Below are 72,089 nucleotides of genomic sequence, written 5' to 3' on the forward strand. Positions count from 1 at the left end.
CTGACCTAGACTGAGTACTCCATACCTTACCTGCCACCTACTCACCTGGCACCCTACCCAACTGGCACAAGTAACCCCTTAACCAACTGCCACACTAATCTCAACTTACCTTTCCACAGCAGCTATTAACGTTATGCTACACGACATTAAAATCACAGAACATAGCACACTGCTGTAAAAAGGGGCAGAGTCTGACCATCCTTGACTATGCTGCAGCTACATGTCACATTTCTGAAGCAGTGTGGACTGCAGCTACATGTCACATTTCTGAAGGAGCTGGGATCAGAAATCCGAGCACGAAATGCAGATTTCAGTACTAATGTAAACATAAATGAGCAACTCGTAAATCTGACTCCAGTTGCCACTCCTGGGATTATTTGGGTTTGTAAACCATGGAGAATGTTGCCTTCCCAAAAAGCATCTGATCTTTTCTAAACAGAAATTTATCAGTGTCATTTTGTTCCTCTTACAATGAAAAAGATAAGTGACTTTTACACTTTTGAGTAGTAATGATTAGTAGTTAATGATCTTTATCAGAATATGTCAACACAGGTGAATCAATCCAAAAACTGATCTTTCTTACATTCGGGTTATAAATCTTACTCCAAATTTAGATGCATTTAGCATTAAGTTTGAGTAATATTAGCATCTGAATGATACTCCAGAACCTTGATGATGGGATACAAGTGTGTTCAATGTAGGCAAGCTGAGTCATTCACTGTTGAAGGGGCTCTTGTGATGCAGTAGTCAGGAGCCAGAAGGCTCAAGTCCTGCATGCTCTGGAGATAGTAAAAGCATCACTGAACATTTGGACTAGAAGATATCTAACTCACTATTGATATCTTCACCAATTCCATGACCTTTACTTATCAGGTGCAGGGATTAAAGCTGTATGCGTTCAAATGCTCAACTTTTATTTTCACCTCAGTCTGGCGTTTCTGACCTTCATTCATTCATATCCCACAGGCACATATGATGAGAGCCCATTGTACTTTGTACTAGACACCTTTATTTGGATAAGTAGTGATGCTTATTATTCTGTTGCTGCTTTAGCTGGAAAGGATTAGAAGGCTCTTAACATTTCTTGGCATTTCAAGTTTCAGGCATTGAAGAAGACTAGGAAAGCAATGTCAATATCATAACAAGTGGTGGAATTAAGGGACAATCTATGCTCCATTTTTACATTCATATTACCATTCACAAAACTGATCTATGTTGTCAGTAATCAGTCATTCAATATGGATAACTGGTAAGTGATGGCCTTCAACAACTTTGAGTTTTAAATACCAATGAATTCAGAGCATTTATGCCTTTTCATGACGCTGTATTTTAATTCTGCTTTAGCAGGTCAACTTTTCTCTTTCAATGTTTAATCTCTGATTAAGCCCCCCCAGGATATTTAGTATTAAAGTTAATTTTCAGTTTGGAGAAGTCTAGGAACTTGCATTAACTGTGCACCTCTCCCATGTCTCTATTTCATTTATCATGACCCATAAAATTAGCAATAAAAAGCATTGTTACCAAACCTGGTGACATTGCTTTAATTCTGTTAAAGGTTACTTCTTTACACCCTCCAGGAGTCTGTCTCTTGCTCTGAGGTATTACGTGACTAATCTGGAGGTTGATTCATAATGTTGTTGTTCATATTTTGTATTGAAAAACAGTCTACATATCTGATTATGTTTAATTTAAATTGTTTGCATAGAACAGCATAGTTTTGAACAAAAGCTCCAGGGGAATTTTCACATATAATGGATATTGGGCCGCTGGTGAGCATGCCTTCTCCAATCTTGGACTTCCAAAAATCATTCCTTAAAGTCCTACATGGAAGAATGTTAGTTAACCTCAAAACTATCTACAGTAATGGCAAAACTTGCAACAGGCTAAATGATAGAAAACGAGCATTGAAACATCTAAGGATGGCATTGAAAAAGACTGAACAATCTTACTTCCTCAATGCTCTTCATGTCCAACCATTGCATAGCAACAACCAACAAAACTAGCCGAGTATTGAATTACACAACAAAAAGCATAGAATATAATTTTGATAATTCTACATATTAATTTAAACATAAATTCAAAGTCACCATACTCCCACTCTATCATTAGAGAGACAACTGTTAGTGAGTTTAACCTAATGGTCACGACATCTCAGACAAGCAGTAAGAGTGAGATAACATCAGCCAGTACAGCAATTGAACCTAAGCTGTTTGCATTACTCTACACTACAAACCTGCCATCCAGCCAACAGAGTTAGAGAGCTAAGCTCTGTTATGTAATACAGGATATTTTAAATAAGCAGTTGTTTGACTGCAAAATGCTTTAATTGTTCATGACAAAGGTCTTAAGAGGCCTTTAATAAGTACAAATTCACTTTTGCCTCAACTTTTCACCAATCTTCCCTGTTTATTAAAATATGGGAATATTTGGAGCACAAGGATCAGGTTTCCATGGTGAATTTCCAACTCTGCAGACTTTCAAACCAGAATCCTTATTGACACATAGGTAAATGTGGATATCTAGACCCTACTATCCAAGGTGGCCTGTCCTTCCAAAAGCTTTTTGAAAATCTCATGGTGTAATTTCAGATTTGAAATAACTCATAGATAAAAACTAAATTCATCAGAAAATGTAAAGGCTTTTCTATTCCAGAATCAGCATCCTTTGCTGAGTCTTAAATAATGCCAAATGACATTTCCGTTGAGAAAATTAACTTCTACGAAAGAGAAGTTTCACTTCTTAGTTTTTAATGATTGTTGTAGAATTCAATTCTTTTGTTTTACTTTCCTATTTGGCTTTCCAGAGTTGATATGACATTGTACCTATTATTCCTTTTGATATTTTCTGGATTAAATATTGGGTTATTCTCCACTCTGATTGGTGAAGAAGATGGAAAAATTATTTACTCTAGAAATATAGAAAATAGAAATAGGAGTAGTCTTTCAGACCTTTGACTCTGCCCCATTATTCAATATGATTATGCTGACCAACCCACTTAGCACTCTATTCCTGCTTTTGTCCCATACCTATTGAGCCATAACACTATTAAAAAAAGGAACAGGAGTAGACCATTCAGTCGCTCAAGCCTGGTCCCCCATTTAGTAGGATGATGGATTGTCCAACACTTCTCACATCCACTTTCTTGGCCTTTCCCGTAACCCTTGATTCCTTTTCTGATCAAGAATCTATCCATCTCAGCCTTAAATGTGCACCAGAACTATGCTTGCACAATTGTCAGTGGCAGTGAGGTCCAACAACTCACAACCCTCTTAAACAAGAAATTCCTTCTCATTTCAGTCTTAAATTGGTGCTCCTTAATTCTGAGGTTATGCCCTTTGGTCTTAGACTCTCCCATGAGGGAAAAAATCCTCTCAGCATTTACCTGAGAGGCCCTGTATGTTTCAATGAGATCACCTCTCTCATTCTTCTAAATTCCAGTGAATCTCAACCTGTTAAGCCTTTGCTCATAAGACAATCCCTTTGTACCAGTGATCATTCTAGTGAATGGCTTTGAACTGGCTTCATTCAAATGATATCTTTCTGTAAATAATGGGATCAAAACTGTTCACAGTACTTCAGAAGTGGTCTCACTAGCACCTTGTACATTTGCAGTAAGACTTCCCTATTTCTTATAATCCAACCCCCTTGAAACAAGAGTCAACATTCCATTAGCCTTCCTGGTTAACAGCTGCACCTGTGTGCTAGCTTTCTGTGGTTCAGGCACAAGTACATGCAAGTACTGTTGTGTTGCAACTTTCTGTAGTCTTTCTCCATTTAAATAATATTCTGTTTTCTTGCTCTCTCTTCCAAAATGAGCAATGTTACACTTTCCCACATTATACTCCATTTGCCAACTTTTTACTCACTCGCCAATATCTCTCTGCAAACTGTTTGTATCCCTTTCACAACCTACCTTTCCACCTATTTTTGTTTTGTCTCCAAATTTAGCTACCGTGCATTCACTTTCTTCCTCCAAGTCATCAATGCATATTGTAAACAGTTGTGGTCCTAGCACTGATCCCTGTGGAACCCCACTGGTCGCAGGCTATCAACGTGAAAAGAGCCCCTTATTCCCACCTGCTGTTTGCCATATCAAAATACTACCTTATGGCATAATCTTTTATGAGGTACTTTGTCGAACACCTTATGGAAGGCTAAACACAAGATATCTATGGGCTTTCATTTATCCACCTTGGTTCAGACTTCCTTGAAAAACTCTAATAAATTAGTCTGATTCAATTTCCCTTTCATGAAGCCGTGCTGACTCCGCTTGATTAGATTGTGACTTTCCAAATGTTCTGCTATTACATCCTTAATAAGGAAGTAATAAGGCCCTTGGGGTGGCCCGGTGGCTCAGTGGTTAGCACTGCTGTCTCACAGCACCAGGGACCTAGGTTCAATTTTCACCTTGGGTGACTATCTGTTTGGAGTTTAAGCATTCTCTCTGTGCCTGCACTGGTTTTCTCCCACAATCCAAAGATGTGCAGTTTAGGTGAATTAGTCATGCTAAATTGCCCATAATGCTAGTTGCATTAGTCAGAGGGAAATGCGTCTGGGTGGGTTACTCTTCGGACGATTGGTGTGGACTTGTTGGGTCAAATGGCCTGTTTCCACACTGTAGATAATCTAATCTAATAAGTGATTTCAATACTTTTCCAACAATAGGTGATAAGCTAATTGACCTATAGTCACCTGCTTTTTGCCTCCCTTCCTTTCTGAATAGGGGTGCCACATTAGCAGTTTTATAAATCTCTGCTGGTTCTTCAGAACTGAATGATTTTTGGAAAATTACAACCAATGCATTCATTATCTCCATAGCTGCCTCTTTCAGGATCCTAGAATATAAGCCATCAGGGCCAAGAGGCTTATCTGCCTTTAGTCCCATTCCTGATGACGAGTTTATGCCCGAAACATTGATTCTCCTGCTCCTTGGATTCTGCCTGACTGGCTGTGCTTTTCCAGCGCCACGCTTTTCAACTCTGATCTCCAGCATCTGCAGTCGTCACTTTGTCCTTTGGTGCTGTTGGTTTTCCAATACTACCTTTGTGATGATGATGGTACTTAATGCCTCTCCAGTATTCTTTAGTATTAATGGAATATTCAAAGTATTTTCTACCATAAAGACTGATTCAAAATATCTGAGCAACCGCTTTGCCATTTCTTGTTCCCCAAAACCATTTCCCAGATTCATTTTCTAATGGGCCTATGTACATTTTGGCCTCTCTCTTCCTTTTTATCTAATTAAAGAAGCTTTTATTGTCAGGTTTTAAATTCCTTGCTAGTTTGCCTTCATAGTTTGTCTCAGTCTTTATTACCTTTTTTATCCTCTTTTGCTGGATTCTGAATTTATCTCAGTCTTTGGAGCTATTGCTGACTTTGGTCTCCTTAGATGTGTTTTCTTTCCCTTTGGTCACAGAATTAAGATCTAACTTCTTCCTGAAAATATTTGGCCTGTTGTTTTCTGTGCCAGCGAATTTTACAGGCTCACCATTCTCTGGGTGAAGGAATTTCTTCTCACCTCAGTCTAAGTGGCTTATCCTGTATCATTAGACTGTGACCCTGGTTCTGGACTCAGTCATTGGGAATATCCTTTCTGCATTTACCCTGTCTCAATCTGTTAGAATTTTATAGGCTCCTGTGAGATCACTTTTTCAAACTTTGAAACTTTAATGAACATAGTCCTAACTGATCCAATCTCCATACATCTGTTCTACCATCCCTGGAATCAGTCTGGTAAACCTATTTAAAATTAGATGGGAAAATGCTGTTCATTAACCAGTCAGGACAAAACCAAGCCAAACCCTAGTAGAAACACTGACTGATGTTGAACTTTCAAAAGGTGAAATCAAGGGCTTAAGTTGAAAAAAAAGTCAACTACTTCTATCAGACATTCAAAGTTATTTGATAAAGACTTATTTACTCTTTTGTGCTAACATTACTTTAAACAGCTGTAAATGTGTTTTCCTTTTAATCATTTCAGACACAAAGAGCATTTTAATCAGATTACTGCACTAAAGTTATTTGAAGGTAGGTTAATCATGAAAATTTATGCTTTCAGTACCACTATAGTAACAGGTATGTTTATTTATTTTAAATAAACATTGTCTATTGACCCAGTGAAAAAGTTCAACAAATCCATCACTGCATTGTAAAATTAACAATGGAAATTTACCATTACTTCTTATTTTTAAATGGGTCATAATACAATCATCATTCTGATAATGTAAGATTGCACTTTGTTGCTGAAATAATTCACAGCTATGGCAAAACAACTGAATATAAGGTTTTGGGAAATAACACAGCCATTACCATGACTATTTCACTGACTGTAATCTAAAATTTGAGCTGATTCAATAGTACATAAATCTAAAGAAAGCCTTCTTTTGTTGCATGCTAATTGGAAAGCAAACCTTAAGGAGCAGTCTTGGGAATATAAATTTGCATGTTCACTCCAGAAATTAGTAGAAATTAAACTAAATTATTAAAGTAATGCAGACATTCAAGGCAAGCCCAGTCAGGGTTCTGGTGGGTGAGATTTTCCTTCACAAAATTGGACATAATATGTAAGAAACAAAGTAATATGTGAAAAGTAAAGTTCTACAGCCTCATTTATCTCCCGTCCCACCCGTATTACTGTTCACTGTTTATTTGTTGTAGACAAGCTCACAAAGGGCTGGACTGGGATTTTCTTTTATTCATTAATTTATGGGAGGTATAACTGTCAAAATTAGAATTTTTTTCCCCCATCTCTCATTGTGCTTCAAATAGTGGTGGAGAGTCTCCATTACAAACTAGGGCAGTCCATGTTGTGCAGGTAGACCCACACTCCTGTTAAGAGTACAGTCCAAGATTCTGACTCTGGACAATAAAGAAACAGTGATATAATTTCAAGTTAGGATGGAATGTGACTTGAAAGAGAATTTAAAGATGATGATATCCTTTGTGTCTGCTGTCCTTGTCTTTCTACATGATAGTGGTCACAAGCTTGGGGGTGTTTTCGGAGAACATCCAGTGGGTTGCTGCAAAACATCTCATAGATTTTGTAGATTATAGACATGCTGCATCTTTGATAGAGGAACCGAACAGGTAAAAATGAAAATAAGAGATTCAGTTTGAAAATAAAAACACATCCTGGCCGTGGTGGTTATTCTTAAAGGTAACAAAAAAATCAAGTCTAGAATATACTGAAGTTTGTTAATATGATATTTTGGCTTCTGTAGTCATGAAGTAACAATGGATAGATGTCTCTCGGGTCTTGGTAAACACAGTATACTCACGTAATACAATATTGAGAAGTACTTTCAGTCACTCTTCTAGAAGAACAATTAGGTTTCAGCTTGATCTCAAGGAGAAAGTTTTCAAAAACAGGAGACACAAATTGAACAGTTTGTTAAGTAGCAAGCTTTCCTCAATGGAAAATCAAAACATAAATTCCAAATCTATAAATATTATTCAAACAAAACAGCCATAAAACCCAGGTGTGAAATAGTTAGGTGCTTTCCCTGGAGTGATTTCAAGCAACCAAGATCAATTATCTTGAATCATGAGGTTCCATTGCTTGTAAAAATAGTTTCAGTATCTTTTCAGTGACAATTAGAAAAGAAATCCAGACATCACCGTATCCATCAAATTCAAGTCCAAAAATATTATTAAATATTAAATATTCTTCTTGCACAATACATATTTTAAATATGAAATCATGTCAGGTCATCCTTTCAGCTATTAACTTGACATTTTAATTTATTTTTAAAAATAATCGGTCTCTACAGCGATCACAACCAGCTGGAACAAAAAGCAGTCTTTGACATATTGGTAAATCTCCTTTACTTCTTTGGCACTAACATATTCTTACCCCAGTATTTCTTCGCTCAACTCAAAGTCAGTCATTAATATGACCTTTTTTAAATCTACCACTTCCTCGATTACCTTTGCTTTAGTTGGCAATCTATAATATATTCCAAAGGGAATAATATTTACTCTTTTGTTCTTGCATAGCAACACACATGGGATTTTTGATTTTCATTGATATTTTGACTCCCAATCTTTTTTTAACTGCATTCATCTGATGTTTCACAGGCAGAAATCCTATCAAAAGACAAAATCAAAGGGATAAAATAGATAATTCAAATTTAAATGCATTTAGTTAGGGTTAATCGAATTAAAGAATATGGGGCAAAAGTGAGTAAATGAAGTTGTGGTACAAATAAACCATGAACAAAATGAATTTCTGTCATATCATGCTCTCCATTCTGACATATGCCTTCAACTTACCAGTTTCACTTTGTGCAGTTACATAATAATAGCTCAAAGCACCCCCTGACAACATGACTCATCTTACTGTGTCTTCATTCTGAAATTTTTTTCTATTTTATATATTCAACACTCCCCTTCTTTGCTCTCCTTATTTGCCTTACCTCATAATTTCCCATTTTGCTGCAATTAGATCCCTTCTCATCCTTCTAAACTCCATTGAGTATAGACCCAGAGTCCTCAAATGTTCCTCATATGTTAAGCTTTTCATTCCTGGGACCATTTTTGTGAATCTACTCTGAAAATGCTCCAGGGCCAGTATATCCATATCAAGACATTTGGCCCAAAACTGTGCACAATATTCCAAATGTGGTCTGACCAGAGCCTTATAGAGTCTCAGAAGTACATCACTGCTTTTATATTCAGGTCCTCTCAAAATAAATGCCAACATTGCATTTGCCTTCTTAACTACTGATTCAACCCGCAAGTTTACTTTGAGAGAATCCCCGACTAGGACTCCCAAGACCTTTGAATTTTCTCCCCATTTAGAAAATAGTCCATCTCATGCTTCTGTTCTTCCTACCAAAGTGGATGACCTCACACTTTCTCATGCTTCTGTTCTTCCTACCAAAGTGGATGACCTCACACCTTCTCACTTCTTTGCCCACTTTCCTAACCTGTCCAAATCCTCCTGCCACCTTCCCACCACCTCAATGTCATGTGTCCTTCTATTTATCTGTGTATCATCTGCAAACTTAGCCAGAATGCCCTCAGTTCCTTAATCTACATTGTTAATGTATAAAGTGAAATGCTGTGGTCCTATCACTGAGCCTTGCAGACCACCACTTGTCACAGGCTGCCATCCTGAGAAGGATCGTTTTATCCCCACTCTCTGCTTCCTGCCAGACGGCCAAGTCTCTATCTGTGCCAGTACCTTGCCTCTAACACAGGCCCTTATCTTACTGAGTAGCCTTCTGTGGCAGCACCTTGTCAAACACCTTCTTGAAGTCCAGGTAGATAACAGCCATTGGCTCTCCTTGGTCTAACCTGCTCATTACGTCCTCAAAAAATTCTAGCAGATTTGTCAGGCATGACCTCCCCTTGATTAAAAGAGGACTGGAATCGGCAAGACATAATTTTCTGTGATGAAATTAATTTGTACTTATCATATAATATGATATTTCAATACAATTCTCAACACATTCAATTGGTAAGGCAGACAGTGAAGTGTTGTTTTAAGGCAGCAAGATTTGTATTACCATATTTAATGTTGCAATATTTGTGCATGAGTAACATATGGCATCATTGTTAATTTTACAGCAAATTTCGGTTCAATGTTTTACATATATTAGTTCATTTCAAAGTGTAGTATTGCATTACAGACAACTTTGAGAAGAATGTTTCAACTTCTGTTTCTTTTTATACAGATAAAAAAGGAAGTTTGCTTTCAGAAGATTAAACTACAAAAAACCCTGCAATTTCTTTGCAAATTCTGAATTCTAACAGTTATTATAGTGAATTCTTATGTGAATCAAAGATATTGTTTCTGTGCTTGCAGATATATAAAATTGAACATTGAAAATCAAAGAAGTAATTGACAAAAGGGTAATTGTTTCCAAATTTTGGAGAACAATATTGGAAATATCTCCATGATTATGAAAACTGTGTAGTAACAACAGGAACAAAACAGTTTCTCTTAGATTTTTGTACATACTGTACTGAATGCAAGTGGCAATGTTACTGTAACTGTGAGTAAGCAAAAATGAAGTGCACACAGAATTGCAAAGTGGCTAATCTGTCCCTGTCACCCATTGATCATCTATTGCCTCATCCCTCCCTTTCTATGCAACCACTTACATCCAAGAGATAATGGGAGTCAAGGAAGAGTAGACCCAGGGTTACAGAGGGAACAATCCTTGTACAATGTTGAAAGAGGACAAGAGGGGAAGATTGTTAGTGGAAATGGCAGAGAATGATCCTTCGAAGGTGGAGGCTAGTAAGGACAAGACAAAATCTATAATCTGCATCCAAAGGAATAATCGTGATGATCATGACCTCTCACTCGAGACTTACATTGTCTAATTATGTAGGCAGCAGTACAGATATATTTAAATGATGTCCATGCCTCAAAATGGACCTGGCTTTTTTATTGTCACAACGGATAAGCCACTGGTACGCCCTGCCAGTTAACAACCTAAGCATTAAAATCTATCCAATTTAATTTGCTTATGCTTATAGTTATGATTCTGCCAATTAATTCTCAAGCTTTTTTTTTCTGGATTGATGAAGAATTCATTCATAGGGAGTTCTTTGCATTAGCTTGTGCAATACTTATAGGCAAAAGTGAGGACTGCAGATGCTGGAAACCAGAATCTAGATTAGAGTAGTGCTGAAAAAGCACAGCAGGTCAGGCAGCATCCAAGGAGCAGGAAAATCGACGTTTCAGGAAAAACCCCTTCATCAGGTTTTCATTCCTGATGAAGGGCTTTTGCCCAAAACATCGATTTTCCTGTTCCTCGGATGCTGCCTGACCTGCTGTGCTTTTCCAGCACCACTCTAATCCAGACTGTGCAATACTCATGATTGGCATTATAATTGTCAAATTAATTTTGTTCAAATCTTTCAATGCTTTTCATTCATGGTGTTGGTCACTGTCATTATCTATTACCATAGTGGTGTGTGTTGGATGAGGTTGTGTATTGCAAAAGGATCTCTAAAGGCTGTTGAGTCTAGGCTGTTGGTAAGATTATCTTTTAAGTTAGTCCTGCAATTTAAACCACTATGTTGCTCTTATAAACTTCGAACAAAACAAAGTTTATAGAAGTTACAACTTGTTTTTATATAAGGGATTCAGTTTATTAAACAGTCTGGTAATATTGTGATCTCCACTGAGGACAGACTTTAAGCCATAATTATAATCATAGATCATCACTTAGAGGCCTATGTAGATTTGGTTTTTGTTTAGTCAGTCAGTGCAACGACCACCCACAGTGAACAAACAAGTGAAACTGTCCAATCGGAGAATAAATTAGAGAAAGTAATTATGACAGAAAGCTTTTTTAATTCAAGTTTCCATTTCACCCATTGCTTTTCACAAAAGAACTGCATCACATCAAAGATTTAAGTATATTTCCACTGTTTTCCACATGATGTTCTCTTCTAAATGGACATAGGTCATGGGGAATTATTTGCTTTCTTTCCTATTAATATATTAGAACCAAAATTCAAAAACTCCAAAAACTAATGCTTGGTCTAAAATGTGGATTTAGCCCCTCCACTTGTTCCTGATTCTGGCAGCCTGCTAACTTTGTTCTGTCTTCAAAATTGCAGTGTGAAGCCAGAAATACCAGCGCTGTTGAATAGTTGCAGGCTGCAGTTGAGGCCTCAGGAGCATTTGTTGTTAACACCAATTAATACTAGTGAGCACCTCTTAAAGGAAAGGTATATTTTTCTCAGAGCTAGAACTGATTTTAAACTGGAAAATAAAACAAAAGAATGAGAGAGAGGGCTCCAAGATTTTCCAATATCTAAACTCACAGAAGGCAGTGGGACCAGCTGTGATGGTCAATGCTGGTAGTCAAGACTTGGGAAAATGGGTGCAGTTGCACAAAACATCTCTGATCCCACAGCAGCATCAAGATCAGTGAATGCATCTTCAAATCCCATATCCCACAAAGGACACCATCAAACTCTCACTTTTCAATGTGCTATAATTTAGTTAGTCACCTACCAAGTATTGCTAACAATTAAGGTTTACACATCACATTCCCAGCTGCATGTCACCATCAAAGAATTTTGCACTTTGTTTTTTTAGATTCCCTACAGTATCGAAACAGGCCATTTGGCCCAACAAATCCACACCGACCCTCTGAAGAGTAACCCAGCCAGACCCATTCCCCGACCCTATATTTATTCCTGACTAATGCACTGACTAATTTATCAGCAGGAGGAGGGTTTATCCTGTTGTGTAGTAAAAATTGTTTTATTAATGATGGACAAGTATATTTAGGGCACTTTGCAATACTTTGTTTTCATGAAGATAGAGTAGAATCAATTGCTACCGTTGAGAGGGTCTCCTTCCCCAGCTGTGGGTACAGGACTTTGTTCTGCCTCTATACCTTCTCTTGCAGCACTAACTCTTCCATAATCCAAAAGCCAACATAACATCCTAGCTACTGTGTGTCAAGCTGCCTCTCCAGACTGAGAGGAAATAGATGTGTGGAGTTCACACATCCTGTGACGTGAAATTGCTTCTGATCAGTAGCACTGCAGCCATTTTGAGGTTTTAGAGGCTCCAGGGAAATTCAGATGATGGCAATTCACAATCAGGTTGAAAATTCTATGTTAAATCTGGATTTTCAAAATGATGTAGGAGAAAGCGAGGACTGCAGATCAGAGTTGAGAGTGTGTTGATGGGAAAGCACAGCTGGTCAGGCAGCATTCGAGAAGCACAAATCCTGATGAAGGGCTTATGTCTGAAATGATTCTCCTGCTCCTCGGATGCTGCCTGACCTGCTGTGTTTTCCCAGCAACACACTCTCGAAACTTTTCAAAATGATGTGGCTTATTAGAAATAAAGGTAAAGTCAATATAGGGCAGCTCTCCCATTACAGAGAGATGGTGGTTTAACCTGCAGGCCACCACACTACAGGCAAGAAGAAGCACCCTTTATGGCAATTTCAGCAGGTGTACGAATTGAACCCATACTATTGGCAATGCACTATATCATAAACCAGCCATCAACCAACAGAGCTAGCCAAACCCCACATCAGAACAGCATCTACCTGGTAGGCATTTCCACTCTATCTCCCCCCAAAAAACCATTATCAATAACAGAGCAGCAAGGTTAGGAGAACATGTAGGACTTTCATAAAAGAAAAAGCAATGATTTACCTCCTTAATACTATGTATGAATCACCCGCTAATGTGTTCAACTCTGGGCTGATCATTTGGTAGGTTTGACAATGGTGTGCAATAACTTGCTTGTTGTTTTTCTGACATGCTGGCAAAGCGCCTAATCGCACTACTAGTCTTTTTAATGATTGGAATGGCTTGCATCCTACTACCTTGTTACAAAGGTTTTACTATCATATTTACCTCTTCATATGTTTGTACATTGTATCAGATGATGGTTGGTATTTCATTCTAGGCTTTCTTTTATTGTATCCTGAACTTGTGCAGTTACCTATATTATAAGCCAAATTGTGTCTGTGAACACAAGAACACATTGACAGTTATTATTAGTTTATTTTCATCATTGCAGTATACCTGGTGTATTATTGCCAAATAAGTTGGTTCATGAAGTTCTTGGTTCACTCATAACTCACTGATTTACGTATTGCTTAACTGAAACTACTAACATAGACAGAGAAAAAGAGAAGTATGCAAATCTTGGACTTTCCACATGCGTTCATGCCTTTAGAGTGTACAGAAAAACAACTTCTGTTTTATTGCACAATTAGATCAAATTAGAATTAAGCTGAAGACACTAATACTGGTTAGGGTATATGTTGATAAATTATTTATTCCCATTGATATGATGACTTATTTATATTATCCATAATCACTTATAAATATCAACATCAGAAATTCAACTCATTATATGAGAGCAAATTTAAGAATTAACTTTCAGACTTACATGTAAACTTTGAACTTTCTTTTTAAAAAACTCTAAAACACTTATAAGAGTCTATACATGAGAATCACATGAAGGTAGTTTTCAGTACACTAATCAATATTGCACATTCATTGCTTATATAGTAACAGTGTAAATTAAAGACTTCGTAGTTCAGTGCTTAAGGTCCAAACATCCTTCTGGATTCCATCAGTTCTACGTCAGTCTCTTCAAATTCAGGAACCCATAGGTTTTTCATCAATCTGACCTTTGTCAACCATAAGTCTCTGCAGTAAGAGATCATCTCTGCTGACCTTCCACGTAAAGTGACATGATATCTGAAGGAACAGAAAGGGTGTGATCATAAAAGGTGGAATATACCTTTCTGGTGTGTCTAAATAACAAACGAAACAGAAACATCAAATATAACAAATTCACGAAATGATACCGACATTTTATTGCTGGTTCAAAAATGGAATTTCCCCAAAATTCCATCACAATAATATGTATTTTTGCTATACATCAATATCATGCCACTGAAAGTCCAGAAAATTGGAGCATAAGTGATTTATGCTTCCTGTTTGCCAAACCCTTCATTTAGGGTTTATGTTGGGTTAGACGCTGCTGGAATATGATCAGTTACAATTTTTCCTCATACTTTATCCGGAACATAAATTGCACTACAAATAGCCAGAAGTGCATGTTAATAACACAGCAGCAAGGGCATGACAGCTTGTCAGACTTTCATAAATGACAAAGCAACAATCTATCTCCTTAAGCCCCAGTACAAAGTAAGGGCTGATAAAGAAATAGACTGAATCCCAGAGAAAGAAATAGGATGAATTAGATAAACTAATTGCAAAAGGAAAAATAAACAGAAGGTAAGAAAGAATGGATTAGCAGAGAAGGAAAATGAGAAAAAGAAAAAGAATAGCAAAACAAACATTAACATTTAAAATGTTATAAATTCAAAGAATAATTCTCCTCCTGCAGGAAAGAGACTTGTCATTATTTGCTGCCTTTCTGAGTCTCTAAGATTGAATAACATTATGGAACCATTGAATACGTCATTAAAAGAAGCCATGCGTCACTAAATAGCAATGCTAACCTTTTGTGGCTATTTCAATTTATTTTATCTGTGGAAATGCAATGTTTTTTTGTCATTAAGTGGAACCTTGATAACATTCTTTTGAAACAATTCCAGTGTCAAATTTGTATGAATTGCAACTAATAAGATAGCCAATTAACTTGCTATGTCGAATGTCACTTTCTCCAATGAGAGTCCACCAGTGGCTTCGGTTTAATATTATCAATGAGTAATGTGTTGTATTAGAAAGAAACTTGGCAAATAATGGACTATTGCCAGGCATTGTTTTCAAATTATTATACCTTAAGAAAGACTTACAGCTGACTGACACCATGTTTTGAATCCACAATAAGAGTGATACTTCATTTTTTTTTTCTAAAGCTGCTATTCTCCCAGGATTTTCTGGAGAAGCTATGGTATATGTTGTACAAAAAAGTTTATGTTTATCTACAGGCAACACTTATAAATTGTATTCATTAAATGGCCCTTTTTGTGATAAATGAAAGGTTTGTTCAGTGCATTATTTCAAAAACAAACCATAACTATTGACTATTTGAGCCATTCTTGCACATAGGATTCCCTTTTCATTTCTAATGCATAACTAGGCCTGCCATGGTCAACGGGAAGACAAGCAGCTAACAGAGATGTTCACAGCACAGAAGGAGAGCATTCATCCCATCCCGACTACCATCTACCAAGTAAATAGCTATTCAGTCTCATCCTTGTGTTTAGTTCTTAGTTCTTAGCCATGTAGATTATGGCACTTCAAGTGCATATCTATATACTCTAAAATGCAATAAGGACTGTTGTCACTATCAAGTTCAAGGCTGCTACTTCCTCTGGGAGAAAAGATTACTACGCAACCTCTCCTTAATCTTCTATCAATTACATTAAATCTGTACTCTTAGTTACTCATCTCTCTGCATGTGAGATGGATCTTTCCCATCACTTTATCTAAGGTTCTCATGAAATCATACACCTCAATTAAACTTTCCCTCAGCTTTTTTTGCTCATCAAAAACAGCCTGTGCATTCTTTCCTCAGTTTTCTGCTCAGAGTAAAATTCTCATTAATCTCCTCTCTACCCTCTCTACTACAATCATCTTCTTTCTATAATTTATGACCAGAACTGTATGCAGTACTCTAAATGTACCCTCTTAAGTTTATACACATCTAGCATATACTCCCTGCTCTTACATTCTATGCCTCAGCTATTGAAGAAGAATCGTCTCGGACTCTCCTCCACCAACCCATTCACCTGCTCTGCTTCAAGAATCAATTGACATTTACTCCAAGAATCCATTGTTCTTCTAAACTTCTTAGTATTCTTTCCATTTATTGTGCATTCCTTTAGTTAGATGCTCTTTCAAAATGCATTAATTACCTCAAACTTAGAGTCATAGAGTCTTACAGCATGAAACAGACTCTTTGGTCCAACTTGTCCACACTGACCAGACATCCCAATCAGATTTTGAACCAGTTGCTGGCATTTGGCCCATATACTTCTGAACCCTTGTTTCTGTATCAGATGCCTTTTAAATGCTGTAATTGTACCAGCCTCCATCACTTCCTCTAGCAGCTCATTCCAAGCATGCATCACCCTCTGCATGCAAAATATTGCCCCTCAGGTCCCTTTTAAATCTTCCCCCTCACACCTTAAACCTATGTCCTCTAGTATTGGACTCACCCCCTCTAGGACAAAGACTTTAGCTACTCATCATATCCATGCCCCTCATGATTTTATACATCTCTATAAGGTCACCCCTCATTCTCTGATGTCTTAGAGAAAAAAGTCTCAGCCTATTCAGCCTCTCCCTATAACTCAAACCCTCTAGTCCTGGCAACATCCTTGTAAATCTTTTCTGCACCCTCAAGTTTAACAGCATCCTTCCAATAGGAGGGTGACCAGAATTGTGTGCAGTATTCTAAAAGTGGTGGCATCAATGTCATGTTCAGCAGCAACATGACATCCTAACTCCTATATTCAATGTTCTGACCAAGCATGCCAAATGTCTTCTTCACCACCCTAACTACCTGCACCTCCACTTTCATGGAACTATGCACCTACACCTCTAGTTTCTTTGCTGAGCAATACTCCCCAGGGACCTACTATTAACTGCATAAGTCTTGCCCTGGTTTGCCTTACCAAAATGCAAACACCTCACATCTATCTAAATCAAACTCCATCTGCCACTTCTCAGCCCAGTGGCCATCTAATTAAGGTCCCATTGCACTCTGAGGAGTTATTCCTCACTGTCCACTACACAACCTATTTTGGTTTTACCTGCAAACTTACTAATCATAACTCTTATATTCACTTACACAAATGACAAAAAGCAGGGTACCCAGCTCGGATCCTTATGGCACACCACTGGGCACAGGCCTCCAGTCCAAAAAGCAACCCGCATCACCAACCTCTGCCTCCTTCCTTCAAGCCAACTTTGCATCCAACTGGCTAACTCTCCCTGAATCCCATGTAAACTACCCTTACTAACGAGTCTGCCATGCAGAATCTTGTTGAACTCCTCCAGTGCAAATTCCATTTTCCCAATTTAACATTAATGCAATTTAAATAATTGAGATATAGTAAAAAAACGATGTATTACTGAACAAACTGGAACAAAATTTCTAGTCACAAAAAAAGATGAATTACTGAATTAACTGGAGTAAAATTTCTACTCACAAAAGCAGCTTTTGCTTTCTATCTCCAGCAAGCCAATTTTAGATCCCACACCCAAAAACTGAAGTAAATCTGCCATTTAAATACTAATATTTCCAGATCAGATTAAAGGTTGGGAATTCTGCAGTAAGTAGCTCATCTCATAATTTCTCAAAACCTGTCAGTCTGTGATCTACAAGTCAGGAGTCAGGAGTCAGGAGTAGGATAGAATATCTTCCACTTGGCTGGATGGTTAGGTCCAACAATACGCAAGAATCTTGACAGCATCCAGGACAAAGCAACTCACTTGACTGGCATCCCATCCACCACCTTAAACATTCATTCCCAACAACACACAGTGGCAACAGCATGAACTATCTGCAAGATGCAACTCACCCAGGGTCTTTTACCAGTACTTTCCAAACCCACAATCTTTAGAAAGACAAGACCTTACAACACCACCTGCAAGTTGCCCTCCAAGTCACATGACATTCTGACACCATTTTCACTCAGGACTGAAAGCAGAGACCACAATACCAGACCTTGCCAACTTGGTCTAAGTTTGCCACCTGAGATGGAGCAGTCTCAGCTCTCTGTATTAATGCCCAACTCTGTAGGAAGCAAGTCAAATTCTCCAATCTGCCTGTGCAAGTGCCACCATCTTCTCTTTAATATCTTCAATTCACTCAATCTCTGTTCCCGTTCCCACTTGCCACAACCCCAAACACCACAATGCCTGTATACTGTCTGCATTTCCAGCTCACTCACACGAGACATTTCCCCATCTGCATCAACATTAATAGCTGTGCTACCCACTTTCATCTCCTGTAACACCAGCCTCTCTTTCATTCTAGGAGGGAAATAGCATACAATTGAGCAGAAAGAGTCAATATGTTTGCTCCATATTCAGCACCTCACCCCTTATCTGGAAGTACCCATGACTCCAATTGCCCTGGAGTGATAACAGAGGTCTCCCTGACTGAAGACTATCCCTCTTGTCTGAGGCCTGTTGACAATTGTGACAAGCAGGAAGAAAAATGCAAGGATGCTGTGAGCATCCAGGTCGGCTCAGAATGAGTGAGCATTGTGACAGCGAATGGAGAGCCCAGGAAAGTAGCCTGGTATAGTCCATGACCTGAATGCATGTCCATGAGCATACAATGTCCTTGCTGCAGCATTACAATGATAACTGCTGGTGCAGCCCGAGAAGGTCTTCTAAGTGAATTGCAGATGTGCCATGAGTTTTCTTATGGAAAGCATATAAGATGGCTCAAGATTGCTCTTAATGTTGAAATTGGCCTCACCATATTTGTCACCCAGTTCTACCATACATCTCACCAAAGTTCATATTGCTCAGATCTTATAATATTCTGCCCTCTGCTTTTTTGTTTTTAACTACTGGGAGTGTTGTATACTTTCAGTGGGTTTTTCTCACATTTGAATGATATGTCTCATCATTCATTCAGAATGCTTGATGTATTGCGATCAGAAATTAGCTGATTACTGCTCATTGGAACTGACTGGCAAGTATACCGTCAAATAAATGTTGGAAAAGCTATTATATATTTTTCAAATCATTCTGATTAAACCTGTTCACTTCTAACTGATAATTTATTGACTTTAAGATGGATTTACTGATTTTAAAATTAAGCATGAAGGCTAACTTTAGCTTAAGGGGTTTATGTTAGAAATGCTTTCTACAAATTTCTCTAAAAGATTGTGGGCAGAAGATGACTAAATGAATTTTAGAAAAGTTGGACCAACTTCAAAGACCTTCAAAATGGTGGGTAGGGCTCACAATTCCAATGGCCCCTGTCCATGTTCCATACTCAAAGACAAGTTCCTTTTATTTAATACATACAGTGGTGAGACAGATAACAAGTTTCCTTTTCCATAATATTATAGCACAGCAATGCACGACAAAAAGCAACATTTAATATTCAAAATTAACTATGCATCTCCTCATCTAAAAATGCTGAACCGTTTACCCATAAATATCAGAGAACACTTTTACCCTTGGCATTAGTTAGAAAGTAAACTTTGGTCCATTTGGGTCTTCATATTTAAATCATTTATGAATTAAATGAGTGTAAACTGCAAGTGTTTTTAGAAAACTGTTGGAAAGACTTGTACTTTTTAAAATTGTAATGTGAAATGATATCAATACGGTCCCACTGCATCGTTATATCATTCAAACAGAAATAATCCAAGGGATTTTCTCAGGGATTAATTTCTGGTGAGGTTACTTCAGAAGGAATAGCTTGGTTTGTCATCCAACATTGTGTTTTATTATTAGCACAACGTCCACAAAATAAAAACAGTACAAGTTCAACCATAAAGAGCCAGAAGGATGGGGCAAGAATGAGTGTGGTTGGGCTTTGAGTATCCGAAAGTTGAATCAAACTGAACCCAAAACATTCCCCTCTGCCTGTGCCTTCTCAGATGCTGCCAGACCTACTGAGTTTCTCCAGCACTTTCTGATTTTATTTGATATTTGAAAACCACGGTGCTGCAGATCAACACGGAATTCTGATAGCTCCAGCATAGTTTCAGTTTCGGAGGAACATTGGGAGAAACAAACAGGATATACATTTAATGCCAATTAACAATCCCTTGAGCTCTTTGCACAGTTTGTTACAATTCTGATGTGAAGCAGATTGGAATTTTCAAACATTTTTTTCAGGTGGACTTGATCAATCTGGTGAAAGTGAATGTGCAGCTGTTGGTTTCATCTCAGGATCCATTTAATTTTATCTGCAGTGGTCTTTAAAACAAAAGTGTGGAATCAACTGTGAACCATACTTGCCTGGATGAGTACAGCTCCAACATTACTCAAGAAACTTGACACTATCCAGGACAAAGCAGCCCACTTGATTGGCACCACATTCAGAAATATCCACTAGGTTCATGCTCAATTTTCAGTAGCAGCAGTATGTACTGTCTATATGATGTATTGCAGAACTTCACCAAAACTCCTTCGGGAGCACCTTCCAAATCAATGCCCACTTCTGTCTTGAAGAACAAGGGCAGCAGATACATGGGAACACCATAACCTGCAAGTTCCCCTCCAAGCCACTCACCATCCTGACCATATACAGAGGAACCTTGATTATCCGAAGGATACGGGTGGGGAGTATTTTGCTTGGTTAATTGAATTTTGGATAATCGAGTGCCAGATAACATAGTTTAGCTGTGCACTGTGGCATTGAGATCTTTCCAGATAATCCGATATTTGGATAATCCAATATGCCAGATAATCAAGGCTCCTCTGTATCATCATTCATTTATTGTTTTTGGGTCAAAATCCTTGAGTTTGCTACTTAAATTCATTGTGACCCTACACACTGTACATGAATTGCAGGAGTTCAAGAAGGCAGCTCACCACCACTTTCTAAAGGACAACTATGGATGGGCAATAAGTGTTGGTGCAACCAGAGACAATACAGAAAGAATACAAAAATTGGCAGCATATCCAATATTAGCCCTACCTTGACAGACTGTTCCCACCTTCCAGAGTGGTCAACAGCTCCAATTGCTTCCAAGTTCACCTTCTGACCAATTAGTCCTTTCAACTTTAAAAATCACTGTGATAGTGACACAACTTAGGCAGAGTGACAGGACAGGAATTAATTCAGTTTTCTGGATTCTGACTCCCACATTGAAAATCTGGCCTTGTCTCACATTCACTGTGTAATTTATAGCTATTATACAAATGCTTTGCAATGTATTTAACTTAATTAAATCACATTAATGCATTTTTGGTTATTTCAGTAAGTAAACAAACTAGGACCAAATCATAACCAAATACTTTACTCTGATGCTTAAAAATAAAATCACTTTCAATTAGAGAAACCTGAAATATTTAATGTGAATTATAAGTAAACAAATTTTCTTGGGGCTAAATTCTTAAAATGAAACTGTCTCCAACTCATTTTAGCCAAAAGATACAGACATGCAATCTCACAATTATGAGGAGAAAGGATTCTCTTTGCCTATCCCAAGCCGTGAGTATTGAGGTCAGTTCTAATGCCCCTTACTTGAGTTCAGACTGCTGTTCACTTAAAGGAGACTGGGTACTGAGCTTTGTGATATAATCTTAAACCATTTCTAGAAAATATGCAGAATAAACTGAAATAAAAAACGTAATAGCTATATTTTTGCATTCAGGTTAGTCTTTTAAAGTTTTACCAGTAACTGAGGTCATACATCTTATCAGATAAGTGAGTAAGTCACTATATTCCTTCTGAACAACTATTCTTTTGCATTTGAAATACAAAGGACAAAACACCAGGGGATAATTATGACTTCAGATAGTTTAAAACAAGTGATATCAATACATGCATCCTCCCTGATTTTATTTTCCATTTAATTTTCCCCAAGTCAAAATAACCCCAAGAGATCTTGATAATCTGATTAGCAATAGAAACATATTAAAAGGAAACAGCATTGAAACATATACGACATGAGGTTACTAGCCTGAATAGTATAGAGGAGAAAGTAAGGACTGCAGATGCTGGAGATCAGAGTCAAAATGTATGGCACTGGAAAAGCACAGCAGGTCAGGTAGCATCCGAGGAGCAGGAGAGTCCACGGTTTGGGCATAAGCCCTTCATCATTCTTGATAAAGGGCTTATGCCCGAAAACGTCAAATCTCCTGCTTGGATACTGCCTGACCTGCTGTGCTTTTCCAGCGCCATACATTTTGACTCTGATCTCCAGCATCTGAATAGTACAGAGATCTACTTATAATGTATGAAATAATTCCACACCAACAATAGGCATTATTTTCTCATGGAAAACACTCAGCTACAATTTTGGTTGTTGTCAGATTTATGAACATCCAAGTTACCTGGACATTTTTGTACCAGGAAGCTGTCACACCTCTCAGGGTGAGATTAGCTGATCTGGTGAGTATTCAGTGATAGATTGGTGACTTCAAGTGAGGTTAGCAAGGAGACACAGATGGTGGGCGCACAGGAGCTTCAGCCTTTGCAATTGTCTGACAGTTCTGAGATGCTTTCATTTGTCTGGATGAGAATGATGCCTGCAGTGGAAATGAGCTGATGGCACCATGGTACAGGAAGCCACTAGAGAAGGGGGAATGAGAAGGAATGTAGTTGTCAAAGGGGATGGTATAGTGAGGGGGATTGACACTGCTCTCTGCAGCAAAAAGAGTGCATGTCCAAACGGCTATGTTGCCTGACCTATGCAGGGTTCAGGATAACTGCAGAGGAGTTTGGAGTGGGAAGGAGAGGATTCAGTTGTCATGAACTCTGCAGATACCAACACCATGGACAAGATAAAAAAGTGCATTCTGTATTGTCAGTATGTGGAGATAGATGCTAAATTAAGATGCAGAACCTCAAAGATTATAATCTCTGCATTATTACTTTGGCCACAGGTAAATTGGCATAGAACAAATCAGATTAGGAAGATAAATGCATAGTTCAAAAACTGATGTTTGAGATGTGGGGATTCTAGTTTTTGGGGCACTGGCATTAGTATTGGACAAAGTGGTATATGTAATGATGGAATGGTCTGTACTTGAACTATGCTAGGGTAAGTGGCTTTTCCAACCACAAAACGAGGGAAGTGGAGAAGATTTTAAATTGAGTAATAATGGCAAGGAATCAAATTTGGTAATTTTGGCAAATCAAATAGCAGTGTCCAGGAATAGGTTGCTAGAAATAGAAAAAAAAAGTTAATATCGGAACTCGAAATAGGCTGTGATAGAAAGGGATGGAAGTGTGAATTGAAGAGTCAACCAACAGAGAAGACTGGGATTTATTAAGAGAATCAAAGGATGAATTAAACATTATGTATGTGAATGAACATAGCTTTTGAAGCCAAACAGATGATCTGCAAGTGCAAATAGAAACAGATATGATTTAGATTAGATTACAGTGTGGGAACAGGCCCTTCGGCCCAACAAGTCCACACTGATCCGCCAAAGCGCAACCCACCCATACCCTTAACCGAACACTACGGGCAATGTAGCATGGTCAATTCATCTGACCTGCACATCTTTGGACTGTGGGAGGAAACCCACGCAGACACGGGGAGAACATGCAAACTCCACACAGTCAGTCGCCTGAGGCGGGAATTGAACTCGGGTCTCTGGCGCTGTGAGGCAGCAGTGCTAACCACTGTGCCACCGTGCCACCCACAAATGACCTGATGGTGGCAGGACCTGAATCTTGAAGACTATATGACATTTATGAATGATAGGTAGGTAAGAAAAGATAGTAAGGAAGCTCTGTATGTTAATAATGGTACTTGCTCAGTAGAAAGGGAATGACCTAAATTAAGAAAGCATGTCTATCTTTCCATGCATTGTGATGGCTAGCATATTGGGGCATTGCTTTAAATTGAGGGGTGATAGATCTAGGACAGATGTCAGAGGTAGTTTCTTTACTCAGAGAGTAGTGGGAGCGTGGAACGCACTGCTTGAAACCGGAATAGACTCGCCAACTGTAAGGGCATTTAAATGGTCATTGGATAGGCATATGGACGAGACTGGAATTGTGTAGGTTAGATGGGCTTCAGATTGGTTTCACAGGTTGGCGCAACATTGAGGGCCGAAGGGCCTGTACTGCGCTGTAATCTTCTAGGTCCTATGTTCATTATGATAGTCATAGGCGATTTTAACCCACGCATTATCTGGAAACATCACATGGGCAAAGGTCAGATAGATACGAAATTCATGGAATGTTTTCAGAATAACTTCTTACAGCAGCACATGCTGGAACTAAAAAGAGAACAGTCGATATTCAGCTGTACAGGTAGTTACTTTATAAGTGATGGTCACATGCTTGAAGACTATGTGGAAGTGATTTCCACATTATAGGAAAATTGAGCTTTAGAAACAGCGCTTAAAACATTGGCAACATAATCGCATTACAGCCAACATATGTTTTAAAAGTTCATGCTTTTGAAACAGTGTCCCAAATTTGTCAATCGCGTTACAGCAGAATGACCTGTATTGTGTAATGAGATAAGATAAATTAATGATTTCAGTGAAGGTGCCGCATTGTAGCAGAGATTACAACATGATTGAATTTTGCTTTCAGTTTGCAGGCGAGAAAAGTGTGCCTGAGACTATTTTGTTAAAATTCAACTAAGGGCATGAAAGCAGAAGTGGCAAAGGTAAATGAGGAAACTGCATTGAAGTTAGGTCAATTGAGATCCGTGACAGACATATAGTAGAATATTTTCAAATATACAGAATAGATACATTCCAATTAGTTAAGAAAAGTTCCAAGGGATGGACCAACCAAATTTGTTTAACTAAAAATGGTAGCATCAATCTTTAAGAAAGAACAGATAATTGCGCAAACTCAGGCAACAAGTCAGAGGACAGAATGTAAAAACAACAAAGAATTAATAAAGAGGAAAAAGTAGAGCATGAGAGAAAGCTAACTAGAAATATAAGCATAGATGATAAGAGTTTCTAAACATTTTTAGAAGTGGAAAAGTGAATATTGGTTCTATAGAAAGTGAGTCTGAAACATTAATCATGGAAAATAAGGGTTCTTAGCATATGAGATACTTAGCATTTGAGTCTTCACTGCAGAGGATACAAATGTTCCAGAAGCAGTGACAGACAGGAAATGATGGGGAGGAATGAACTCAGGAAAATCATTAATAGAGTAAATGCGTGGGAAAATGGAATATAAGACGGAAAGAAAAATTGAAGTTGTCTGTTTTGAAGGAAAGAATAAAAGATAAATATCTAAATGGAGAGAGATTGCAAAGCTCTGAGGTACAGATGAATCTGGGTGCACTCATGCATGCATTATAAACAGTTAGTATGCAGGGACAGGAAATAATTAAGAAGGCTAATTGAATATTATCATCCCAAGGGGAACTGAATACAAAAATAGGGAGATCACTAGTGAGACAGCATCTGGGGTATTGTCACATTATTGGTCACCTTACTTAAGGAAGGATGTAAGTGGGTTGGAGGTAGCTCTGAGAATGTTTTTGAGGTTAATAGCTAAAATGGGCATATTGTCTTTTGAGGCAATGTTGAATTGGCAAGGCTGTTGGAGATTCGAAGAGTAAGAGGGAACTTGATTAATCAAATAAGATTTGCAGGAGTTGTGACAGGGTCGATGTGGAGAGCATAGTTTCTGTTGTGGGACAACCTAAAAGTAGGGGACCCTCTTTAAAGATCAGTGATTTCCCACTTGAAACAGAGATTAGGTAATGCTGTTTTTTCTCATAAGGTCATGAGTTTCTGGAACTCTCTTCATGATCAGGTGGTGGAAAGAGAGAGTTTGGATATTTTTAAAATAGCAGTAGAACTGGGGCGGGAGTTGCTGAAAGCTATCATGGATAAGTGGGAATGTGAATTTGATGTTACAATCAAATCAGCCATAATCTCATTGATTGGCAGAATAGGTTCATGGTGACGAATAGTTTCCTCCAGCTCCTAATTTTGTGTGTTTTTATGTAATACTTCACTATTGTTTTTGTGTATTAATGATTTAGATTTGAATCATATTCTTGAAATACATATTTTTCAATTATTTTTACAAATTAAGTATTGGTCTAATGTGCCCTATCTTGCCTTATTTGTGGTGTATTTTGTATTAACATAACACAAAAGCAAGTTGAAAAACTCTTTGTTTACAGTTCAATTTTTGTACAGCTTTCTAGAAATCTATAAACAATAGAAAATGCATTGCAAACGTTCACTAGGATACTTTTGGGAGAATTATATCTCTAATGATATGTTTTTATAAAAATACTTGCCTTTAATTGGAGCAAATAAGACTAATCTTTGATCTATTAGTAGTCTTTGAGATAATGAAAAGAAAAAATACCTTAATATTTAAACTCCTTTTACAATACCACAACAATCCAAAAAAGCTTTCAAAGCCAACTAGACTTCTGACATATATTCAATGCTATCAGACACAGTGTCCCCAATTTGTGCACTTGACTTGATCACAAATAATGAGATGAATGACCTGTCAACATGTTTTAGTGGCTTTAGTTGCAATGTAGATTATTAGCAAGGCCATAAGAAGAACTCACCTGCTCATTATTAAACATAGCTTTGGGACCTTTTATCTAATGAAGCAGATGGAGCCTTCTTATAGTATTTGATCTGAATAATGGGAGTATTGACAATGGAGTACTCCCTCTGCACACCATTGAAATCGCAACCTAAGTTATAGGCTTTTATTTTGTCTTAACTCTTACTCAGTCACCTGGTATTGCAAACTACCATACATTTTAAATTATAGCTATTTTAATTCAATTTAGTTGAGTCCTAAGACTACCAGTCCCAACTGGAAGCAGTTAAGACAAGGTTCATGAGGATGATCCTCTGTATAGAGGGATTGTCTACTGAGCAAATGTTAAACAGGTGAGAACTCAATGGAAGTCAGAAGAATGGGAGGTGATCTCATTGAAAGTATAGGATTCTTAAGGGGTTTGACAGGGTAAATGCTGGGAGGATGTTTGCCCTCATGGGAGAATCTCGGAGGCATAGTCTCAGAATTAAGGGTCACCAAATTAAGACTGAGCTGAGGTGAAATTTCTTCTCTTGTAATTATTTAGAACTCCATGTCACAGACAACAGTGGGGCAGAGTCCATGTGTATATTTCAGGCTGAGCTAGATATATTCTTGCTCATTAGAAGAATCAAGAGTTATGGGGCCAAGACAGAAAAGTGGATGTAAGGAATATCTTAATACATTGATAGCTAACTAAAAAAATATTTAAATGAGGCACGATCATGAAAACAATTCATACCTCCAATAAAGTGCAGCAGGCAGATAATGAGCCCATAGTGCTCACTGTTTGTCAATTAATGGGGCTATATGAGAATCCACGCTGACATCAATGAATATCAAGCGAGTGAAACTTTAACTCAGCAACACTGGTACAAATTGTCAATTATCCAGTCAAAATTTATGCTTAGGCCTGCATATCTTCAACTGCATCATCAATGACCTTTGCTCCACTGTAAGGTTTAGATGTGAGATTTTCATTGATTATTGCAGAATGTTCAGGACCATTCAAGACAGGCACTGAAGTAGTCTTATGTCCAGAAGCAGCAAGACCTGGATAATATCCAGGTGTGGTCTGAAATGTGGCAAGTAATATTCACATCGCAAGGCAATGATCATCTCTGAGAGGGGAGAACCTAACAATCAGCCCATGATTTTCAATGGCATTACCATCACTGAATCCCCTCTGAACAACATTCTGGGGGTTATCATTAACCAGATACTGAACTGGACAAGTGATATAAACATGCTGGCTACAAGAGCAGGTCAAAGGCTAGGAAGAATGCAGTGAGTAACTCACCTTCTGATTTCTCAAAATCTGTCCACCATCTAGGTACAAGTCAGGAGTGAAGAAATGCTCCTTACTTATCTGGATAAGTGCAGCTCCTACAACACTCAAGACACCATCCAAGACAAAGCAGCCTGGTTGACTGGCACCACATTCAGAAACATTCAATCCTTCCACCACCAATGCTCAGTAGCATCAGCATGCATGATCTACAAAATTCACAGCAGACCTCCTTCAAGGATCTTTAAGCAGCACATTTCAAAGTCATAACCACTACTATCTAAAAGGACAGAGGTGGCAGACACACGGAAACACCATCATTTGCAATTTACCCAATTACTCACCCTCCTGACTTAGAAATATATCGCCATTCCTTCAGTGACACTAGTGTACGTCAAAAATCCTGGAACGCCCTCCCTAATAGCATTGCAGTTCTACCAAATGGGCTGCAGTAGTTCAAGAAGCCAGCTCACCACCACCTTCTCAAGGGCAACTTGAAATGAGCAATAAATGCTGGCCCATCCAGCAGTAACCACATCTCATGGTGAATAAAAATAAACCCATGTGGAATATGGAAAAATAAACCATGTGAACTTTGTCAAGTTAGCTTACTATAGATGCATCCTCCAATAGACTGAGGAGAAAAAAAAGGTTAAAATATTAAACAGGACTACTATTTTACTCTATCACAGAGAGCACCAGTAATATTAAATACTTGAAGGAGATCATCATTGATATAAACAATTTATTCTCTTTGTCCCTCTATTAACACTCACCACTTTGTACTTTCCTTGAGCTGGGATAGTCTGGGATGAAAACTTGTCCATGATTTCCAGGATTTGTTGCAGCTCTGCAATTAGTTGGGTGGAGGCACGTTTCTATTGGGGTGTATTAGCTTCCCCTTCCAGGAACACCTCTCTACTGTGTATAATTCCATCTAGTGACCTGGGTGAAAACAAATAAAATTCACCCAGGTGAAGCACACAAGCTTGAGTGATAAACCTCGCTCAAACATGAAAACACAATGGTCGGTCACGAGGCATACAATAAGCTGAACTACTTGGCTGTCATCTATCAGCTTCTACATTGTGTTATGATGCTAGCTTTCTCTCTCATCCATCTTATTTACACCAATACACAATCTACTTGTCAAATTAACAGCTTAATATTTACATGCAATTTTAACAGCACTACAATTTGTACAAGCGATCTCTGCTTTATATTGGGATCATGCTGCATGCCATTCTCTCCTGCCCCTCTTTGCTTCTTGGTTTTCAAGGTCACCCCCTACAGGCTATCAGCATGAGATTAAATATTTTCCATGTGGGCACAATGAATGCTGCTTATGGATTAATTACTTACATAAATAGCAAGTAAATGAATTACAGGCTATCTCTTACTACCCTTGTCAACTTGTCCCATTTGGAAGCCATGAGGCTTTTCCAGTTTATTTCAAATGGAACCCATTAGGATATTTCTCAAGAAATCAAATTCAAGGAGAAAACTAACATAAATACTGCACGAGAGGACAGCATTAATTGGATGGTTAGTGGACACTGATTGGTAAAGGCATTGCCATGGAGGACACACACATTCTTTTCATGCAGAAAGAAAATGTACAGACACTGCAGCCAAAAGAGAAATTTCTGGAAAAATTCAGTAGGTCTGGTAGCATCTATGGAGGGATAGCAGAGTTAACATTTCAGGTCCAGGGACCCTCCTTCCCTGCTTTCGCTCCACAGATCCTGCCAGACCTCCTGAGGTCTTTCAGCATTTTCCTGTCTTTGTTTCTAATTTCCAGCATCCGGAGTTCTTCTGTTTTGTTTAGTACATACTCTGAACCTGTTTCAATTCAACAGAGGGGTGACGGTCCAAGATGCAAGTAAATAAGGTTGAATTTCCTCATTTGGAGTTAAAGTGTGGTGGTGAGGGAGTTTCATAGCTCAGGTTGAAATTTCTCACATGACCTTTCACTTTTCACCTCATTCATTATGAGTTTTGGGTGTGTTTCTTGTGAATTGTAAGGTAAGTGAGGTGAAAGCTTTTATCACTGCCAGAAATTGTGCTTTCCAGCCTCTGCTGCCATATTTAAAACCCAGCTGTACACCGGCTCAGATACTTTATCACAAGAACTCCTTCACAAACAGCAATGCTCAAAACTGAAAGTGCTGCAGAGAAGAAGCAAGATAGCTAGGACAGGGATCTGGAGGAGTTGATGGACAATGTGGCAGTGAAATGAGTGATCCTTTTCTCTCCTAACCACCAAAAGCTCCAACCTGTCTGAAAAGAAGTTGCAGTATAGATCAGCGGTATGTCTTGTGGCAAAACAGATGGCCTGTAATGCTGCAAAAAAGTCAAAACCCCTGCGTATTGCACAAGAGTAAACATACTCTCTCTGCTCCCACACACTCACAGGGCTAACACTTACTCTAATTCTACCATTGTACATGTATCTCACCAATACTCAAGGACTGCAGCTCTCATTATGGCATGCATTGTGTCCATGCAATGACATCCTTCCTCACAAGCTACGAACCCTTCATGCCCCCTGCATTTGCTTCTCACTCACTCAGGGCACCCACCATTTCTCCTGTTCATGCATTACCATGAATGAGTCTTCCATCTATTTCTATCATACTCAATCATTCCTTTTGTGTCACTGAAGGAAAAGCTGGCGCATCTTCCACCACCATCCCCAAAACTGATGTTTTCGCAGCACACTAGCCCCTACCTCTGCTTGTACTTGACCTGCAGGACTGATTGTAGTGCTATTCCCTGGCTGACTGTAGACCCCTTCACTACCAGCTATAGTCACTTTGCATTGGCTTTCACCCATTGCCATTTATGTGAAACACACTGCGTGTGTTCGCTGCATGACCTGCTGGCATTGATGCCACATGGTACCATAAATGGACCATCCACTCCCTGTCTGCCTCAAATCTTCAGTCTTCAGTGCAGCCCACTGTCACAAGCTGCCTGCCTCTCCCTCTGCTGTAAGAACCAAACACAGAGGCTGACAGCCTGCAAGTGATCACTTAAGACTTTGTGCACGAAGAAAGCATGTGACCCACACAGTGACTGGTAGCCTGTAACTCAGTGCTGAAGTCAGTATTAAGAAGGTAAACAACGAGACTGATCTCCAGCATTGGCAGTCCTCACTTTCATCAATGAAACATAGGATGCATGTCTTGGTCAGTGCAAAAGCATCTTGTGTGGAATTTTCTTTTTATTCATTTATGAGAAATGGGCAATACTGGTAGGCCAGCATTTATTGCCCACCTGTAACTGCCCAGGGGAAGGCATTGAAGCATTGCAGTCCTTGTGGTAAAGCTCCAGTGTTGGTTGAGCTGATCCTAGAGCAGTCATATTGGTGTAATGAAGCTGGTGGTTTGACGGTGGAACATTTTGTCGATGATGATTCGAGGAGGATAATCACCGTGGAATCTGCAGGGTCATTGTGGAGGAGAAACAGAAGTGTGATGGTCAGGAAGGCAGTGCAGCCACCAGGGATCTGTTTTGATTTACCAGTTGGGCATTTGCAGCACCTAGCTTGTTGGAGGAGGAAATGAGGATTGGAAGTGAGACTGGATTAATTTGCTTTAATGAGATACAAATGCATGGACACAAAGTAGTTGCCTCTCAAAGGTGCAATTCTGAAGTCGCTATTCAAGACACGAGGAGAAAATCAGGAACATTTTTCTTCATGCCAAAATCTGATTTTTTTCATTCTCACCTCAATTTTGTTATGATACAGGCAACACACAGGCAGTTGCCCAAGGCAGGAATCAAACCCAGGTTCCTGGCATTGTAAAGCAGCAGTGCTAACCACTGAGCCACCGTGCTGCATGATAAATTCAAATGGTTATTAAAGGTGATACAATGTCAGTAAAGGGGATATTGCTGTTTCAAGGAAAGGAGTTCTCCCAATATCTGTAGCAAAAGTTTTCAAAACCCGAATAAAAGAAAAATATTGCAGATGTTGGAAAACTGGAACAAAAAACAGAAATTACTGGAGAAACTCAGCAGGTTTGCTCCTCGGAAAGAGAAATTTCTCTTTCCACAAATGCTGCCAGATCCATTCAGTTTTACCAGCACATTCTATTTTCATGAAATAAAGTTTAACTGATAATGATTTTTTTTTAATATCATCTGCAACCTAGAAGCATGGCATTCCAACCAGAACTCTATCAACAAACATATTGAGTTAGACCCCATCTACTACCCCCTGAGAAAAGGAACAGGAAGTGACTTCACCACAGGAAATATCACCACAGGAAATGACATCATCAACCAAAAGAAACCCAAATGTATAAATGGAAAGCAGGAATTTTCAGCATTGCTTCACCTGCGGCCCATTGAAGATGTTACCTAGTAGGTGATGAAACGTCTGAAAATGAACCTTCCAGCTCAGTGAGCAAACCTTCATCCAGAACCTCAACCTGAGCTACAAATCTTCTCAAAACACGCTAAAAACGTGCTCAAAGCTCAGTTGTACAAAACCATTGCTAACTCTAAAAGAAAGGAATGATCGCATGGCACTGATAAAAGCACTGGAAATGACCATGGCAAACCCAGCCCTGCCAACCCCACAGAGTCTTACTTACTAACACCTAAGGGCTTGTGCAAAACTTGGGAGAGCAATTACTCACGCTAGTCAAGAAGTCGCCCTATTATGATAATCGTCACAGTAGCAGATCTACAGACAATGTCCCACTTTCTTAGTCACCGGACAGTCCTAACAGAGATGGTAGCAAAATGGTATAAAGTCAGGAGTGAGTTGACCTGGGAGTCTTCAATGTTGACTTTAGACCCCATGTAGTCTCATACCATCAGATTAAATATGGATAAAGAAACCTCCTCCTGATTACCACCTATCATGCTCTTTCAGCTAATGAATTAATGCTCCTTTACATGGAACACCACTGAAGACAGCAAGGGCAGAGAATGTACTTTGAGAGTGGCACCTCAGTGTGTTTTACCAAGGATGGCTTGATAGCATCACTACTAATCTAACTCACCAGTTTCTAGAGAACATGGCTACCGGATTGAGTCTGCAAAAGATAGTGAGTAAACAGCAAGAGGAAAGCCTTACATGGTGGCTCAGTGGTTAGCACTGCTGCCTCACAACACCAGGGATCTGGGTTCGATTCCAGCCTCGGGCAACTGTCTGTGTGAAGTTTGCACATTCTCCCCACGTCTGTGTGGGTTTCCTCCCACAATCCAAAGGTATGCAGGTCAGGTGAATTGGTTATACAAAATTGCCCATAGTGCTAGGTGCATCAGTCTGAGTGAAATGGATCTGGGTAGGTTACTCTTCAGAGGGTCAGTGTGGACGTTGTTGGGCTGAAGTGCCTGTTTCCACATTGTAGAGAATCTAATCTAATCTTACGAGGCATGGTCCTCACCAATCGACCTGTCTTAGATGTATTTGTCCGTAATAGTATTGATGAGTGGAACCAGCACACATTTAATATGGAGACAAAGTCCTATCTTCATACAGGAGATATCCTCATTGCTATTTTCTGTGGTATTACCATATTTAATCTTTGAACAGATCTAGCAACAGTATTCAGTAAAAGTCTATGCCTCATCATCTGGCACATACCTCCACTCTACCATTACAATCAAGCTACATGATCAACCTGAGTTCAATGAAGAGTGAAGGAACAGCACCAGACATACCTAAAAATTAGTTGTCAGCCTGGTAAAGCTATGAGAGAATTGCTTGCATGTTGAACAACATGAATAGTGATTGATAAACAGGGCTAAGTGCTCCCACAACCAATGACTCAGATCTCAACACTGTTACCCTGCCATATTCAGTTGTGAATAGTAGTGGACAGTTAAATAATTAATGGGGGGAGGATGAAGCTCCAAAACAATCATTATCATCATCAGATACTGAAGCACGCTGTACCCTAATGGAACCAGACCTGGATAACATTTAGGCTATGGTTAACAAATAGTACGTAAGATTTGTGCCAGACAAGATCCAGGTAATCATCATTTCCAATAAGAGAGAATCTAACCATCACTCCTTCACATTCAATGACATTCAAACCTTTTACAGGCATTTCAAGACCAGATGACAAATTGGTAGGCTTTAGCACAATACAAATAAGGATATTAATTCGACTGCAACATTTTTTTAAAAACTGATGCGGAAGAATGATTTGTCATTGAGGCAAAAATGTTAACTGTTACGACCCACATGTTCTCAAACCCCACTACTCCTGTGGTGGCCTCAAAACTTAATGATGTAATCTAAGATAAAAATTTCTGATTTTCCTGTGAAAGCAAGTTAACAGAAAACAACAACCAGGTTTTTGTACTTAATAAAAAACCTAATTATTACAAGGAAGTAAATAGTTCTGAATATCCACATATGGCTCTATTAGTTAAAACTCTCAAGCCCTTTTAAAATGGCATGCACGCAAACAGACAGACCCAGATAAACAGAAACCGTTGGCTTCATGGGTGAAGGGAAAAATAAAGCTGGGAACTCAGTCAGCAAGTTTTCCTAAGATAATCCATTTGACTTGCCAGGACATTTTGTTCTTCAATCTCATTTCTCCAAGTTTGTTCACTTCCTTTGCAGGACACAAAGAGCAAATGGTACACTAACTGCGCTGTCAATCACTGGATTTGTTGGGCTTCAGTTATTTATAAAGCAAAGAGAGACAATGTCAGAGATCCAAGGATTCTCATTATATTGTTTAAATCCACAAACTATTAAGTTATCCAGGAATCAATCAGATAGCTATTGCCAGATTGATGATGATTGGCATCCACAACTGGGTACAATTGTAAAAACCAAGTCACTACTTGCTGCTGGCCAAAACTCACTTGGTGTACACACCATGATACCAGGCCATCTATAAATGGCTTCCCCTACTACGTGAGCAAAGCATTAGTGCAAACACCATAGATGATGAGTTTCAGTAACTTGTTTTTGAAAACACCGCAATTCCTTTCACAATTCTTGGCTTTAAAACAGTTTCTTTTTGCATTTTAGTCCACTATCAAAAATACAGAAAATCGAATGATAAGGACTTTACGTGTCTGATAAATCAAAGTTCCTACTGGAGAATACCTTGATGCGCATCTGAGTAACTCTATAATTTGTTCCATAATTCTTGGTACCCAATTATTAAACTAATAGCCCCCAATATTATCCTATGCATTAAATGTAGAATCAACATGCAGTTTCTACGTATTCATCACAAGGTAATTATAAATAAGCAAAGCTCTCTTAACAGATTAACTTGCTTTATCCTTGTTAATGGAAGCTAACGATCATGAATTACAGCATATTACTGTTCCCGAAAAGGAGCTGGGGCAGCTAGCATATGGTTCAGAATATAAAATATATACCCCAGTCCTACTTATCCGAGTTAAAGGCCAAGATCATCACAAAGTCGCAATGAATCCTGAGCCATTTTAAACCTTGAATGATTTTGCTTGAAGTAACAGACGTTTTAATGACATTTATAATTGCCCTAGTTCTAGTAAACAAAGGTAACCTTCAGTCAATTTTCAAAACACTCCAATTGTATCATGTCTGCTTATTTGATTGACTACTTTCCTAGGAGGAAACATATCAATCATTTTAGTGAACTTGCAGCATATTATGTCAGCATTTTCACTTTTATTCACAATATTTAAGTAGATCACTGTTATAAATTCCCCCTTTGTACATCTTTGCGTACTGCCAGCATTGAAACCTATTAATATAATAAAACAAAGAACTGTGGATGCCAGAGATTCAAGAAAACAAGAATTGCTGGAGAAACTCAGCAGGTTTGCCAGCATCTGTGAAGAGAAAACAGAGTTAACATTTCGAGTCCAGCAATCTTCTTCAGAACTTGAATTGAAATCTGAGTTTCTCCAGCAATTTATGTTCTTAATAGAAATTTAATCACCAGGTACCTGATGAATGTTGGCAGAATTGTGTTGGTAGTTAAATAACTGAAGAAACATCATTGTTATCAATGCTTTTTTTAAGATACCATACAATCCTGTCATCATACCCATTAAAGCTGACTCAACCATATTTGACTGATAAAAAATTCTCCTGTATATTACAATTCAAGATGAAAATTATATTTCACATGAATCATACTATAACCAGTCTGCAGAGTTACTTCCTGTTATATTTCAAAACGAAACTTTAGATCAAAGATACAACATTATTTTATAATTAGGAACTATAAAGCTTTCATGATATTTCCTGATCTTAAACTGATTTCCTGATGCATCAGTGAATTGACAAAACAAGGATAGAATGACTGTATTGGATAGCATGTCAAATTATGTTATTTAATGTCTTTTTATTCCATAACATTCATCATATTTTGGATTTATTTTATTTAAATATTACTGATTAGCATGCATTTTAGACTGAACCACGAACATTAGCTATAATTTTGTTCCTGTGAAAGCATTTTTTGTGAAAGAGGAACCAAATATTAGGGAAGAAAATATTGTGATTAAGTACATTGAATGCTATGTCAACTGTAGAGTCCACACTACAGACAAATCAATGATATTTGGAGGCTAAAAAGAGTATAAAATTACAGGGATTATAAATCAAATGGCTCTAATCTACTGGACACAACACAGGATAAGTATCTGGAGATCTGTGAAGGTCTGTTTCCCACTCCCCAGCAAAGGAAGAATAAGAAGCCAAAGTGCTCATGAAGAACTTCCAGAAAGCATCTGACTCCTAAGAGAAAAAACAAACACAAGACATGATAACATTCAGAAAGTTGGGTGGAACTGAAGGAAGGGAAACAATGACATAGCTGAGGCTGGAAAAAATAATTGAATGCTGGAACTTGCTAAAGCATAGAAACAAATAAAGCACCAGCTCAGATTAAATCAAAATTAAATACTGAGAGACATAAGACAAACAGATAAAAGCATTGAAACAGATCCTGCAAATAAGAATGTACACAAAAGAAAGTGCTGGAATCAATCTTTTTAACATTCAGTTCTTCTTAATTAGCTATGCAACAGGTCATATTAACATTACTTTAGAGTTCCAAGACTGGCCTTTCTGTCATCCATAAAGATGCAAATTTCCAAAGTTCACTCTCTTAATGCCATCCAAAATAACTTTTCACATGTTTGCCCAAACTTCATTTTGTGCTGGTCCATCTGTTTTTAGTCTGTTCTTTAACTGGGGATATTGCTAAAAAAGACAATATTTGGACTACTTTCAGCAAAAAAAATAGTCATTTTAAGTTCCAGACGTTGATTCATTCTTCTCCAATCAAAAGGGCCAAAGTCAATGCATCCTTTCTGACCAACAACATATAAACATTTATGCTTGTGCACACATGGAACATACAACCATAGAAAAGATACAATACTGAAAGCGGCATTCATCCCACTGTGTCAGCACTAGCTGTCTATTATTATTCCACTTACCAGCACCTGAATACAGTATAGCCTTGTGGGTTACAGCCCTTCATGTGCAGAGACACGATCATTTAAATAAGTTGAGGGTTTCCATCTCAACCATGAAATTCAGCAGTGAATTCCACACTCATGATTTTAAAACAATACTCTCCTGACAGACCTGTGCAGTCTCAGCTTATGCGATGATTTGGAAGGACCTGATTCATTAAGGCAATGAAGGTGATGCTGCCAATAATCCCCTACCCAGTTGTTTAATGAAAAATTAATTTCTCTGCAGTACAAAGATGTAACCTGAACGTATTGTGCCATGGACAGTGGATGTATTGGCCCTGGTATTTCTCTCCCCTGTCTGATCACCCAGATGCCAGTCTGGAGGATCTCATATGAACTCCTCAAATTTTTCCCTGAGGCAAGAGCAAATGCAACTGCACATTGTAGACCTGAAGGCTGCAGCAGATCTAATGTCTATAAGCAACAGGCAAAAGGCCTTTGCTCCTATCATTGTTTTACGGCTTCTCAAACAAAAGGGGACAATTACCCTCTGGGGGCCTCTCTATGCTTTGCTGTCCATTCCTCTCACCCCTTTTGATCAGACAAGAAATTTCTGTAAAACCTCTTGCAATTAATTTGGATATCCCATCCAATATCCAGTCCATTCAGGGACCCAGGTTCGATTCCAGCCTCGGGCGACTGTCTGCTTGGAGTTTGCACATTCTCCCTGTGTCAGCGTGGGTTTCGTCCGGGTGGTCCGGTTTCCTTCCACAGTCCAAAGATGTGCGGGTTAGGTGAATTGATCATGCTAAATTGCCCATAGTGATAGATGCATGAGCAGGTGAATGGGTCTGGGTGGTCTTCGGAGGGTCAGTGTGGACTTGTTGGGCCGAAGGACCTGTTTCCGCACTGTAGGTAATCTAATCTTAAATATTATGTTGCTACACATTAGCCACCTTCCTAGTTCATTCATGTTCTCTTGTATATGGTTTGCCTTTCCCTGTTTTTCAAATCTCCTTCAATTCATGAACCCAGCTCTGAAATTCCCATGTAAAGAATTTCAGGATCTTCAAACTTTTCTTCATAGCTAAATGCCTTAAACTAGCTATCAGCTTGGTTAACACTAAAATCAAGATAACTACCTGCAGTATGGTGATCAGAGGTGTGTAAGCCACTCTAGATATCAGTGTTAGACAAAAACTAGTTGTCAAATGGGATTTGTTTCTATTTCCCTAGCTATACAGTACGTCCTAAAGTACCATTCCTTTTTTCCCGCTACATTAAATTGGTTGCATATGTTTTTGCTGATTTCAGTGAGCTAACCATCATTATCTCCAGATACTTATCCTGTGTTGCGTCTAGTAAATTCGAACCATTTGATTTATATTCCCTGTATTTTTATACTCTTTAGGAGAAACTGAGGACGGCAGATGCTGGCGATCAAAGTTGAAAAATGTGGTGCTGGAAAAGCACAGCCTGTCAGGCAGCATCCGAGGAGCAGGAGAGTCGACGTTTTGAGCCTTAGCTCTTCATCAGGAACAAGAGGGTGGCCCAAGGAGGCTGAGAGATAAATGGGAGAGGGGTGGTGGATGGTAGCTGGGAATGCGATAGGTGGATGAAGGTGGAGGGTGATGTGACAGGTCAGAGAGGAAAGTGGAGCGGATAGGTGAGACGGAAGATGGACAGGTAGGACAGTTCAAGAAGGCGTTATCCAGTTGGTAGGTTGGAACTGGGATAAGGTTGGGGGAGGGGAAGTGACGAAACTAGTGAAATCCACATTGATCCCATGTGGTTGAAGGGTCCCAAGGCAGAAGATGAGGTGTTCTTTCTCCAGGCGTCGGGTGGCTAGAGTATGGCAGTAGAGGAGGCCCAGCACTTGCATGTCCTTGACAACGTGGGAGGGGGAGTTGTTTTGTCACAGGGCGGTGGGGTTGTTTAGTCTGTGGTGTCCCAGAGATGTTCTCTGAAACGTTCTGCAAGTTGGCGGCACTTGCATGTCCTTGACAACGTGGGAGGGGGAGTTGTTTTGTCACAGGGCGGTGGGGTTGTTTAGTCTGTGTGTCCCAGAGATGTTCTCTGAAACGTTCTGCAAGTTGGCGTCCTGTCTCCCCGATGGAGAGGAGACCACAACAAGAGCAACAGACACAGTAGATGACATACTTCCATATGCATCATCTACTTTACAACCCCACCACCCTGTGGCCAAACACTGCAACTCCCCTTCCCACTCCACCAAGGACATGCAAGCCCTGGGCCTCCTCCACCACCAAACTCTAGCTACCCAATGCCTGGAGGAAGAACACCTCATCTTTAACCTTGCGACCCTCCAACCACACGGGATCAACGTGGATTTTACCAGTTTCCTCATTTCTCCTCCCCCCACCTTATCCTAGATCTAACCTTCCAACTCAGCACTAAACTTCTTGAACTGTCCCACCTGTCCATCTTCGTTCCCACCGATCTGCTCCACCCCCCTCTCCGACCTATTGCCACCACCTCCCGCCTTCATCTACCTATCGCATTCCCAGCTACCTTACCCCCAGCCCCACCCCTTTCCCATTTATCTCTCAGCCTTCTTGGGCCATGCCCTCATTCCTGATGAAGAGCTTATGCTCGAAATGTCAACTCACCTTCCCCTTCGGATGCTGCTTGACCAGCCGTGCTTTTCCAGCAGCACATTTTTCGACTTTTATACTCTTCAGCCTATCTCCAAAATTCTTTTTGTAATTAGTCTGTCTCTTCCCAATTATTTACAGTTCTCCCACTCTGAAGCTGAGACACTTGAATTGTTTATCTTTGATGTATGGATGCAGTGTAATCACATCACCCTTCTTCCAGATTAGCCTTTTTTCAAATCACTTCAGAAGCTAGCTGCCTCCTCAGTGTGCTTCAATCTGGTGGGCCACCTGATTGAGTGACAGACTATTAAAAACCTTGCCATAAAACCAATGCATATATCATCAAGTACCTAAAAAAATTAAATCAGTGCTGACTCAATTTTACTATACCATATCCGTATGAGTGTTTTAGCATGCCATGTCAATGTGCTGCCTGGAACAGATGCTGCCAACTGGCTTTGGTTAAGTTAGTCTTCTTTGTCACTGTGCACTATTTCTGTTTTAAATGATTCCCTAAACACATTACCAATTGAGCTGATTAACAAGGTGGACACCAGTAAATATTTAAATGCTAAATATTTAATAATAAGTGAAGTTAACCAAATGAAATACTAACTTGTGGATGGAAGAGTGAGACTTTAAATTTCACAAATTGTACTCAGCATATCTTTTCATTCTATGGATTGTGAACAGGCCAGACATTGATTAAATTTCAGAGATTGGTTAAAGTAGAGCGAGATGTATTTGAGTTGTCCATAAACATAGAAGATTTTGAAAGCAATTTACAGCAAACATTAAACAGTAAAAATTCTAACATTTCATTGGCTTATTAGTGGGTGCAGAGATTGTATGTGAGATTATACCACACCCAGTAGAAACGATACAGGTAGCACACACACCTCACTCTGCTTATCTCCATGGTGTGACAGGCAACCTGGCATTCAAGGCAATGCTAACTGACTGCATGCTCAGCAGGGAGCTTAGGTTCATTTGAGGTTTGCACCAATTAATGCATCTCCTAAAGTGGAACTTCATTCTTGCTGCAAGAAAGAACTGTGGAAGAACTGCAGATTAAGACGTGATGATGCAGAAAGTCAAAGACATTCTCAAATGCAGCACTGCCCTCTGAAAAGGTGGGGTAGACAGATTCGATAGCAACTATTTAATAAATAAATCACTAAACACAAAACAAATTGCAGAGCTTTGACAGAAAGAAGCAGGGGAACAGGACCAGTTACATAGTACTCCTCAGCTGATGTAAGATTTTACCATTAGCAATGATCATTTTTTTTCCATCTGATTGATAACTGAGACCACAAGAGAAAAGCATGAAAATCATCAAAGCTTACTCATTAATATGCTATTTCGTAGAGTGCTGACATCAATTCATGTGAGGAAAGAATGGAGGGAAACATTGATGTAAGCTATGGAGGAGGCATAAGTTAAACATGAGGTTTACAAGTAAGATCTAATATTAGGAACACTATGAGAATTTCTAGGGGCACTAAGAATTCTACGAACATATTTTTTCCTTCCCTAATTTAACTATTACTATAGTTGCAGTGTTACACTGAGGGCATTCAGTTTTCAGATGACACAAAGGTAGATGGATGGGAAGGTAGTGTCGAGGAGACTGCAGAAGGACTTGAACAGGCTAAGGAAGTGGGCAAACAGTGGCAGATGGAATACAATGTAGGAAAGCATAGGGTTTTTCACTTTGGTAGGAAGAATAGAGGAGTTGACTATTTTCTAAATGGGGAAACGCTTCAGAAAGTCTGAAGCACAAAGGGACTTGGGACGCCTAGTTCAGGATTCTTTTATGGTTAACATATAAATTCAGTTGGCAGATAGAAAGGCAAATGCAATGTTAGCATCCATTTCAAGAGGGCTAGAGTACAAGAGCAGAGATACACTGTTGAAGTTGTACAGGACTGTGGTCAGACTGTGTTTCGAATATTGTGAGCAGTTTTGGGCCCCTTATCTAATGAAGGATGTGTTAGCATTGGAGGGGATCCAGAGGGGATTTACAAGAATGATCTTGGAGATGAAGGGCTTGTTATATGAGCAGCATTTGAGGACTCTGGGTCTGTACTTGATGGAGTTTAGAGGGATCTCATTGAAACAGAATACTGAGAGACTTGGATTAAGAGGACATGGAGAAGATGTTTCCACTAGTAGGGGAGTCTAGGACCCAAAGTCTCAGCCTAAGAGTGAAGGGATGACTCTTTAGAACCAAGATGAATTGGAACTTTTTCAGACAGAGGGTGGTGAATCTGTGGAACTCACCACCACTGTAAACTGTGGAGGCCAAGTCATTGAGCATGTATAAGACAGAGATAGATAGGTTCTTGATTGGTAAAGTGATCAAGGCTTATGGGGAGAAATGGGGTTGAGAAACATCAGCCACGATCAAATGGCAGAACGGGCTCGATGGGTCAAATGGTCTAATTCTGTTCCTACATCTTATGGTCTCATGGTAAAGGAATTCAATGCTATTGCAGTCTCTAAGTCACATTTCATTGTCTTTGACAGTAGGCAGTTATGACACTTTCCATGATGTCCATCGCTGATACAAGAAAAGGAAGCTATTATTTTATCTTTAAGGTGGTAATAAATGTTGATAATAAATCAGTGGTGGTGATATTTTTGACAATTGTCAGCACATGCATTCTGCTTGGTTCATTGTTATGCAATTAGGCTTGTCTTATGAGAAATCAAAACCCTTCCATTCTTGAGAATACAATTAGGCACAGTCACACAATTAAGCAAAGTGAAGCAAGTACTGTTACGCTGATATGGTATCATTCTGTCTTACACTTGGCATTCAGAAATTGACATACTAACCCGATATTTTTACATTAGCAAACATTATGAGCATTGAAAACTGCAAAGATATCAAGTGCTTTAGAATTAAAAGTACAAGAAAATTAGAATGTTACCTTTCTGAATCATCCTTGTAGGAAGCAACATTTTCACCATTCCTGTCTTCTGAAGTGAGCTCCGAGTCTGGACCCAGTTGGTGGCACTGTTCATTCCTCAGGTCCCAGTTGTGTAGTGGCCGGTGGCTCAGAGGGTTGTCAGGTGAGTCTTTGTGGTATGAGTTCCTCCTCTTGCAGCGCAGTAGCTTTTCGTACGCTTTGCGGAAATCCCGGTTGAGGGTGGCATAAAGAATAGGGTTCAGGGCTGAGTTAACATAACCCAACCACAGGACCACAGCAAAGACAGTCTTGTTGGCCGGTCTCCCCGAAATCCCTTCATGGGTAAACACTGTGAAATAAGGGAACCAGCAAATGATGAAGACTCCCATCACTGTCGCTAGTGTTACAGTTGCTTTATGCTCCTTCACAGTTGGCAGTGATCGGTTCAGTGCTGTGCATCCAGTGACAGTGTTGATTCGTTTGGCCTGTTCCCTTGCTATTTTGAATATTCGATAATAAGTCAGGCACATGATGGGCAAAGGGATGTAGAAGGTGATGAAAGCATCTATGAGGGCATACCCTTTGTTGAGCTCTAAGTGGCATCGATTGGTTTTGGCTAAGCTTTGCACTGATAAGTCTTTGGTATTCCAACCTAAGTTGATAGGCAAGAAGGACACCATGATTGAAATGCACCAGATGAGACTGAGGGAGATGACAACTCTGTTGCGAGTAATAAGCACGGAATATCTCAGTGGAGCTGTCACAGCATAGTAACGGTCCAGACTGATCATGAACAGATTGAGGATGGAAGCTGTACACAGCATGACATCCAAGCTGGTGTAGATGTTGCAGAAGGTGTCTCCAAATGGCCATTCAAACAACTCTGAGATAGCTGAAAATGGCAGGACCAGCAAACCCAGCAGTAGATCTGTAGCAGCCAGGGACACAATGAAACAGTTTGTGTGGTTCTGGAGTTTCCGGTTCAATCCAACCGCTAGGCACACCAGCACATTCCCAAAGATGGTTATTATTACAATCACTCCTAAAACTAATCCAATCAGAACTGTGGAGAGTACTGTCCTGTTCTCAGATGAAGTCGTGACATTCTGGCTCCCCTCCACTTCCATGATGTTGGAATTAGAAAATCATAGTCAAAACGGAGATAAATTCTACTGTGCAATAAAGTTGACTCACAGCAAGTACTTAAGTTTCAATATTACTTAAGTTTCAAGTCTGTGCAGATAGCACATCCATGGTTATTTGGGAAATTATTAATGAGCCAGTTAAAACCATCTTCACCATCTCGGCCATAAATGTTTGTTTTACCAATGCTTGGTAGATCCAAGGGGGTGTTGCGAACATAACTTCCTAATCCCATCCATCCTGTGTGTGTTGGTACACATTCAGTCTTGTCAAATTGTGTATGTGGCCATGCTAATAGGCAGAGGCTGTAACAAAAATGGCAGTGATAAATGTCTAACTCACATTGGACTACTACAGAAGCAAAATACTGCAGATACTGGAAATCTGAAATTAAAGATAGAAAACATCAGAAATATTCAACAAAGCTGGCAGAACATTTCTGATAAAACATCAATGTAAAATGGCAAATCTGTTTCTCTCTCTCCAAAGATGTTGTCGGACTTGTTGAAAATTTCCACAATGTCTTTTACAAATTGGATTGCATCAGCATCTTATTTTCGGTAAATACATAATTCTCTCTAACCTTTACCTCTCAGAGATTGGAGTTGGATTATTAATACCAAAAGATTACATTTCTGTGGTAAGTATCCAATATTTCACATTACATTTATTAATATTCCTCACCTTTCTGTTTCATTATCCAAACTGTACAAATATTAAATATTTTTCAATTGTCTCAAGTCAAGTTAAATAGTATATACAGTTTTGTTTTGAACAATGTATTAGTGAACAACAGTTATTCAAGATGTAAATTTAGCAAGAAAATACAGCTAACTAAAAGTTTCATTGTCTTCTTTCACAGCAGGACAGAGTAAATTTATACAGTACTATCCAGCTCATCTCTATATTCTTACGATACTAATGAAGTGCTTAAGTTATGTTTGTGGTTTTCATTCTGGTAATGCACATTCTGAGTCACTGCTGGTAAAATAAATCACTATGTCATTACTTTGTAAGCTTCGATGTTAGGCTTTCAGGATATGGACACAAAGGTAAAATATATAACACCATGTACCAGCAACTTATTTAAATTCACACAATTTACTAAAAAAAAAATTGGTCATCATATTGGATCCAAACCCGTAGCCAAATGAGGCATTTTAGGAGCAAACAAACAGTCAAGTGCAATACAGACCATCTGTTAAATTACTGTCAAAGCACTGTCCTCAGCTATTTGAGAGTATAATGTCATTGCACTGTCTAAAAATAATTAAAATACAAAACTTGGTATTAACAAAGCAATGCTTTTTATTAAATGCATGCTGTTAATTATTTGCTGAATGTTTCTAATCAACCTAGGGTCATGCAACCAAGAAAAGCAATGCTGTGACTACACACTCTTTGTGAACAATGATTTTTTTTTGCTATAAATTCTGTATCTTACAATCGTGTACTCCACAACCACCTGAAGGAGCAGCACTCCGAAAGGTAGTGCTTCCAATTAAACCTGTTGCACTATAACCTGGTGTCGTGTGATTTTTAATTTTGTGAACAATTGCAGCGTCTATAGACAAATCAGAAATACGCGCTTCCACCCTAAAGACTGGCCCTTACATGTTCCAGCACAGTTTTACTGCCTGCCTTAGAGTGGCAATTTGAAAACCTCCCCTACCTCTTACCTAACAGTAATCAAGTAGCATTTGAATTAATCCATAAACAAAGTTCTTAAACTCAGAAAAAACTCAGCAAGTCTGACAGCATCCATAGAAAGAAATCAGAGTTAATGTTTCAGGTCTAGTGACCCTCCCTCAAAACTGATGGCAGCTAGGAAAAGGCTGGTATTTATGCATAAAATCTTGTGGGGGGGAGGGGGAACAATGGCGGGAGAATAAACAATAGGTGGAGATAGAGCCCAGGTTCATAGCTCCTTGCAAGTAAAATCGCAGGTAGATAAGATAGTGAAGAAGGCATTTGATGTGCTTGCCTTTGTTAGTCAGTGCATTGAGTATACAAGTTGGGAGGTCATGTTTTGGCTGTACAGGACATTGGTTAGGCCACTTTTGGAATACTGCATTTAACTCTGGTCTCCCTACTATAGGAAGGATGTTGTGAAAATTGCAAGGGTCCAGGAAAGATTTTCAAAGATGTTGCTTAGGTTGGAGAGTTTGAGCTATAGGGAGAGGCTGAACAGGCTGGGGTTATTTTCCCTGGAGTATCAAAGGCTGAGGGGTAACCTTATAGAGGTTTATAAAATCATGAGGGGCATAGATAGGGTAAATAGACAAAGTCATTCCCTCGGGGTGGGGGAAGTCTAAATCTAGATGGCATAGATTTAAAGTGAGAGGAGAAAGATTTAAAAGGGACCTAAGGGGCAACCTTATCACGCAGACGGTGGTGTGTGTATGGAATGAGCTGCCAGAGGAAGTGGTGGGAGCTCTTTTAAATTGCAACATTTAAAAAGTATCTGGATGGGTATATGAACAGAAAAGTTTTAGAGAGATGTGGGTCAAATGCTGGTAAATGGGACTAGATTTATCTAGGAAAGCTGATCGACATGGATGGGTTGGACCGAAGGGTCTGTTTCCATGCTTGTACATTTCTGTGACTCTAAGAGCCATTCAATCATGGATTACCTCAATTACTGCTACTATTCTGGTCAATCATCTCCCAATCTGGCCCACGCTCCCACCAAATCTGAAAATTGGGCTTCAGTGGCATAACACCAGTTTTTCACCAAAAGCTAGCTTCACCAAGGTAAATCTTGCATTATTCCTGAGTTTCCATCTTGCTAAACTGGATCAAGCAAGCACTGTTTGTTGCTTTTAAACCCCCACTCTCAGCTATACTGGCCAATTAGTGGTGCCTGGACTCTTGTGAACACTACAACTTCCAGAACATTCCTAAGCCCTGACTGGAGGAGAAAGTGAGGTCTGCAGATGCTGGAGATCAAAGTTGAAACTTTATTGCTGGAACAGCACAGCAGGTCAGGCAGCATCCAGGGAACAGGAGATTCGACGTTTCGGGCACAGGCCCTTCTTAAGCCCTGACTGCAATATCTAACCACCTAATAACTTGTAGAACTCAACCTGTCATGTTAGAGCAAAGAAATATCATGTGCTCTTTGGACTTCATCCACTGTCCTCTATACAGAACTATTTGCAGCTCAGTTGCCTTCCTTGTAATACAGCTTAAAATCAGCACTTCATTGAGTCTACTCTCTGCCTTTTGCACAGCTCACTAAAATTACTTCTAAAGCACAGAGATAATAAAATACTCAACCTATTTTCCATGAGACAGAACCATATTTCAGTTGAATTCTCTGCAAGACAGCTAACCATCAGAACTCCTAACATGAAAAGTGCCCTATTTCTGTCTCTTTGTCCGAGGCAGTACCTGAAATTGCTTTTCAATAACCCCTGAACTGTGCTGAGAAAACCTCATGAAAACTTTTCAATAAGCCCTTCCATTTTGTGGGTGAGAAATGAATATTGCTACTATATAGCTTTTCAAGCTGGGTGAGCTCTGAATTGTACATTCCACAGAGAATGCTGGCTTCCCTGATACAATTGGGTACACAGGAAATGGCTTTCATGTTCCCTTTCCTGCCTTGTCAATGTAGCTGCCTACTTCCCAAAGGGAGTGAGTATCCTTATGCCATGTGTCACCACTTCACCCCCAAAAACCCCATCTGTGCACATTCACACTGGGTTGTGCCCATACTTCACCTACATGAGGAGAAAAGCATGAAAAGACATTAGCATGCAGGCATGAGCACTATGTCCGTATAAATTGACAGAGATAGAGATGGCCGTTCCCAGAGCTGTGAATGTCGGTGTTTGTTACTGGCAAGAAGAATCTGGTAGGGGGAAGTTAGGACTCAAAGAACTAGAGTTGATGCAAACCAATAAAGCATCATATGACATGTGTGCCTCAGACATTGGTGAGGTATTCATTCCAAAGTAATCTTTTATGGTTGTATCTTTGTCCCATTTAAGTCTTCGGTGAAACGTACCCAGATATAGACATTCCCCTTGTTGTGCTGAAGGTCAGTCAGCTGATATTGCATGAGCTGCTGAGTGCTGTAGTTCATTTAACATTTTAAGCGTGACCCCTGGCAGATGTGTGACAGCCAGTAGCTCTGTTGTACAATTGGTGCTACATCGATAGCTGCAAGGAAGTGACTGACAGGAGACACCTTATGGAAAAGCCTGGCACACAATCTTGCATGTGACAATCCTCTGCAGTGACAATCTAACAAATCTTAATTTACATGCATAGTGGGATGAACCAAGTAGACAGTAATACATACCCCAGCAGAGTACAGCAAATCAATCACCATCTTATGCATTGGAACCAGGTTCTCATGAACTTCCCATGGATACAAACCTCTGCAGTCATCTCTGCCCATGCTATCTTTGACAATTGGGATGGCTTTCTGTTACCATCCCAAGGGGAAAAGCAAGTCCCTTCTCTCTTGATCAACCTACAGCAGAACCTCTGTGGTGTGTCACTGAAACACGGGCACTGCATTTTTCCAGTCTCTGACATCTGCAGAGGTGGATGGGGATGATGAACAGAGATTGAGTGGTGCTCCTGGGTTGGAGAAAGCTAAGTGGTGTTTGGGTGCCTTTTCATTATGGTGTCTTGAATTAGGAGCCGGGATGATTATGGTGGGTAGATAGCAAAACCTCCTGCCACATGTCCATAAAATTTAGCATTTTACTGGGGTATCAATTGACCCATGAGATGAGAAGAACATAATTGTCCAAGAAAACTTGACCAACTCTGGGCAGGTGTATTTCCTTTAAGGTCTCAGAAAAAAAAACAAAGTTCAGAGAGTTCTACTGAATTGTGTTAACATCAGGAATCAATCTGCCCACATTGAAAGAGATTATGAGTTGAATTGATACAGATGTGTAAATATAGTAAATGGGAACAAATAGTTTTCAGCAACTGAGGAAGTTTCAAATTGGTGGCATAGAAACAGAAAGAATATAAATATTTATGAATAAAGTGCCTTTCATAACTTCCAGAATGCCAAAACTCTTTGCCACCAATCAAATATTTTTGAAAGATAGCCACTGATTTAATGTAGGAGAAGTAGCAGCAAACTCCCACAAACTGCATTATTGACCAATAGTCTGTTTTTGTAATGTTGATTGAGGGATTCATATCAGGTGGGACATCAGGGACTGGACTGCTACAATTTAAAATAGCATCATGGGAACTTAAACATACATCTCTGAGAGTAGACAAGTCTTTGGGAAATATATCATCTAAAAGATCTCACTTCCAATGGTGCAACATTCAGCCAGACCTGCAGTAGAGTATCAGCCTCAATTCTTGTGCTGAAATCTTGGGAAAAGTTTTCAAACTCTATAAAACTCTGACTTAGAGGGGAGAATACTGCCACTGAGGCCTGAGGATGTTTATTAGAGACGATTTAAGACAGTGAGGATTATAAATGCTGAGAAATGCACCTACAAGAGCTGGAGATAGAAACAGAGACCACAACAATTACAAAAATGTATTAGAAGGGCAAAGGGGAACACAGAAAGGTAGGAACAGGGTTGGTACATCTCATTACTAAACAAATGCAAATAATTGGAAATACTGAAGATCTGAAACCAAAACAGAAATTGCTAAAGAAGCTTAGCAGGTCTGGCAACACTTGTGGGGGGAGAGCAACTCAACATTTTAAATCCTGCGAATCTTCAGCTGAACGTTTATTGCTGCCAGACCTGCTGAGTTTCTCCATCAATCTCTGTTTTGGTTTCATTACGATTACTGCTGTGGAGAGGCAGACTCATCTGAGCTACAAATTCATTTGCTTTCTTAAAAACATATATTATTTCACGGGATGTCATCTTCACTTGCTGGACCATCCCTGATTGCCCTTGAGAAGGTTGTGGGGAGTAGCCTTTTCAACGGCTGCAGTGCACTTGGTGAAGGTACACCAGCAATGGTTTCAGGAGCTCAGTGTATGAAGAGTTCAGGCATGGACCCTTCCTTCCACAGCTCAGGCTACACAGTCCTTCTCTCTCCAGCTGCTCAAGCAATGATCTTTGAATGTGTGGACTAAATTCCACATACTGCAATTCTTGTAACATGCTTTGGACCCACTGAGACCTATTGCATTCCGAGCTACTTTACCCACTTGGCACCCTCCCCCCTCCCCCCATCCCACATTCCTGACGAAGAGCTTATGCTCAAACTATTGACTCTCCTGCTCCTCGAATGCTGCCTGACCAGCTGTGCTTTTCCAGCACCACACTTGTTGACTCTTGATACTGGGTCAGAGCCAGTCAGAGCTGGCTCATCCTCTCATGTTAGTGGCCAATGTCAAAAAGCTGAAAACATGACAGTCTCATTAACTGTATTCGTTGGTGGGACAAGGCCTGCAAGACTGCAAGACCCTAAATGTCCTTGAACTGAGTGGTCTACTAGGCCATGTCAGAGAAAACTTAAAGAGTCAAACACCTTCTTGTGAGTCTGGAGTCACGTAGGTGAGGAGGGCAGATTTATTTTCCTAAAAGAAATATTCCAGAAAAATTCCACCATCTGCAGTATCTGGTGGGATTTCAGTCCACACTCTCAGATCGTTTCACTGGGTTTTTTGGTGATTCATCAAGAGACTCCACCCTCAATTATTTACCCTAGTTATGAATGAAGCTCTGCTAAACAATCTGAAAAAAGCAACCCTACCTCAGTCACTTAATGGACAAAGAACCCATCGGTGCTGCCATGATTGCCTCAGAATCAGACACATCAGAGAACCTCCAAAATATATCAAACACATTCAATCATCAGTAACACTTCTTGGTAAACTTCCTTGCTCAACAAATAAACTAATTGTTTTTAAAAACTTCTCTCCCTCACCCAGCTCCCTCAACCGTCCTTTTTTCCAGCTGCCTTTTTCAGGGCAGAATTCACCTTCATTAGAAAACAAAAGTTTTGGGAAAAGGTGGGTCAATGTTAAAGGTTCTGTCTCGCCTGGACAAGACCCATGCTGAAAGCAAGCAGCAAATAGAAATGAAATGGGACTGACGCCCACATTTAATAACTATTTTTTAACAACCCGGTTGTCTGTACAAACGTGGGCACTGTCACTTATCTGGAACACATTCCCCTCTGAAGTACATATCCCGGAATAACCTGATTCAACTGCTCAGAGGTGCTGGGAGAAAGCAGTTCAGGGTTGGAAGAATAGTGCAGAGTGTGATCGGTGGAAGAGAGTAGGTTACCCGAACTGGTTGTACTTGCCCGCTCTGAAAGGTCCAGCTCGGAAGAAATGTTCTGGTAGAATTGCACAGATGAGCAAAGTGCCGTTCGGCTAACGGTGTTTCCCTGAGTAGCTGCCCGGCCGCCCACTCACTTTACAGACTGAGCCTCCAAACAGGATCCCCTCCCTCAGGGCAGCTCTGACAGGAGCTCCGCGCATGTGCGCCGGTCGCAGAGGACTTGTCCTTCAGCTCAGAGAAAGATTTATCTATAAGATGTTGTTTGTTTTTCATACACGTGAGACTAGCCCTTGTACGAGTGAAATTCAGAAGCAGCACGAACGAAAATATGTAGCAGGAGAATGTAATACGAGTGATGTGTTCATTATCTGAATTGTAGCACTTTCTGGATATATCTGTAACATGTTTCCTTTTACGCTAGAGGAGGACGTCATAAGAAACTTTTTTTAAGACACTTAGATGCAACAAGCCCTTGAAAAACCATTGCCCTGGTACTTCCAGCCGATCTTCCAAGCAGATCTGACCTTAACATTAGCTTCTCGTTGTATTCTGTTACTGCTGTCTCAGCGATATGTTTCCCTTAACTTTCTACTGCACTGCATTTTATTTCTGAACCGCTCGTGTTTTGTGTGAACTTGTCTCCGAGGCTATTGCCTGCACTGTACCTACCTACAGACTGGCCAGGTCGTTGTTTAATTTAAAATGGCCTTTAACATTCTTTGAGTCAACATACGATTCTGCAATCGAAATGTAATTTTTGCAAGACGCGTTATCTCTTTCCAGACAGTTACCAAGATCTTTTCATTTGGAGTTACCGCGGAGCTAAATTGTTTCATAGGCAAACCACCTCCCCCCCCCCCCCAGCTCCTCACATTTCTAAAATTTAAAAAAGTCGCATTTCATATGGGCGACTTTAAACAGAGGCTATTGTTAGTTTCGGTTTTTATTGCCATATTACTGACATGCATTTAAGGGCTCACGGTTAAAAGGTAAGGGACAAATTTCCTTTTTGAGTTATGCCTCAGAAATTTATACTGGCAGATTAAAACAAAAGATGTGCAGGAAACGGTCAATGCTCCCCCATTACGGGGAGGATGGAATTGTCTTTATACAATATCATCCTCAAGTGCTTTACAGTGAAGACCGTTTTGAAATACAGTGACTGTTGTAATGTAGGAAATGTGACTGCCAATGTTAGGTAGCAGGAGGGATGGCTGTTTGGCCAGGACACTAAGGAGAAACATTTTGTTTTTGTTCTAAGTAGTAAAATGATGCCATTTCAGTTTTGATCTACAGTAATCAGTGGAAAGCTTGCTCATGTCACAGTTCACCTTCTGCATTTTAGAAACTTAAGATTTGGATGTGAACATAGGAGACATAATTAGTCAGTTTGCAGATGACACCAAAATTGGAGGGGTAGTGGACAGCGAAGACGGTTACCTTAGAGTACAATGGGATCTTGATCAGGTGGGCCAATGGGCTGAGGAGTGGCAGATGGAGTTAAATTTAAGTAAATATGAAGTGCTGCATTTTGGAAAAGCAATTCAGCAGGAATTGTACACTTAATAGTAAGGTCCTAGGGAGTGTTGCTGAACAAAGTGACCTTGGAGTGCAGGTTCATAGCTTCTTGAAAGTAGAGTTGCAGGTGGATAGGATAATGAAGAAGGCATTTGGTATGCTTTCTTTTATTGGTCAGAGTATTGAGTATAGGAGTTGGGAGGTCATGTTGCGGCTGTGCAGGACATTGATTAGGCCACTGTTGCCTTATTGAGGTTCATAAAATCATGAGGGGCATGGATAGGGTAAATAGACAAGGTCTTTTCCCTGGGATGGGGGAGACCAGAACTAGAGGGCATAGGTTTAGGGTGAGAGGAGAAAGCCATAAAAGAGACCTAAGGGGCAATGTTTTCAAGCAGAGGGTAATGTGTGTATGGAATGAGCTGCCAGAGAAAGTAGTGGAGACTTGTACAATTGCAGCATTTAAAAGACATCTGGATGGGTATCTGAATAGGAAGGGTTTAGAGGGATATGGGCCAAGTGCTGGCAAATGGGATTAGATTTGGTTAGGACATCTGATCGGCATAGACGAGTTGGACCAAAGGGTCTCTTTCTGTGCTCTACATCTCTATGACTTTATGACTCTAAATCAAGGTGCATGTGTTAACAGTAATGCCTGATTTCTAGCACTGAAGAAATAGTTTACCTGGGAAAGCAAATAGGACTTTGGTTTAACAGCACGCCCAAAGGATATTGATAGTGCAATACTCTCTCGTTAATGCAATACTCTCTCGTTAATGCAACGGAAGTGTCAGCGTAGATTTTATGTTGTGCTGGAATCTCTGGAATGAAGTTTATATTTTAATTCAGTATTTAATCCCCAATGTTGGCAGCCACCATGCATTCTGTATGATGGGAAAGGCAAGAAACAAGACATAAGGAAAAAACTCATGCTAATTCTGGCAGAGCAAAAATGCTGAGAAATTCATGTCACACCCATGATGTTTATTAACTTCCAAGAGACCACTGACCATAAGGCACATTGCAGCATCTCACCTATCACATGTTTGAATGGAAAAATCCATCCAGCTGTCTTTTAATGTTTGCAGCAATTTTTTTTTGATAAACAACATTTACATTACACATCGTGCCTTTCTTTGGCTCCTTTCTTAGGGCTTCTGTAATTTTCAGTAGCAGAAGAGAATAAAACTGGACAAATGGATGTTTTTATAAATAACATACTTTTTTTACAAAATGCATGACAGAAACTTTCCTCAACTCTTAAGTTACAGCCAGCATGAAGTGCTGGTAAGCTGACAATGTCACTAGACGAGTAATCCAGGTAAATGTTCTGGGAAGATAGGATTGAATTCCACAATGGTAGATGGTTTAATTTGAATTCAATTGAATGAAAAGTTAGCCTAATGGTGACTATGTGACTTCTGTTGATTGTTGTGAAAACAATCTGGTTTACCAATGTCCTTTTAGGAAGAAAATTGCCTTTTGGTCTAACCTACATGCGACTTCAGATTCACAGCAGTGAATAAGCCACTCAGTTCAAGGGCAATTTAGTTCAAAAATAGAAATTGCTGGAAAAGCTCACCAGGTCTGGCAGCATCTGTGGAGAAAAGTCAGAGTTAATTGTTCAGGTTCAGTGACACACACATCTCATCTAAGAGTGAAGGGCAATCAATGATGGTTAGGTCCTTGAGTGGGTTTCTCATCATCTGACTATGCTTAATTGATAAAGCTGCTGATGCCATGATCCATTGTATGTCTCGAGCTGGGCCTGGGCTGCACCGTAATTTCAATTAGTTGCACATGAAAATGCCAGCTTGTCATTCTTTACTTTTCCAATAACAAAAAGAGACTGACTATATTATCTGCTGCTTTATCACTTTCACAATCTTGCTGTCAGTCAGTGTCTGATGAGAAGAGCTCCATACATTACATTAATACATATGTGTGCCCAATATGAGTGGCATGAATAACAGTGTCACCAATATTATGCCTTCCAGCAATGCTTCTGAGGCTGCATTGCTACATAGTATAGTGCAATCAGGATTTTTTTCAGTCAAGTATTCTTGTAACAGGCTTTGCTAAAACTGAGGGAATATTTGCTTACGTATGAATGCCCTTAATAAAACATCCACGGTCATGTTATAACTTTCAGTTTAGTAGAGAAACATAAGATGTAAATAGATGATATGTCTTTTTAATAAGATTGTGTACACAGTAAGACAAGAGAATTAACTTTACATAGGCATTGGAGTTCAGGCGTCCTTCAGTTTAAACCTCAGTAATCAACAATTTAAATGATTGTAACAATGTTAAAGAAATGGTGGCATTTGCTTTGACACAATGTTCAAAATGTTTTGGCGAAATAAATGACTTTTGTTTGAAATTCATGGAATAAAAATGACTGAAAAGTGAATAGTTGGCCACTACAGATATAAATTATGCACAGTTATGTATGTATTACAAAGGTGACCAAGGAAGTTCAAATGAAAATTCTTAAAGGCAGGTGCTGTTATCTGACTGACAGCCACATTCATAAATAGGGGAAGATTTATATGTGAAAATTGCTGTTATTACTTTATTTCAAAAAAGAATTCAAATCCAGTACTGTACTAATATTCACAATCTTGGTTAGAGATCTGCTAAGAGACATCCATCCTTCAAAGGAATGCTATCACTTTGCTGTTGAAATATTGTTACAACAAAAAAAAGATACCCCTATGGATTGTGAAAATCTGAAATAAAGACAAGAAGTGCTGGAAAAACTTGGCAGTATCTGCAGAGAGAAACAGTTCCTGTTTCTAGTTGATGACCCATGAATGTTAATGAGCTGTAATATTAACTCTGCTTTTGTGTCCACAGATGTTGCTGAGCCTCTTGAGAATTTCCAGCTTTTTCTGCTTTTACTTTAGATTACATATTATTATTTTCCTGCCATGAGTTGTCTCTGAGGAACAATGCCATATTGATCCTCATCTCGAGCCAAAGTTGTATTCTGAATCATGTCCAGTTGAATTTCGATGAAGCTACTGATGACTTTTTATAATAAGGAAATAAAATTTAACTCCTCAGCATGGAGCTGAATTTCAACAAATATCTGGCACACTAATTTTACAGCTTCGAATGGCTTTCATATACCATGTGAATTATATTTGCTGCATTATCTTGTGCGATAATAAGCCCAGTCATGATAGATGTTCTTAAGGGGCTGATATTCCTGATGATTTTTATGGTCTGATAATCTCAGGAAGAAGATTTTCCATGCATTTGCCATAGCCATTATCAACCTTGGGGAGTGGATGGTCTAGTGCCATTGTCATTTGACTGTTAATCTCAAGACATGGTGGAATTTGAATTAAAAAAAAAGCTGAAATTGAAAGTCTACTACTATTGATAGTCCTAAAAGTTCACCTGCTTCACTAATATCCTTGAGGAAAGGAAACTGCCATCCTTACCTGAAGACAACAAATGCTAGAGATCACAACGGATCAGACAGCATCCATGAAGAGAGAGCACATTAACGTTTTGAATCTAGATGACTCTTCATCAGAACTGAAGTGTGGAGGGGACAGCATTTATGCTATAGTTTGGGGATGGAGGTGGGGTTAGAGGGTGTAGGATGCCAGTGAAGAAAAGGTTTGCAGAGTTCAGCTTCAGTGATCGGAATGTGAGAATGGCAGAACAATAGTGTGTCTCCTGCCATTACAGCCTTCTGGACTTAATGTTAAGTTCAACACCTTTAAATTGTGAACATATCTTCGCCTTTTTTAGCTTGTTATTATGTCCTCTCCTCCTCCCATCTCACTTACTATCCTTTCAAGTCTGGCAGGAGATACACCATTGTTCTACGATTCTCAGATTCCAATCACTGATGGTGAACTATCAATATCTTTTCTTCAGTGGCACCCTACACCCACTACCGATAGGCACCCCTCTCCAAGCTGTAGCATTAATGCTGTCCCCTTCACGCTTTACTTCATCTCTAATGAAGAGTCATCTGACTTCGAAACATTAGCTTTCTGTCTCTCCATGGATGCTGTCAGACCCGTTGTGATCTCCGGTATTTGTTGTCTTCAGCACAGATTCAAGCATCTGCAGTAATTTGTTCCTACCATTCTAACCTGGTCTGGCCTACATGTGAACTCAGACCCACAGTGATATGATCGAATCTTAACTGCCCTCTGAAATACAGAGCAAAGCAGTAAGATGTATTGACCACCAAAAGAGAAAAAAAAGGAATGAAACCAGAACAACCATCAGGCATTGACTGAGGCATCGGAAACAGCAATGTCAAAAATACCTCTGTCAATCCTGCAAAGTCTTCCTTACTGGAGGCTGGTGCCAAAACTCGGAGAGCTGTACCTCAGATTAACAGAAGGGTCGACGTTTTGAGCATGAACTCTTCATCAGGAAAGTTCAACTCATGATTGAAATGTCGACTCTCCTGCTCTTCAGATGCTGCCTGACTGGCTGTGCTTCTTCAGCACCACACTTTTTGATGCTCTTTGAGGCATCTTAAAGCCTCACTTTCTTCTGTACCTCAGATCAGTTAAGAAATGGCCTGATATAGGCATTGTCACAGAATCATAGCACACACAATATGTCCCAGAAACTGGACTACACCATCACCACCCTGGGTATGTCCTGTCCAATTGGAATGACGGGTCCTGCAGATGCTGACACAGTGGTATACAATCAGGAGGGATTTGCACTAGGAGTCCTCAATATTGTCTCCAGAACTCATGGCATCAGTTGAAATATGGGCAAGACAACCAGCTACTGATTCCCACTTACCCCTTCTCACCCACATCAGCACCATTCACCCCCTAACCACCATCCCCCAACCCACATACTATCTCTCCCCATCTGAGGAATCAGTGCACGTTGAAAGCACTTGAGGAAGTACTGAGGATGGCAAGGGTGTGGAATGCTCTCTGAGTAGGGAACTTCATTGTTCATGACCAAGAATGGTACAGCAACATCACTACTTACTGCCTGATTGAGAACTAAAAGACAGAGCTGCTAGACTGGGCCTGTGGCAGGTGGTGAGGGAACTAACAAAAGTGAAAAGTATGCTTCAACAACATCATCCTCACCAATCTGCTTGTATCTGTACATGACAGTATTGATAAAAGCGATCGCTGCACAATCTGTGTGGAGACATAAGTCCCATTATCACATTAAGATTTCACCAGTCGTGTTGTGTGGCACTATGACTGTCCTAAATGGGATAGACTTTGAACAAATTTAGCAACTGAACACTGGACTTCCATGATGCAGTGGGCCATCAGCATCACTAAATTGTACTCCAATACAATTCTGCAATCTCATGGCACAGCATTTCTCGCTCTACAATTACCATCTAGCCAGGGGATCAACCCTCGTTCCATAAAGATTGCAGGAGAGCATGCCAGAAGCAGCATCAAGCGTATTTAAAAATGAGGTGTCAACCTAGTGAAGCTACCAAACAACAATAATCATCTCCAACAAGAGACACTCTAAACTTCAAGCCTTGAAATTCCATGACATTGCCATCACTGAATCTCCCACTATCAACATCCTGGACATTACCATTGACCAGTAATTGAACTGTAGTAGACTTATAAGTACAGAGTCTACTAAAGCAGGTCAGAGACTAGGAATCCTGCATTAAGTAAGTCATCTTGTGACTCCTCAAAGCCTGACCACCATCCAAGACATAAGTATGATGGAAGACTTCACAGTTGCATTCATCACTGCAGCACCAAAAGCGCTAAAAAAACTTGACATTACCCAGTAAAAATTTAAAGTCACCATTGTCAGAAGACCGTAGAGCTGCTCTTTCATTAGAAAGAGGTCAGTTTAACCTGAATGTCATCATGCCTCAGGTGAAGATAAGATAAAAGAGGTAGGATTTCATGGTGCCCTCAACTAATAAAGGAATTGAACCAGTGCTGTTGATGTTATTCTGCATCACAAAGTAGCCATCCGACCAACTGAGCTAACCAGGATAAAACAGCCTGCTTGTTTGGCACCATGTCCATAACATTACTCCCTTCACCACCAGTCGCAGCACTATGAACCAGTGTTTTGGAGAGATGGAGGCACAGTGGTGATGTTGCAAGACTAGGAAACTATCGATCACGGTCAAGCAGTCCTTAATCGGTTTCCTTGTGAATTGTTCTAAAGAATGCAACATAAAAAGCTCCAATACACTGTGTCATTTCTCAGCAGTACTCAGCTCTGGACTACCAATCAAGCATTTGGAAAGGAAGAAAATCCTAATACTTTGATTGATATGCTGGAACCTCAGATACTATATCAATGGAATTGATAGATGCCTTGTTGCTGCCTGATAGGTATGATCAACATAGATCTTGAAAGCATGAACATTGACATAGCTTCTCCATGAGACAGACCACCGTAACAAAAGCATTTATCTGGCAATGAGAAAGTTCAGAGGAATATGACAGCAAAGTGTAAGCTTCACTGTAAAGGACAAACTGCTCTTGATGATAGAATTCCCTAAAAATTGGACAGAACATTTTTTCTTCATCTATTAAAAAATTCCACATTGGACCAATTAGCCTCAGGGCTAACTGTGATCTAATGCTGTACTCTATGACAGAAGAAAAAGACCAGCTCTATTGCTTTCAGTAGAATCCCTAAGTCAGCGCAACTATATCTATTGGTGCATTTCAATGGAATAGTGGGTGCCGAGCATGAAGCTTGGACCTCCTTCCTCAGACACCATGCTCAGCATTCCCTCTAATTATCCTACCTACACTGCAGCCTTCCCAGGCCCATGCATGGCAGTGAATTCTGGAATTGGATGTCAGTCCCACACTTGGCATGACATTGCTGATTTCCATGTGTGAAACATCGGAGCAGCTATTGGTTAATCATGACCAGGAGGCGATCTACTTACGTTCACTGCAAAGGCCTGCAGACAGGGCTCTAGGATGAGCTCAGTCAGTTTGTGTTGCACCAGCTCTGAATGGGCAGCTGCAGTCTGAGCTGGCTAACAGAGCACCCTGGTGGAATCACATTAATGGAAACACAAAAGCCCTCAATCTATGAGACAAAAACAAGTGGGATGTTGGCATCGCTGACAGGTCAGCATTTATTGCTTGTTCCTCTTTGCCCTTGAGAAAGTAGTAATGAGCTGCCTTTTTGAACAACTGCAGTCTACATGCCGTAGGTAGACTCAAAATGTCTTTGGCAGGGAATTCCAAGAATTTGACCAAGTGACAGTGAAGGAGCAGTCATATATTTTCAAGTCATGATAGTGAGTGGCTTGGAGGAGAATTTGCAAGTGGTAGTGTTCCTACCTATTTGTTGCCCTTGTCCTTTTAGATGGAAGAAGTTATGGGTTTGGAAGGAGCTGTCCAAGAATCATTGGTGAGTTTCTGCATGCATCCTGTAGATAGTACACCCTGCTGCTACTGAGCATCAGTAGTGGAGGGAGTGGATGCTTGTGGATGTGATGCCAATCAAGTGGGCTGCTTTGTCAGCATGGTTTCATCAAGCGGAGGTCATGCCTGATAACTCTGCTAGAATTCTTTGAGGAAGTAATGAGCAGGTTAGACCAAGGAGAGCCAATGGATGTTATCGAACTGGACTTCAAGAAGGCCTTTGACAAGGTACCGCACAGGAGGTTACTGAGTAAGACAAGGGCACATGCTGCTAGCATAAGTAGAAGCTTGGCTGTCTGGCAGAAAGCAAAGAGTGGGGATAAAAGATTCCTTCTCAGCTGATGACAAGTGGCATTCCAAAAGGCTCAGTGTTGGGACCACAACTTTTCACTTTATGCAGTAACAATCTAGATGAAGGAACTGATAGAAAGATAGTTAGAGGGACTGGTGGTATTGAAGAGGTCGGGAGGCTACAGAAGAATTTGGACAGGTCAAGAGCATAGGCAAGGAAGTGGCAGATGGAGTACAACATGGGAAGGTGTGAGGTCATGCAGTTTGGTAAGAAGAATAGAGGCACTGATTATTTTCTAAATGGGGAGAAAATTCAGAAGTCTGAAATACAAAGAGACTTGAGAGTTCTAGTCCATGATTCTCTCAAGGTAAACTTACAAGTTGATTCAGTAGTTTAAAAGGCAAATGCAATGATGACATTTATTTTGAGACAACTTGAGTATAAAAGCAGGGATGTACTTCTGAGGCTCTATAAGGCTCTGGACAGGCCACATTTGGAGTATTGTGTGCAGTTTTGGACATATCTCAGGAAGGATGTACTGGCCCTGGACCGTGTTCAGAGGAGGTTCACAAGAATGGTCCTAGAAATGAAAATCTTAACATATGAAGAATGTTTGAAGACTCTGGTTTATACTCGATGGAGTTTAGAAGGATGAGGTGGAATATAATTGAAAGATACAGAATACTGAATGGCCTTGACAGATTAGATGTTGGAAAGATGTTTCCATTGGTAGGAGAGACTAGGACCCAAGGGCACAGCCTTAGAGTAAAGGGAAGATATTTTAGAACAGGGATAAGGAAAAACTTCTTCAGCCAGAGAATAGTGAATCTTTGGAATTCACTGCCACTGAAGGCTGTGGAGGCCAAGTCATTGAATATATTTAAGACTGAGATAGATATGTTCTTGAGTATCAAGAGGATCAAGGGTTACAGGGAGAAAGCTGGAGAATGGGGCTGAGAAACTTATCAGCCAAGATTGAATGGCAGAGCAGACTCAATGGGTTGAATGGCCGAATTTCTGCTCCTATATGTTATGGTCTTCTGGTCTTTGCCCTGGATGGTATCAAGCTTCTTGAGTGTTGGAAAATGGGGAGTATTCCATCACTCTCCTGACTTGTGCCTTGTAGATGGTGAACAGGCTTTGGGGCAGTCAGGAGGTGAGTTACTCACTGCAGTATTCCTAGCCTCTGACCAACTGTTATGAACATTGTTTATGTGGTGAATCTAATTGAGTTTCAGGTCAATGGTATCCCTCAGGATGTTGCTGGTGGTGGATGGTCTGTCTGGTGAGAATGTTACTTGTCATTTGTCAGCTCAAGCCTGGACATTGTTCAGATCTTGTTGCATTTGAGCATGCTGTGCTTCAGTATCTGAGTAGAGAGGAATAGTGCTGAACATTGTACAATTATCATCAAACATCCCCACTTATGACATTATGATGGAGGGCAGATCATTTATGAAGAAGCTGAAGATGATTCTGTCTAGGACAATACCCTCAGGATCTCTTGCAGAGTTGGCCTGAAGCTGAGATGACTGGCTTCCAACAACTAAGAACATTGAATGTATCTCTGTAATTAAATGTGGAAATCAGTTTTACAATAGAATGATCAATTTTTCCAGTAGATCTTTAATCTTAAAGTTGGTAATTAAATCTGTCACATTGCCAAATACTCCATCTAAAATAGACTCGTTCTTTATTGCTCTCACCATATGTTGGTCCAAGAAATTATCACAAAAGGATCCTGTGAATATGCTTTCCAGATCCCATTTGTTAATTTGGCCTGCTTTGTCTATGTAAAGGTAAAACTTCCCACAGTTATTACACTGCCTTTGTTACAAATTTCAATAATTTGTGAGAAGTAGTCTCCAACAATATTACTACTATCAGAGGGTCAATAATTCCCGTCAACATTTTCTGTCCCATGTTATCCCTAAGCACCACCTATACTTTCTTATCTTCTAACCAAGGACTATTCTCTCAGCTATATTTCCATCAGTCTTTCTTATTAGGGACTTTTCCATCAGAATTTTCATGACTTCTGCTTATTCCATGGAATATAAGAAATCGACCAGCCTAGAATCCTAGACTAGTTACAGCACAGAATGATTTCTCATCACATCATATCACGCCAGTTCCCTACAAAAGCTAATCAGTTATTCCAACTCATCCACATGTTTTCCTGCACTTTTTTTACTTCAGATGCCTATCCCTTTTGAAAGCTACCATTGAACCTGCCTGCACCACATTCTCAGACACTGCAACCCAGATCATAAATACTTTTTTAGGTTAAAGATATTTTTCCTCATGTCAGCATAGGTTGTTTTCCGATGCACCTGGCATTGATGTATTCGGTGCTTGACCTTACTACCAATGTGAACAGCTTACCTTAATCCTTTCTGTGTAGGTTCTGTATGATTTTTATATACTTCTATCAAATTTCCTCCCAACCTTCACTTCTTGAAAAAGCATAGCCCTGGCTTTTCCAATCTATCCACATAATTGCAATGTCTCATCACTGGAAACATGGTTTGAATCTTTTTCTGTATCATTCCTAAAGCCTTCATATTGTTCCTAAAGTTTGTTTCATGGAATTGCACACACTACACAAATTGAAACCAATGAAGTGCTTTATGAAAGTTATCATAATGTCTTTGTCTTTGCCCCTCCCTAACCATCCTTAAGAGGGCTATGATGAGCCATCATCTCAAACCTCTGCAGTCCAAGTGGTTTCGATACACCCATGACACTCTTATCGAAGGTGTTTCGGGATTTTTATGCTGAAACAATGAAGGACTAGCAATATACTTTCAAGCTCACAATGGGGTGTGACTTCCAGGGAGACTTGCAGTTGTCCTTATCCTCCTAGATGGTCAAAGCCCTGAAGTGGAATGACTAGGGAGAGATTCTGGAGGTGATGGGAAGAATTATAGAGGTAGAGAAAGAGATTGTGGAGCTTATGGGTAAATCATGGAGTTTACATTGCCTCCTCTGGGGGCAGACTGCCTCAATGACCAGCAGCAAACCTTCACCATAGTCAAGAACCAATGGTCAGAAATGCTGCTACATTATCCCAGCACATATAACCAACCCTGCACCCCGATCCCCTCACCACTAAGCCCTGTCAGCAAACAGAAGCTGCAAGCTGTCTATTTTAGACAAAGTTAAAAATTACACAACAGGTTTAATTGGAAGCACACCAGCTTTCGGAGCGTCGCTCCTTTATCAGGTGATAGTGGTGATAGTGATTTCAGACAAAGTCAGTAATGCAACCATCTGAGATTCCAGAGTTGGTGAGGATCCAGGTCAACTGATGCGGGACGGTGAAATGAAGGATATATGGTGGGGTCACAGGAGGAGGTATTAGCAGCAAGGGAAGTGGCTTGAGTGACACTCTTCCTAATGTTGGTTCTGTCACTCAAGCACTGATAGCCTGACAGCAAGGAACCTCGCCCCACCCCAGGCACCACAATCAATCTCTAAAAGATTTTGCTTTTAGGTTCAACACTGGTTGAATACTAACGGAGGCATTGGTATTAATGTCCCATTGTGTCCAAACTAATTTCTCAGGATGGAACTAAATTCCTCCTCATGTGTTACAAGGCAGCTATCGCTTGCATAGTTTGTTAAAGTAGAAATAAACGCATGCAGTCCTCACCGATCTATTGCTAAATCAGAATTACTTAGTCAAGATATAATACTAATTTGCTCACATTTTAAGTATAAGATTTATAGCAATCAAAACATTAATTTTGAGCCTCCTCCCACAATCCAAAGATGTGCAGGTTAGGTGAATTGGCATGCTAAATTGTCCATAGTGTTCAGGGAAGTGTAGGTTAGGTGCATTAGACAGGGGTAAATGTAGAGTAATAGGGTAGGGGCATGGGTCTGGGTGGTTACTCTTCGAAGCATTGGTGTGGACTTTTTAGGCCAAATGGCCTGTTTCCACACTATAGGGATTTTCTAAAAATGATAAATTCCTATGTAACATTTAAGTCACTGTTTAAATATTTTGCCCATTCACATTGCTCTGAACCGTGTTACAAATATCTTGTCCATTGTCCATGAATCTAGTTAAAATGTAACTTTTAGTTTTATGAATAAAAGTTTTACTATGGAAAATGGGATACATGCAGCTGAAGAATATGGAACTCTATTATAATTAAAAAGGCTCTCGTCATGCTGCTTTAAGAAGTTAATACCTAGAAAGGTAGGTTTAGAATTAGCAGACAAGTGATTGAGCTAAAGACATACAGTCATAGAATCATAGAGTCATATAGCACAGAAACGGTCCCTTGGGTTTAACGCACCCATGCCGACCAAATATCTTAAACCGATCTAGACCGATTTGCCAGACCCATATTTCTCTAAACCCTTCCTATTCATGTGCCCAGATGCCTTTTAAATGCGATAATTGTACAGCCTCCACCACATCCTGAGGTAGCTCATTCCAAACACGCTCCACCATGTCCGTGAAAATCTTTCCCCCTCACCTTAAGTCTATACCCTCTAGTTTTGGATTTGCCTAATCTTGGAAAAAGACCTTGACTATTCACCCTATCTATGCCCCTCATGATTTTATAAACCTCTCTAGGTCATCCCTCACTTTTCGATGCTCCAGGGAAAAGAGCCCAGCCTATTTCATCTAATTCCTATAGTGCAAACTCTCCAATCCCGGCACCATCTTTGAAAATCGTTTCCGAACCCTTTCATATGGGAGAGATCTTTTGGTGACCAGGCACTCTTTATTCCACTGTAAATAAATGTTGCGCATGGGAACCCTGCAGAATACCGACTATAGTATATTCTGAAAGAATTGGCCAGGGAATGCGGTTTTGAACTACTGGGCAATTTCCTCCATATTAGGATCCCGACCAAAAATATTCATTTAGATTAAGTAATCTGGTTCTCTTAAATACAAGATTTAATTCTGGAGTAGCTAGTAAACAGACACTATACTTAACCACAGACATTCATTTATATCTCCTCAAAATTCCTTATACTCCTGCAGAACTGCCCACCTTACCAAACCCAACAACCTCTAAAGACCTGAACTCCTTCCTCCAACTCCTCAGTGTCTGACCCTTCTAGCAGAAATTATGTTAATAATTAGACCCTTATGAGCAGTCCCAGGAGTCCTTGGGAACTTGATCTCGAATGAAGAGATTGAACTGCCAAAAGGAATCATTGAAATAGTCTGAATCAGAAAGGCTTTGATTTTGTTCCCAGGCTGGATCCTCAAAAGTGAAGAAATATAATTATTTTGTGAAGGAGATGCAGTTTTAATGAGGCATTATGACTTGCAGTGTAGTGTCACTAGCATCAACAGACTGAATTGAAAATTGGTGGAGATATAACAAGTACAGACGCAGGAAAAATGGGAAACGGGGACGTGGTGAAGGGGAAAGGAGAGAATGTCTTTGATAGGTTGAAGGATCAAAGAGAATAAATGGCAAGAGGAATAGTGGTGAAGTACAAAAAGAGAGGATAGTGGGAGACAAATAACCAAAAAAAAAAATCTGTGGTAAAAAAATTAATAATAACATAATCATTACCAACATTTGTTATTTGAAAACAAAATTGGAAATAATGGTTATAGTAGGAAGATTGTTAATTCAAGATCGAATTCAGAAGGCCTAAAGTGCCTTTTCAAAAGTTGACATGCTATTCCTTAAGCTCATGTTGAGCTTTAAAGAATGATATAGAAGCTAGAAGATAGCGATGTTAAAGTTGGTATGGAGGATTAAAAGGACAGATAATGAGAATCTTGCAGACTTAAAGAGATATATCACAACATTATCACTCAATTCCATTTGGTCTGACCAATGTAAGAATACTGCATCATCCAAAGCATCTACATTGTACTAAATTAAACTGCTCATAAGTCGCTGTCTCACTTGAAAGGAGTGCAAGGATCCATAGACATTGGGAAAGGATAAGTAAAATGGCAGTCTGTGTCATGTATTTGCATTAAAAGGTACCCCATGAAGAGATCAGACATTGGGGGGTGTCAAGAAGGGAATGTTGAAAGGGAAGGGCAAGGTAAGTTTGGCAAAATGGTAGAGGATGATCTATTGATTACGGAAACTGGGGTAGTGAAAGGTGAGGACCAGGGGTTCCCTATTATTATTCTGAGAGGCAACAGAAGAGAGGTGCAAGAAATTAGTTAACATTTTTGCGGATTCTATCAACCACAGTGGGAAAAGAATACTTGGTTGACAATTAAGAAAAACAATGGGTATGGTGATGAAGAAGTCAGGGAAGAGAAGGGGATGAAAGACTTGGCAATGATCATATATAAGCAAGGGAAACATGGAAACTGAAAGAAAGTTGATGAAATGTTTGAGTTTCAAATGAAAGTAATAAATGACAAGATAGTAATTATGAAGAAAAGAGGTGATGGAGGGCACACAAGTAGGACTGGAGCAAAAAATATTCCACATATCCCTGAAAAATGCAGGTATAACTAGAGCTTATATGGACTCCCCCTAATAATTCATTTTATTTTAAGGAAGTGAGTGGAGTCAAAGGAGAAGTTTGAGAACAGGTTCGGCCAGATGGGATAGGACGGTGGTGAATGGGAATTGCTTGGGTCTCTACTCAATGAAGAAGTGTGATCCTTAGGCTGGTCTGGTGAGGTTGAAGGTGTAGGGTGTTTCCATGATTATAAAGAAGTGTTTAAGACATAACATTTCAAAGGTTATGAAGGAATACTGTTGATTTCACTAATTCTTGCCTGAGCAGTTTGTGTTTGGATATCTTCCAATTCATGGTGTTAATATGTGTAATGGAAAAATAAACACACTGTAAACTACAGAAAACATGCACATTAATCACTTAATAACACAATACAGTTGCATATATATAATCCTACAATCAAACTGCAGATCAGTTCTTTTCACTCTTTAACTAAGAGGCAAATCAGTGTCCTTACTCTTATATGTTTTTCCATCTAGATCAAGTGGCTTGTGGTTGGAATAAGAGCACAGAAGGTTTTATGGAGTCACAGAGTCAAAGAATTATACAACACAGAAACGGTGCCTTTGGTCCAATTCATCCATGCCAACCAGATATCCTAAACTGATCTAGTCCTATTTGCCAGCATTTGGCTCATATCTCTCTATACCCATCCAGATGCCTTTTAAATGTTGTCATTGTACCTGCCTCCACCACTTCTTCTAGCAGCTCATTCCATACACCGTGCACTCTCTCCCTGAAAAGGTTGCCTTTCAGGTCCCTTTTAAATCTTTTTTTCTCTCACTTTAAGCTTTTTCTCTCCAGTTTTGGACTCCCCTACCCTAGGTAAAAGACCTTGGCTATTCACCCAATCCATGGCCATTATGATTTTATAAGGATACCCTCAGCCTCCGATACTCCAGGGAAAATAGACTCAGCCTATTCAGCCTCTCCCAAAATCTCAAAACTTCCAAACCTTACAAGTTTAACAAAACCTTTCCTATAGCACAGAGACCAGAATTGAACAAAGCATTCTAAAAGTGGCCTACCCAATTTCCTGTATAACTGAAATATGACATCCTAACTCCTATGCTTAATACACTGACCCATGAAGGCAAGCATATGAAATGCCTTCTTAACCACCTGCCTACCAGTGACTCCACTTTCAAGGAACTAAGTCTCTTTGTTCAGCAACACTCCCCAGGACCTTCCATTAACTGTATAAATCCTGCCCTGATATGTCTTACCAAAATGCAACACCTCACATTTATCTAAATTAAAGTCCATCTGCCACGCCTAAGCCCATTGACTGATCTGATCAAGGTCCCATTGTACTCTGAGATAATCTTCTTCACTGTCCACTACACCAACAATTTTCTAGGATCCTGAGACTGAATGTTGAGTTCATTCAGGAAAATTCAAGATTAATTCCCTTGACAAGGAGAGGAAAGTTCTAAATTAACTTCTGTTTGGATCATCAAAAAGGACGATGATTATGCTGATTTTGAGTAAACATTTCAGCTTGTTAAATAAATAATATGGATTAAACATCTTGCAAAAGCTGTAACTGTGAAAATGTTGCATATTTTGGTTATTCCAGAAGTGTTTAGTTTATTTACTAGTTTACTGCAAACCCACTAGTCACACATAAAATCTACAAATATACAATAAATTTCTCGGTGAACATCTGTTAAGTCAGAATGACCCAAGCAAAGAAAAATCATTATCACTTTATGTTTAAAATGCTGAATTGAATCTTTATTTAACCTACGTTACTAGAGAGTTCTGTGTATCTATGAAACTTGATAGCTTTGTCTGACATTCACCCTCTATTCCATTCCTACATATAGGAAACACTAACAATGTGTTATGTTCTATTAGTCTGTGTTGCATTTGCTTTACACATGATTGAGCTGCGCCATTTGGGTTTGTTATTAGATCTACACACTATACATTCCTTGAATTAGAGGTCCCAAACCAACAAAGATCCATGCCAACTTGTCAGTGTCTGAATGATTTCAATTCTATTTTGTATTCACCATTAATTTACATCAAGTTAAATATGGATAACAGATACGAGAAGAGACAATTCTTTTCATTAAATTATTGTCTTCCTAGAGACATTTGCAATCCCTGTCTTAGTTTAACATAATTATCTAAATTTTGGTGTGATTAGTAAGATTTGGAAAGAACATAAAGGGCTGTGTTTATGTAGTGCCTTTCACAACTTCAGTGCCAAAGAAATTATAGCTAATGAAATAACATTGAAGTGCTGGCATTGTTGTAATGTAGGAGACATACCCTCAATAAGTTACAATAGCATTGTAACTTATTGATATGTATTCCGTGTAGATGCATATTGATATGCTTTTTGTGGGCGGCACGGTGGCACAGTGGTTAGCACTGCTGCCTCACAGCGCCAGAGACCCGGGTTCAATTCCCGCCTCAAGCGACTGACTGTGTGGAGTTTGCACGTTCTCCCCGTGTCCACGTGGGTTTCCTCCGGGTGCTCCGGTTTCCTCCCACAGTCCAAAGATGTGCAGGTCAGGTGAATTGGCCATGCTAATTTGCCCGTAGTGTTAGGTAAGGGGTAAATGTAGGGGTATGGGTGGGTTATGCTTCGGCGGGTCGGTGTGGACTTGTTGGGCCGAAGGGCCTGTTTCCACACTGTAATGTAATGTAATCTAAAATGTAATCTATATGCAAATAGCAACAATTCCAATTCAGATCCATGTGAAGCATTGATCTTTACTATTTCCCAGATAAGCAACTTTGTATTGCTTTACTTTGTCATCTATCTCTCCATCCATGCGTCAACATGCCATTTAATCTCATACTATTTGTTTTTCACTTATAATTAGATGACTTTATGAAAAGTTTTTTCGAAAACTCGTAAAAATCACAAGCTTTAGCTTTTCATGCATTATTTCAATTAATTCAATATGCATGTTCAAAGAAGATCTTTGCTAACACAAAAGCAGAAAAATCTGGGAATTCTTAACAAGCTTCACAAAATTTTTGGAGAGTTAACACTTTGAGTTTGTTACCTTTCATCAGAACCTCATTGCCTTTCAGTATTGACAGACCCTGATTAACTTATGGTTCATCAAGATTTTATCAATATATTGTAGTATTTTAGTTACCATTGAAGTAAAAAAAATGATATATAATGTCTTGACGTATTTCTGTGACTTTTGTTTTGTAGAAGGGCTTCATATTTGTCACTCTGCAGTTTGCTGCCATAAATTCTGCTTCTAGGAAAGGTTGGTTCTTCCCTGGTTTCTAACAAGATTATTGAAAGCAGACTATATATCCTTCTGATTGGTAACCTTAAGTTGATGCAAAACTTCTTTATTATGACTTTCCTTTTAATGACAGTCTCTATGCTCACCTCTGGTGATGTCCAATCTCAATATCCACTTGCCCTACATAAAAGAAAATATTTAGTAGGCTTGATTTTATCTGTTTAAGAGATAGGTTTTGAATGACTTAAAATCTCAACCAGTATCTCTGCCATTCTTGCTGTACCTACCTGTCTTGTCTGTATTAGCTGTCAGCAGCCCATCCATATTTCTCTAAACCCTTCCTATTATTGTGCCCAGATGCCTTTTAAATGTGATAATTGTACAGCCTCCACCACATCCTGAGGTAGCTCATTCCAAACACGCTCCACCATGTCTGAGAAAATCTTTCCCCCTCATCTTAAACCTATACCCTCTAGTTTTGGATTTGCCCAATCTTGGAAAAAGACCTTGACTATTCACCCTATCTATGCCCCTCATGATTTTATAATTAATTATCTTTAAACACTCTTAATGAAAACAGTTTTATTGCCCTTTATGTTGTTGTTTTTATTTGCAAGTTCCCTCTTAACCTTGCTAAGCTTCTTTCATGAGTATTTTTAATATCCTTTATGTAGTGGCTAACTTTTTAAAAGATTATCCACCCCAGTCAGCTGTAGTTACACCCTCCTTGTTTCCCTAATGGAACAGACTTAAGTTCTTTCCATCCTCATTGAAATATTTTCCATTGCTTATCTGCATTCTATTTGCAAATTTTTCACCCTCTGGTTAATCTAGGCAAGGTTTCTTTCTTATCTCCCTCTCTTTTCTTTCTTTTCCAACCAGTATACATTTTCTTTATTTTATTCGTGCAAATGTTATTTTAATCACGGGAACAGTCAGAAAAGGAAGATAGGCTTAAGGCACAGCAGAGCTCAGAGTGACTGGAAGTTAATGCTGCACAACGTTTAGATCATCTACTTGCTTTATTCTCTTCTTCACTGTCCTCTACACCACCAATTTTCCAGGAATCTGAGACGGAATGTTGAGTACATTAGGAAAATTCAAGATTAATTCTCTTGATAAAGAGAGGAAAGTTGGAAATGAAGAATCAAGTCAAATTGTGTTTCCTTTTGAATTAGACTCAAGGAGAAAGGTTTAAGCATCATGCATTTGTACTTATATCAAGAAAATATACATGTTCTTCTATTTGTTCAGATATTTGCTTAGATTGGTGAAGTGTTGCACTGTTACACAGGTGAGTTGGATGTAAATAGCAGAGGCTAGGAACATAATAGGTTTTACTAGTTTACTACGCTGAGCAGAGAAAGCCAGATTCTCCTAAATGTATTAAAGGTTAGACTAGATACTATTTAGATTATATACCACACTATATGATATACTATATTGTGATCAGCCATCCAACATTCAGTGTTAACACTCTTATAGAAAGTGTCTGAGAGCACCTGACATCCATTTGAATCATAAGTAATAATTGTATAAGGAAATATGATTAATTATTTGGGAGATAAATCTGTCAACACTGTTTTTAAGAAAGCTGCAAGTTATGAAGGCATGCCTGTACTATAGTTTTGTAATCAATATGAAATGGTCATGAAAGGTCTCTGGCAATCAAATGATATTAGATGCTACAACACACCTCAACAAATTACAATTTATAGGCCACATTCATCCTATGGGAGCTTCTGATATGATCCATAGTGGCAGCACCGGTTCAGCACAATGCTTTCAGAACTGATGCCTGACCAAGCATTGTCAGGAACAATGGAAATAAAATACTGATCATAGAAAACATCAGTAAGCGTTCTTTAAGACCAAGGGTAGTATATCCATGTTCAATGGAGTTGCTTATAATCAGTGACCAGAAGTAAGCTTTTCT

At 39.5% G+C, this 72,089-nt stretch overlaps 1 protein-coding gene across 2 annotated transcripts; it reads right to left on the reverse strand.

The window, feature by feature from the left end:
• Positions 1–13,939: 13,939 nt before the first annotated feature.
• Positions 13,940–51,413, reverse strand: LOC122556924 (histamine H2 receptor-like). 2 transcript variants are annotated; one of them, XR_006313706.1, is made up of 4 exons: positions 51,258–51,413; positions 42,892–44,318; positions 28,697–28,865; positions 14,116–14,202 (listed from the first exon to the last, which is right to left on the reverse strand). XR_006313706.1 is itself a non-coding variant. In XM_043704171.1 (3 exons), the coding sequence occupies exons 2-3, from the start codon at positions 43,995–43,997 to the stop codon at positions 14,046–14,048; spliced, it is 1,263 nt and encodes a 420-aa protein (XP_043560106.1). In that variant the 5' UTR covers positions 43,998–44,318; positions 51,258–51,413; the 3' UTR covers positions 13,940–14,045. The 2 variants fall into 2 exon arrangements, 1 of the variants encoding a protein (XP_043560106.1); XM_043704171.1 differs by lacking the exon at positions 28,697–28,865 and having other exon boundaries at positions 13,940–14,202.
• Between the last annotated feature and the right edge of the window lie 20,676 nt (positions 51,414–72,089).

The sequence above is a fragment of the Chiloscyllium plagiosum genome, chromosome 14, assembly GCF_004010195.1.
Source record: "Chiloscyllium plagiosum isolate BGI_BamShark_2017 chromosome 14, ASM401019v2, whole genome shotgun sequence".
In the NCBI taxonomy this organism is placed as follows: Eukaryota; Metazoa; Chordata; class Chondrichthyes; order Orectolobiformes; family Hemiscylliidae; genus Chiloscyllium; species Chiloscyllium plagiosum.

Coding starts and splice junctions, on each gene's coding strand:
- LOC122556924 (XM_043704171.1), bottom strand. CDS start 43,997: ATGGAAGTGGAGGGGAGCCAGAATGTCACGACTTCATCTGAGAACAGG. Junction 14,203..42,891: donor TACAAGGATGATTCAGAAAG/GTAACATTCTAA, acceptor CTGTTCCTTCAG/ATATCATGTCACTTTACGTG.